Source organism: Elephas maximus, chromosome 17, assembly GCF_024166365.1.
Source record: "Elephas maximus indicus isolate mEleMax1 chromosome 17, mEleMax1 primary haplotype, whole genome shotgun sequence".
Lineage (NCBI taxonomy): Eukaryota > Metazoa > Chordata > Mammalia > Proboscidea > Elephantidae > Elephas > Elephas maximus.
The window spans coordinates 81505924-81578012 of record NC_064835.1 but is presented as its reverse complement, the minus strand read 5'-3'; the positions used below and the strand labels follow the sequence as shown (position 1 = coordinate 81578012).

Genomic DNA, 72089 nt, shown 5'->3' with positions numbered 1-72089 from the left:
AAAGCCAGCCTCTACTGTACCCCCACCATCAACTAGCACTAGCAAATGAAAGTGATCAGCGTATTCTAGGGGGAAAAAAAAAAAAGAGTATGGTTTTCAATTCCCACCAATGTCATTTCTGAAACACTTGGCATAAGACCTATGTGACGGGGAGGCTGTTATTTGGTTTTCCCAATTCTGAAAATCACAGAGAGGAAATCACAGGCTGGTATCAGGTGTCCAAATCTTCAACTCAAAGGGTGAATCATAAAACTATTATAAAAAATGCATCCTGCTGCAATGACAGCTGTCATCCCAAATCTAGCCAGTGCAGAGAACTGTGGCGACAGTCATTAATGACTTAAATGTGAAATTAGCTTGTGGCGTTTAACAGCCTGGACATGAAACTTTTCAAAAAAGCTATTGGAAGTAAAACATCACCCTGTTGATGATGGAAAAACCAGCCTAGGGGTATGAGATCATTTAAATAATTATGTATTGTATGTTGATGTTATTGTGTGGGCTTTTGTGTCTGTCCCAGTTGTGAGAAGGTAAAACTTAAGTTAAAGGGACTGCTCATTTCATTACTGTTGATTTCAATGGTGGCAGATCTGTCCTTGTTTGCCATTTTAGGAAATGTGCAAAATCCCAGTATGACCAACACAAAGAATCATAGCATTTTAGAGCAGAAGAGTCAAAGAGATTTTATAGGCTCCTATTTTACAGGAAAGCACACTGAGATTCAGAGAGAAGGTAAATTGCTAGCTGACGTTTCTACAACCGATTCGTTGCAGAGGAAGTGCTGGACTTGTAAAAGTTCAAATTTTTGTTCGGTAGTGAGTCAAACACATTTTAATAACTGAAGCAAACCTGAGGGCTTAAAAAATTTTGTTCTCAGGCCTCGCTTTAATGATTTCTCCTCTGTTAGGATTTTACCTCCAAATGTTTGGTGTCTTCGAATTATGGCAAGAAAGCAGGAATTCTGTTCCCATCCATCCTGATTCTTGAAGACAGGAAATTTAGGAACTGCAAAACTGAGTCTTCAATACAGGCTCCCATAAGTCAATCACATAGAGAAATGAAAGAAGAGTTATAAGGGGCCTCTTGTTTCAAAGTGAGCCACATCAGAAAGCTGTGGAATGAAAAATTTCACGTACAATACCTTGGAGTAAAATACCAGGCGATCATGGAGTAAGAAAACCAAACTTCATTGGATTTTCTTTTTCCTATGGAACCCTGAAGATACTTTCTCTGGTGTGCAATGCTTTGAGATGTCATTCAGAACTTGGGAGGTTACTGAAATTCTGAGATAATTTTTTTTCTAACCACTGTGCTGGACTCTTCTCAAAAGCATGTCTGGGCACAGCACTCACCCTTCAGGTCTTTGGCCAGGCTCTTTGTTCCACAGCACCTAGAAGGCAAAAGAGCTGTAGTAAATCACAGACTTTTGATGATATAGGAGAGAGAGAAGTACAAAAAAAAAAAAAAAATGCCCTGTGGCTCAATAGACTGATTCCTGCACATTACCACACTTTGTTACTCTTTTATCCTTCCCCTTCCAAAGTCCTAGCGCTCGTTCCATTTCTAGCTGGATTCCTGGAATCACTTGTTGACAGTACGCTGTCAAAAAAAAAAAAAAAAAAAAAAACTCAAGGAACCACTTTTGTTATCTACACTGTGATCTTTGCTTTAAACCATTTGAACATGAGCTATGTGAGATCTGATTCTACAGGGTTTATTAAAGTAAATTGTCTGAGCAAATATGTCTGTTCCATTTGATTCTGAAGAATAATTGGTTAATAAGAGAATGATTACTTTGTTCAGACATGATTACTGAAAAAATGTTTCATCCATATGTTGCTGAATAATGGGAAAATCTCCAGTGAAAGGGGGACAATGATTAGAAGAAACAAGATAGCTCAAAAAAATATTCCCTAATGTGTTACTAAATTTTTTTTAAACAGGCCAACTCTAAGTATAAAGTTTCTTTGTATAAGCCTGGAAGTTCAAAATCCATAATTGGATTAAGCTGTTTGTTGAAATAGCATTGGGTAAGTTTCTTTGTATTTGGAAATAAAAATAAAAAAAAAAAAAAACTGTGACTTCTGATAAATTCTGCAACCGTAACAACTGTTTGCTATCCTAATATCTTCTGTGTAGCCTAATGTTATTCAAATTGTGGCATTAAAAGAGCTAAACTATTGCTATGAGTTTAATTGTGTCCTCCAAAAAGATATGTTGAAGCCCTAACATCTGGTACCTTTGAATGTGACCTTAGTCAGAAATAAGGTCTTCTAAAATGGAGCAGAGCAGGTCCTAATCCCATTCCGATGGTGTCCTCTAAGCAAGGGGGACAGACAGATACAGAAGAACAACCACATGACTACAGAAACAGATGCAAGCCATGGAACACCAAGGATTGCTGGGAGCCACCAGAAGCTAGGAGAGCAGCGTGGGACAGTTTTTCCCTCAGAGTGCTCAGAAGGTATTAGCATGGCCTAGACCCTGATTTGGACTTCTCAGGCTGTGAGACTATACCTTTCTGTTCTTTAAAGCCCCCACTTTGTGATGTTTTGCTAAGGCAGCCTTAGGAAACTACCACAGCTATACATTGATGACCGCGTTGCTGTCGAGTGGATTCCAACTCATAGCGACCCTGGCCTTGCAGTGGTTAAGAGGTCGGCTGCTAACCAAAAGGTTGGCCCTTCCACTCCACCAGCTGCTCTTTGGAACCCTATGGGACAGTTCTACTCTGTCGTATAGGGTCGCTACTAGTGGGAATGGACTCCACAGCAACAGGTTTTTTTTTTTTCAGGACAGAGTTGAACTGCCCAGTAGGGTTTCCTGGAGCCCTGGTGGTGCAGTGGTTAAGAGTTTGGCTGCTAATGAAAAGGTAGGCAGTTTGAATCCACCAGCTGATCCTCGGAAACCCTATGGGGCAATACTACTCTGTCCTATAGGGTCGCTGTGAGTCTGAGTCGACTCAATGACAACTTTTTTTATTTTTTTAAGGGGGTTTTTCAAGGAGTGGCTGATGGATTCAAATGCCAACCTTTTGCTTAGCAGCCAAGCTCTTAACCACTGCACTACCAGGGCCCTATATATATTGATGTATTTCAAAATATTCATCAATATTTTTTATTAAGACTTCTTCACAAGAATATGAATACGTAACAGCTTTATAGGTTAGTTGTCCTTTGAGCAGTGGCATACAGGACATTGTGTATTTATCAGTTAAACTTTTATTTTAAACGGTCGGTGGTGGCAAAGAGACCACTTGACACATTCCAAATTTCTCAAGTTAGTTAAAATCAAATAGGAGAGCAGTTAGTTCGTCTCAATAGAACTGTTTTGGCTCATTCAGTTGCCATATAGAAGGATGAATGATTCGTCTGAAGAACAGGGTTTTCCCTTCATCCTGAAGACTCACCTTCATCCTTACCCAAAAAACACTCCAGCTTTAATTTCACACAAGTCTGGAAATGCCAAAACAATTGACTACTTAAATTCAAATCTGATTTTTCTGTTAATGAATAATCCACTATTTTTAAGTTGGAGCTGTATTTTATTCCCAGAAGTGTGCTTCATGAGCAATAAATGAGCATGATCTAAACATCTATGAACAGAGCTGAAGGATGTAATCACAGAAAATTGCAAATAAGCGATTAACTTGAACTTCTCACATATTTAAAGTACAAAGTGTTACGGCCACCGACTCAGAACAATTCACTTTTCCTGAGAATCAGGAAGGTTTCACAGAGTACCAACTATTTCTGTGCGGTTTTTGAAGAATGAATAAGAGTTTGTCACTTACCAAAGTGGACAATGGCATTCTGGGTCTGGAGAACAGCCTGTGCAAAGGCACAGAGTTATGGAAGGATATGGCGTATTCAAGAGGTGGTGAATTCAACACAGGCCAAGCACACTTCTGTGAAGTTCTACTGTTTAATATGGATACTTGCTTGCATTGCACAAGACAATTGCAAACAGTGGCCTGGAATTCAGGAAAATGGGTAATATTTAAAACATAAATTAGGTGTCATCAGTGTATAGATATAAATTCATGTCCTAGAACTTAATAACTAGCAAGAAGAAAAGAGAGCCAAAGGTGGAACACAGAGGAATTTCAATATTTAAGATGTGGGCAAAGGAAAAGACAGTGAAATTAACAAAAAGGTAAATAAGAACATTAAAGAGAATGGTGTCCCAAGCGCTAAAAGAGATGAGAGAGTAGAACGAAAGGATGTCCAACAGTGTCAACAAAGAGGAAACAACAAAGAGAACATATACTGAAAAGAGGCCACTGAATCTGGTAATCAGAGCTTAATAGTGTTATTTCCAAAAGAATTTTAAGAAGATGTCTTAAAACATAGCCCTCAAATTCTTTGACATTCCTCCTATCAAAAATTGCACTCCTGTCCTCTCTCCTTTAATCTGTGCTGTGTGACTTCTTGACAAAGAGACTATGGTGATATTAAAGCTTTGTCGATCTCCACATACAAGCTTTATGGAATTAGAAATTTCTGCTTCCTGTCTCTTGGATGCTTGCTTGGGTACTTAGATGTCATAAGCCCAAGCAGCCTGTGGAAAGGTCAAACACCAACTTTACAGCCATGTGTGAGCCTTTGAAATAAGATCCTCCAGTCATCAATATATTTAGCCCAGCTGATGCCCCATGGGACAAAGATGAGACAACCCCATGGAGTTCTGTCATAATTGCAAATTCATGAGAATATAAGTAACTGGTTTTTTTTTAATTTTTTTTTTTAAGACAGTAGGCTGTGAGGTGGTGTATTATGCATCAGTAGTAACAGGAATAGCTGGTGACAAAATGACATATTAGAGTCTTTTCAAGTGGATTGGAAAAGAAGAGAAGGAGTGAAAGAGGTCAGTGGTTTGAAGAAAAGTAGGACTGAGGTGAACAGTCTTCAGGACTTAGGGTATTTTCAGGAATCTTGTAGAGGAATACCTAAGAGAAAGAAAGATTGAGTGTACAGGTGAGAGTTGACATTGTGAAACCAATGAAGTAAGGAGGCAGGACAGTGGAAGGGGATGAAATCTAGAATACAAGTGGTACTTTTAGCCTGGGAAAGGAGCAGTAGGGATAAACTTCCTTTCAGGACAAAAGAGGTAAGAATAAATAACTTTCCAATTTTTTAAGGAGAAATCCTAGTAGGAAAACAAGTTAGGGTCTTGTAAGCACTCCTTAGTTGATATTCTATGGTTAATTTGAAACAATTATAGGAAGAAAGGAGCTTCTCTTTTAGGTCATAAGGGCACAGGGTATATAAAAAAATTTTTTATCCTCCTCTCGACTTTTCCTGCCCTGAACCCCTACACTGAAGAGAAGGAAAAATGTAATACGTGGAGAAGTGTAGAGTAGAATAGGCTAATGTAGAATAGAATGATGCAGAGTGCATGCAGGTTGATACTGATTTATAGACATAAGCTACAGAAAACAGATGCTACCCTTTGGGAAAACTAGAACATAAAGATGTATTTCTTCCATTACTATACAAGGGAGATTTTCTGGAATATCAAGAAATAAAATCATGATAGCATTTACAAAGATTAATGAGTTCAATACCCAAATAGGATTCAGAAGATCCAGAATGGGGTGAGAACCTCCTAGAAACTCTAAGTTCAGGCAGCTATCAATTCTTAGCAAGTGAAAGGAAAAAAAAATGTTAGAAACATTTTAATATACCTGGAAGAGAGCAGGCAAACCATGGCCTGTAGCTCAAATTGTCTCACCACCATTTTTAAACAGCCTGTGAGCTAATAATGTTTTTACATAGTTGAAAAATTATGTAAACAAGAATATCTCATGAAACATGAAAAATATATGAAATTCAAACTTTAGCATCAATAAATTAAGTTTTCATAGAATATAATCACACCCATTCATGTACGTATTGTCTTTGTCTCCTTTCGTACTGCAATAGCGAAGTTGAGTAATTGCAACAGAGACAGTATGTAAGGCCTGCAAAGCTGTATGGCCCTTTATGGAAAAAAAAAAAAAAGATTGCCAGGCTTTGACCCATAGGCTTCTTCATTTTTCTTTCAGTCTTGCTTTTCCTGTATCTTTTCCTATGGAGTCTAGTTTGATTAACACTGACCATGAGTTAAAAATTGTTTTGTTTTTTAGAAAAAGAAATGGTAATTTTTGGTGGTTGTTGGTTTCTTTATTTCTGAAAAACTTGCAGAAGACCCAGGCTCTTAGTTTGTGTCAACTACTGGGCTGGTATCACCTCAACAGTTGCTCAGACTGCAAACAAATTCTCTTAGTGGAAACATTTCACACTCATATTTCAAGCATTGTCCTAGGCACTGGCAATGTGACAGAGAAAAGTACAACGAGAGCCCCTGCCTTATAGAGGATATGTTCTTGTAGAGGGAGAAAAACAATAAAAAAAAATAAGCAGATAAACAGGAGAGGTTCAGATTCTGATAAGTGCTATACAGAAAATGAATAGGAGTAGAGACAATATAGATGGTATAACCCATACCCACTGCCGTCAAGTCGATTCCAACTCATAGTGACCCTATAGGACAGAGTAGAACTGCCCCATAGAGTTTCCAAGGAGCGCCTGGCATAGGGGAGCTTATTAAGACAGGGAAGCGTTCTCTAAGGAAATGATACTTGAGCTTAAGGGATGGGAAGGAATCAGCCATACACAAATCCCAGGGAAGAGTGTGCCAGGCAAAAAAGAAAAATAGTAATTACAAAGTCTACAGGCCAAGAACAAAACAAAAACCCATTGCTGTCCAGTTAGTTCTTACTCATGGCAACACCATGTGTTACACAGGGAACTGAACTCCATAGTGTTTTATTGACAATAATCTTTATGGAAGTAGATCATCAGAACTTTATTTTGAGATGCCACTGGGTAGGTTCAGATGTCAACCTTTTGATGGTGCTGTCCAGTCCTCTGACTCATAGCAACTCTATGTACAACAGAACAAAACACGGCCCGGTCCTGGGTCATCCTCACAATTGTTGCTATACTTGAGCCTATTGTTGCAGCTACTGTGTCAATCCTTCTGGTTATGGGTCTTCTTTTTCACTGACCTTCCACTTTATCAAGCATGAAGTCCTTCTCCAGTGACTTCTCCTGATAACATGTCCAAAGAAGCTTCACCAACCTTGCTTCTAAGGAGAATTCTGGTTATACTTATTCTAAGACAGATTTGTTTATTCTTCTAGCAGCCCATGACAAACTGACAGACCCGTGAGGGAGTTGTTGACTGTATGACCTTATTTATGCAAGTCTTACAACTTCTCTGAAACTTGAGAGTTGTTGAGGTTTGAAAATAAAGCCATTTTCTATATAACTTTGGTTTGTAATTTCTTTAAACCATTGTTTATATTTTATTTTTGTTGTTATGATCCATAAGGTTTTCTTTTATTGTTGTAAAATATGTATCACACAACATTATTTGCCAATTCAACATTTTTGACATGTACAATTTAGTGATGTCAGTGGCATTAATCATGTGCAACCATCACCAAAGATTATTTCCAAATTTGCCATCACCATAAACAGAAACTCACTGCTTCTAAACAGTCATTCCTAAACAATGACGCCCTCATCTTATTTAAAGGAAAAGCAAGGATTTTCATTATATAAAAGGAAGCGTGAGTTTCAAAAGATTCTGGAACTGTAACCTGGTACAGATTACCATTTGGACAGTAATGTAATTAAAGCAAAGTGGATAAGTGACTTGCCTAAGATCACAAGCATAGTAGTATGTCCAGTATGGAAATCCAAGTCTTTATGAATAATCATATTAAATAGCATGACCAAGAAAGGGAGACCACCTAAAGCTGATCTCTTGACATAGAGACAGAGCAGGGAGCCACAGGAGACACACCATGAAAAGAAGTTTCCACTTCAGATAAGAACCTGGCCTGCAAAGCACATCTCAGGTTTGTTTAACACGGAAGTCACCTTCATTGTTTCTCTCCAGATGCCCAGGGCGGCAAAAGAAAACTCTTGCACCGTGATTTCATGTTCATTATCCTTCACCTGTCCAGCGAAAGGGCTAACAAGTGTAGATAAAAGTGTTCAAGTTCTTCCTAGATGAGCTGCTTTACAGCTCTAGGTGGCAGGGCTGATGTCAATCCTCATTTTATCCGAGCCCTGCCCCCGCCTGCCCCATCATCGCAGTATGACAGGCTAAACACTTTTATTGCCACAGCCTTTTTTGGTATAGCAATATGCTTAATGTTTTGTTTGTAGTGAAAAGGCTTAAAATGCTATTTTGCTTCTCTTTATTTAGAAGCAATCAGTCTCTCTCTCACTGAGCTCTTACTATAGGCAACCAATATCCTGAGTTACACCCCATCAGCTGTGTGGGGAAAAAACACATGCATTGTTTCTTTTTTCGTCAGCAAAGTAGTATTTGCCAGTTAAATCCCCAGGTAGTTAGCTTTCAAACACTCAGATATAAAATTAGCAAATGAAACATCTGTTCCTCACTATTATTTTATAATCACATTAATTGGCAGATGTCTTTAGGTAAGAGAGAAAAGCCTTTCAGCCATTACTTGTATTTCCATGGGGTTATGCTTGTGGCCATTGAATCTCACACAACTAACAGACATCTCAGCATGAGACGGAGGTGCACTGGACTCAGAGAGAAGCCTCGTGTTCCCCTACTCCAAACTGCTTGACATTACAGCCAACTGCCCACTGACAACTGTAAGCACGATGCCCCAATACATGCCATTGTGGAGAACCTACCCTTGCTGCTGCCAGGTTTGGTTTTTCAATTATCATGTAGTTTGCACAAAAGCACTGTGCCAATTCAATTACTGCCTGATTAATGGAGTGTTGCAGGTTTATTTCAGGGGTCTAGATATCTATTAATTAGCATATTGGGGCCTATACTCTACTGTTTTGTCCTGATATGCTTTGAAAAGTCCCCAGTGCAATTAAAAAACTCTAATATGCTTTAAATAGTTATTTGAGAAAACACATCCAGACTTTTTTTTAAACTCCTCAGGGATTTTTAAGCACATTCAGATTTATTACAAGGCATCTAAAGTTCCTTTTAAAACACATTCTTCTTTCCTCTACTAGGTTCTAGAATTTACCTGCACCAGACAAGCAGTTCTATACTTGGTAGTAGAGCTCCCCTTTCTTGGATGTGGGGAAGGAGGGATCCTCAGAAAAGATTAAGTGTGAGCATTTCATTGAGTGGTTTGCTTATTCAGTATGTTCTGGAGTTTGCTTTAAAGTATGAACTTGGCCAGGGGATAATTCTAAACTGGGGTATTATGAGGTAGGTAGATTGAGGTCTAATGGTATTCAATAAAAGGACACAGCTATTAGACTGAGTTGTGAACAATTTCTTTGGCCTTCTTTGCTGGAGAATATCAATAAGTCTGGATGTTCTTTAGTGGCCAGTAGCCTCCGGGTTTGCTGCTTTTATGTATAAGTACAGAAGGGCTAGGAAAAATATATACTCTGTGATTGGTCATCAAAATTGGCACTTGTGAATTCAAGATGTTGTAGGTAGTAAGTAGACCAGTCAGGTTGCAATAGAGGAAACATGCCAAAGAATGATATAAGGCTGGAATTGGAGATTGTGGCTGCATTGTTAAGATCCAGACTAACAATGTGGATTATATCTTTGCCAGCAAAGAACACTCATAGCTGTCATGATTAAAAAAAAAAAAACTTTAACGGCATGGATGTGTTGTCAACAGGTGAGATAACCAGGAGATAGTGACTGCATGCAAGAATGGTAGACAGTTAGGAGGTCATTGGTCATTTGAAATTCAGCAGTGACATGACGGAAAGTGAATAACATGGTTGCCAGATGATGGGTTTTCCCCTTAAGATACAGCGTATGAAGACGTGAGCCAATAACTGTGTCATGTATCACCTGCCACCTAACAATCTCAGTGTGACAATCACAAGATGAGGATGGTGATACGGCCCTTCCTGAAGGCCTGAAGACTTTTCAAAAAGAATGGAATATTTCTAAATAGTGTTCCCTTTGGTAGGAAAAATGCTATATTAAAACATATCCCACATATAAAAACCTGTTGCCATCAAGTCAGTTCCAGCTCATAGATAACACTATAGGACAGAGTAGAACTGCCCCTTGAGTTTCCAAGGAGAGGCTGGTGGATTCAAACTGCCAGTCCTTTGGTTAGCAACTGAGCTCTTAACCACTGTGCCACCAGGGCTCCCACATAGAGCAGGTCTCTAATTATGTTTGTCCTGGAATCCCTGGTGCCATAGTGGTTAAGTGCTACAGCTGCTAACCAAAGGGTCGGCAGTTCGAATCCACCGGGCGCTCCTTGGAAACTTTATGGGGCAGTTCTACTCTGTCCTATAGGGTTGCTATGAGTCGGAATAGACTCGACAGCACTGGGTTAATTATGTTTGTGAATGAAGAAAATACTCATCATTGGGTGGAGCCAACACAGCAATATAGACAGAAGCACCACACCATCCCTCCACAGCAAAGAACCAAAAAACTAAGTAAAAGAGAGATAAACATCAATTCTGGAACCAGAAGCATCAAATGAAGAGATAAAAAACTCAGCCAAGCACCGAATGGAATTAGAAACTGACAGAGAACAGAGAGAGAGGAGAGATACGTGCAGAGGTCCCCTATCAGTAAATACAGCATGGATTTGCCATTTCGGACTCCTGTGCGAGACAGTGAACAGAGCGTACAGGAAAGCAGTTTCATGGGGCTCCCAGCAGGAGACAGAGCACCAAGTAAACAGTGATATACACTTTTCCACTCCCATCCTTCTCCCCCCTGCTCTACCTCTGCTGCTTCTGGCCAGCTGCAGTCTTTTGGCCAGGAGGTACCAGCTCCTGCCCTGTGCCCTTGAATTCACCATGCCCACATTGGCCGGCTCCATCAGTGCCATTTGTTTGTTGTTAGTGTTGCTTTTTCCCACTTCTTTTGGTTTCCTAACTGCCTCTTACCACCCCCCACCCCCCTTCTCTCCAACACCTGGCTCCGTGTGCCAGCTTGCTTCTCCTTGAAAGGCTGTAAAATGCCGCTCAGCTGGGGAATTGCTTCCCCAGACCATGCTGCCACGTTGGTGGAATCCCCTGGACTTCTTGTTTTGTATTGTTTGTTTGTTATTTGTTTTCTTTTTTTCAAGGCTTGGAAGCCCCTTTGAGACAGGCTGTACTGCCCGGCATGGGAGCCACTTCCCCGGTCCACATAGCCACATCGGTGGGATCCCTGGGGGCATTTTGTTTGTTTAGTTCTGTTTAGTTTTTTGTTTATTTTTTTCTTTTTCTTTTCATGGCTTGGGGGACCATTCCAGCCAGGCTGCACTACGCAGCCTGGGAGCCACTTCCCCCGGTCTTTGCAACTGCATAACTTGGATCCCTGGAGGCTTTACTTTTTTTTCTAATTTTTTTTATTTTATTATCTTTCTTTTTTTTTCCTTTTTATTTTTCTCTGTTTCTTGTCTCTCTACTCCAATGGCAAGTTCCCTTAGCACTCTTTTTTTTTTTTTTTTTGGTTTGTTTCTTTTGTTTGTTTGCTTATTTTTGGCTCACGTTTATCTCTCCTCTCTCTCTTCTTTCCCGTACCAATCTTACCTCCACACATCACAATATCCTCCCTCCTTCCTACCTACTTGTATCATGCACTGAACGCAGCACAGGTACAGCCTGCAAGAACCTACCCTGCACTGATTCCTGGTACACCCTGTCGGCCCTAGTACATGCCACAAACAAACCATCCCAGCCCCTCCCCTTCAGCTGGACCTGCCCTGCTGAACCATAGCTGAGCAACTGGCCTTGCCCATTGGACAAGGAGGTGAAAAGTATCATACTCACAGATGAGCATACTACAAAGAATGCATAGCCCACCTGCTCAGATATAACCAAATAAGACAGAAAAGCAGGACAAAACAAACAAATCTACAATGAATAAATGAAGAAATAACTACTGAGTTTCCCGAAGACACCAGACAATATCAAAACATATTTAAAAAAAAGGACAGGATGGTTCCAATAGACATCCAGAATAAAACAGCAGATGATTTTCCAGCAGAAGAAAGGACACTAGAACTACCTAATAGGGAATTCAAATCTCTAATATTCAGAGTTATTCAAGAATTGAAGCAAAAAGCATACAAAAATGAAGAAAAAATAGACAAATTCATGGAAATTACAGACAAAAAAATGGAAGAATTCAAGAAAATAATATAAGAACAAAATGCCAACATAAATTCACAACTAAAAATCATACAAAAACATCAATTAGAAATCTGAAAGTTAAACAACAAGATTGCAGAAATGGACAGTGTCATAGAAGGGCTGACAAGCAGGTTTGAAATAATGGAGGACAGAATAAGCAAAATTGAAGACAAACACTTTTATACCCCTTTGAGAAAAAAGAACAAAGAAAAATGAAGAAACACTGAGAATGATGTTGGATACAATTGAAATAAAAATTTTGTAGTGGTTGGAGTTCTAGAACAGAGGGAGAAAAAGGGAAACACAAAGAGGATCATTGAAAAATTGACAACAGAAAACTTCCTTTATGTCATGAAAGATGAAAAGCTGACCATCCAAGAAGCTCATTAAACCCCATATAGGACAGACCTCAACAGAAAATCACTAAGGCATATCATAACCACACTCACTAAAACCAAAGACAAGGAAAGAATCCTGAGAGCAGCATGAGAAAAACAAAAGTCACATACAGAGGGGAAACAATAAGACTAAGCTCTGATAATTCGGCAGAAACCAAGCAGGCAAGAAGGCAATGAGATGACATATAAAAAACCTTGAAAGAAAAAAATTGCCAAAGAAGAACAATATATCCCGCAAAATTCTCATTCAAATATGATGGTGAAATTAGGACATTTCCAGGTAAACAGAAATTAAGGGAATATGTAAACACCAAACCAAACCTGCAAGAATTATTAAAGGAAGTCCTTCAGTTTGAGGACAAACAAAATCAGACCACAGCCTGAATCTAGGACGCAAGATCATACCAGCCAGATACCAACCCTAGGAAATGAACTCTCCAGGACTATCCAAAATCAAAAGAATTACAACAGGGAACCAGAGAGGTTAATCTGTAAACGACAACATTGGAACAATAAAGGAGGGAATAAACGGTGTAAGTATAGAGCTTTCTAATGGAGAGGAAGACAAGGTGATACCAAGTAATAATAGACTGGTTCAAACCTAGGAAGATAAGGGTAAATTTCAAGGTAACTGCAAAGAAAGTTAACAAACCTACTCCTCAAAATAATAAAGAAGGAAAACATAAAGTCTCAGTAAAAATGAAATCTACAAAAAACAAAAGAAATGAAAAAAAAACCACATACGAAAGGAATTCAGTGGAGAAGAGTAAGAGGAACAAAGAAAATATAAGCACCACAAAAAAAGCACTACAAAATGACAGCAATAAACTCACACTTATCAATAATTACACTGAATGTAAAAGGCCTAAATACACTCGTAAAGAGACAGAATGTGACAGAATGGATATAAAAACAGAATTCATCAATATGCTACCCACAAGAGACACAACTTAGAAACAAAGACATAAATTTATTGAAAATCAAAGGATAGAAAAAAATATATCAAACAAACAGCTACAAAAAAAAAAAGCAGGAGTAGCAATACTAATCTCAGATAAAACAGACTTTAAAACAAAATCCACCGTAAAAGACAAATAGAAGGGCACTATACAATGATACAATGATTAAAGGGATGATCCATCATGAAGACATAACCATAATAAACATCTAGGCATCCAATGACAGGGCTCCAAAATACATAAAACAAACTCTAGCAGCACTGAAAAGAGAAATTGACAGTTCCACAATAATAAAAGACTTCAACATACCACTCTCAATAAAGGGCAGAACAATCTGCAAAGAAACTCAACAAAGATACAGAAGAGCTAAAGGGCACAATCACCCAACCTGACCTCATAGACATATATAGAACACTCCACCCAACAGCAGCAAAGTACACATTATCTTCCAACACACATGGAACATTCTCCAGAATAGACTACATCTTAGTCCACGGAGCAACCCTCAACAAAATCTAAAACACTGAGATAATACAAAGTATCTTCCCTGACCACAATGCCATCAAGGTAGAAAATGACAACTGGAAGAGCAAGGAAAAAAAAAATCAATTACATGGAAATTGAATAATACCCTGTTTAAAAACCACTGGGTAATAGAAGAAATCAGAGATGTAATGAAAACATTCTTAGAATCAAACGAGAATGAAAGCACATTATACCAACACCTTTGGGACACAGCAAAGGCAGTTCTCAGAGGTCAATTTTATAGCAATAGATGCACACATCAAAAAAGAAGAAAGGGGCAAAATCAAAACTTTAGCTACACAACTCAAACAATAGAGTAGGGAAAAAAAAAAAAAAAAAGCCCACAACCACCAGAAGAAAGGCAATAAAGATCAGAGCAGAAATAAATGAAATAGAGAATGGAAAAGCAATAGAAAGAATCAACAAAACCAAAAGCTGGTTCTTTGAAAAGATCAACAAAATCAAACCATTGGCCAAATTGAGAAAAGAAAAACACCAGAGGACACAAATAACCCAAATAAGAAATGAAATGGGGGTCATTACAGCAGACCAAACTGAAATGAAAAGGGTCATAACAGGGTATTATGAAAAACTATACTCCAACGAATTTAAAAACATAGAGGAAATGGATGGATTTCTAGAAACACCTACCTATCCAAAATAACACAAAATGACGTTGAATATCTGAACAGACCCATAACAAGAGAAGAGATTGGAAAGGTAAAAAAAAAAAAAAAATTTCAACAACAAAAAAAAGCCCTGGCCCAGATGGCTTCACTGGAGGATTCTTTCAAACATTCAAAGAAGATCTTATACCAGCACTACTTAAAGTATTTCAGAACATAGAAAAGGAAGTGATACTTCCAAATTCATTCTATGAATCCAGCATAACCCTGATAACAGCCAGGCAAAGACACCACAAAAAAAAGAAAATTACAAACCAATATCTCTCATGATTATAGATGCAAAAATTCTTAACAAAATTCCAGCCAATAGAATTCAGCATAATATCAAAAACATAATACACCATGACCAAGTAGGATTCATACTAGGCACCCAAGGATGCTTCGACATTAGAAAATCAATCATCGTGTTTTAGGCTGGGTTCTCTAGAGACACAAAACCCGTAAAGCATATAAATATATATAGAGAGATTTATATCAAAGAAACAGCTCACACGATTGTAGGGGTTAGAATGCCCAAAGTCCTTGGATCGGGATAGAGGCCTTTCTCCAATTAATGGAGTCACAGAACCTATTGAATCCAAAATGATCAGGTTAGAGAGCAGGGCCCCTGCTCACAGGCTGTGAATGTAGAGGAATCCCAAGATGGATAGGTAAGCTGCTAGCTCAAGTCCCAAGAACAAGAGGTCAGAAAAGAGACAGCTGCCGGATCCAGAACAAGCCAACAAATTTTACCAGGTGAGCCGGAAAGAAGTAGGTGGCAGAAGGCAGAGAGATGAAGGCTGAGGGGGCAGTGATCCACCACTGGCCCCACCCCTGCCAGTACCATTCAGCAGATTCCATCATGGGGGTGATCATATATCAAATTTCAACAGGGAAGTGATCACAACATTATACAACTACCAAAACACTGAGAATCATGGCCCAGCCAAGTTGACACACGATCTTAACCATCACAGGTTGTAATGCACCACATAACTAAAAGGAAAGAAAAGAATCACATGATCATCTCAATCGATGCAGAAAAGGCATTCAACAATGTCCAACACACATTCCTGATAAAAACCCTCAATGAAATAGCTATAGAAGGGGAATTTCTCAACATAACAAAAGGCATATATACAAAACTAACAGCCAACATCATTGTTAATGAAGAGAGGCTGAAAGCATTCCCCTTGAGACCAGGAACAAGGCAAGGATGCCCTTTATTATAACTCCTATTTAACATTGTACTGGAAGTTCTAGCTAGAGATATAAGGCAAGAAAAAGAAACAAGGGGCATCCAGGGCAATGAAGAAGTTAAACTGTCCCTTTTTGCAGATGATATGATACTATACATAGAAAACCCAAAAGACTCCATGAGACAGCTACTGGAACTAATAGATTCGGCAGAGTAGCAGGATACAAGATAAACGCACAAAAATCGGTAGGATCCCTATACGCCAATAAAGAGAACTATGAAAAGGAAATCAGGAAAACAATACCATTTATGTTGTTGTTAGGTGCCATCGAGTTGGTTCCAACTCATAGCGACCCTATGTACAACAGAACAAAACACTGCCCAGTCCTGTACCACCCTCACCACCCTCGATATGCTTAAGCCGATTGTTGCAACCACTGTGTCAATCCATCTCATTGAGGGTCTTCCTCTTTTTCTCTGACCCTCTACTTTAGGAAGCATGATGTCCTTCTCCAGGACTGATCCCTCCTGATAACATGTCCAAAGTATAAACTTAATTAAGATAGCATGACCAGCAGTGAAATGTTAACAGGAACAAGGATATAGTGATCTGTTTTCCATTCCTAGAGTTTTGCCTCACCATCTTTGCTTCTAAGGAGCATTCTGGTTGTACTTCCAAGACAGATTTGTTTGTTCTTGTGGCAGTCCATGGTATATTCAGTATTCTTTTCCAACACCACAATTCAAAGGCATCAATTCTTCTTTGGTCTTCCTTATTCATTGTCCAGCTTTCACATGCATATAACACAATTCAAAACATCATGGCTTAGGTCAGGAACACCTTAATCTTCAAGGTGACATCTTTGCTTTTCAGCACTCTAAAGAGATCTTTTGCAGCAAATTTCCCCAATGCAATGTGTCTTGATTTCTTGACTGCTGCTTCCATGGGTGTTGATTGTGGATCCAAGTAAAATGAAATCCTCGATCACTTCAATCTTTTCTCCATTTATCATGATGTTGCTTATTGGTCTAGTTGTGAGGATTTTTGTTTTCTTTATGTTGAATTGTAATCCATACTGAAGGCTGTGGTCGTTGATCTTCATCAGTAAGTGCTTCAAGTCCTCTTCAGTTTCAGCAAGCAAAGTTGTGTCACCTGCTTAACACAGGCTGTTAATGAGCCTTCCTCCCATCCTGAAGTCCTGTTCTTCTTCATATAGTCCAGCTTCCCAAGTTATTTGCTCAGCGTCCAGACTGCATAGGTATGGTGAAAGGATACAACCCTGATGCACAACTTTCCTGACTTTAAACCACACAGCATCCTCTTGCTCTGTTCGAATGACTGCCTCTTGATCTGTGTACAGTTTCTTCATGAGTACAATTAAGTGTTCAGGAATTTCCATTCTTCACAATGTTGTCCATAATTGTTACAATCCACACAGTCGAAAGCCTTTTCAAAGTCAATAAAACACAGGCAAACATCTTTCCAGTGTTCTTTGCTTCAGCCAGCATCTATCTGACATCAGCAATGATGTCCCTGATTCCATGTCCTCTTCTGAATCCAACCTGAATTTCTGTCATTTCCCTGTTGATATACTGCTGCAGCCACTTTTGAATGATTTTCAGCAAAATTTTGCTTGCATGTGATATTAAAGGTATTGTTTGATAATTTCTGCATTTGTTGGGATCCCCTTTCTTGGGAATAGGCATAAATATAGCCCTCTTCCTGGTTGACCAAATAGCTGTCTTCCAAATTTCTTGGCATAGATGAGTGAGCACTTCCCCAATGCATCTATTTGTTGAAACATCTGAATTCGTTAACAGGATACAAACCATAATGAACAGTGCACAAACTCTAGAAGATAAGCTAGATAAATGGGATCTTCTAAAAATTAAACACTTGCGCTCATCAAGACTTCACCAAAAGAGTAAAAAGAGAACCTACAGAGTGGAAAAATTTTTGGCTATTACAAATCAGACAAAGATATAATCTCTAAAATCTTCAGGAAAATCCAACACCTCTATAACAAAAAGATAAATAACCCAATTAAAAAATGGACAAAGGAAATGAACACTTCGTCAAAGAAGACATTAAAGAAGCCAACAGACACATGAGGAAATGCTCACAATGACTAACCATTTTCTAGTTTTTTTTTAACCATTAGAGAAATGTAAATCAAAACCACAATGAGATACTATCTCGTCCTGGCAGTTACTGGCACAAATCAAAAAAACAGAAAATAACAAGTGTTGGAGAGGCTGCCGGGAAATTGGAATTGTTATGCACTGCTGGTGGGAAAGCAAAATGATACAAACATTTTGGAAAACGATATGGTGCTTCTTTAGAAAGCCAGAAATAGCAATACCATATGATTCAGCAATCCCACTCCTAGGAATATATCCTAGAGAAATAAGAGCTGTCACATGAATAGACATATGCACACCCATGTTCATTGCAGCTTTGTTCACAATAGCAAAAAGATGGAAATAACTTAGATGCCCATCAACTGATGAATGGATAAACAAACTGGTACATACAGACAATGGAGTATTACACAATGCTAAAGAACAATGATGAATCTGTGAAGCATCTCACAACATGGATGAATCTGGAGAACATTATGCTGAGTGAAATAAGTCAACCACAAAACAACAAATATTGTATGAGATTACTACTGTAGAAACTCATGAAAAGGGTTACACACAGAAAGAAACAATCTTTGGTGGTTATGAGGGAGGGGAGAGGTGGGGGATGGAAAAACACTAAATAGACAATAGGTAAGTAGTAACTTTGGTGAAGGCTAAGACAGTACACAGTACTGGGGAACCCAGCACAACTTGTACAAGGCAAGGTTTTGGAAGCCCCACAGACACATCCAAACTCCCTGAGGGATGGAATTGCTGGGCTGAGGGCTGTGGAGACCATTAAAAGTGCAGACTTATTGGCCTGACAGAGACTGGAGATGCCCCGAGAGTATGGCCCCCAGAAACCCTTTTAGCTCCGTAATGAAGTCACACCCGAGGTTCACGCTTCATCCAAAGAATAGACAGGCTCATAAAACAAAACAACACTAAAGGGGCACACCAGCCCAGGATCAAGGACTAGAAGGCAGAAAAGTACAGGAAAGCTGGTAATAGGAAACCCAAGGTTGAGAAAGGAGAGGATTAACATGTTGTGGGGCTGTGAACCAATGTCATAAAACAATACACACACTGTTTAATGAGAAGCTAGTTTGTTCTGTAAACCTTCATCTGAAGTACAATAAAAAATAACAATAATAATAATACATTCACCATCATGGGCCCAAAGGATTTAAGTCTGAGCTATGTCCATCACCAGGCTAGGGTAGATACAAAGCATTTATATTGGTACCATTTCCCCTCTAAAGTTTGTCCATGCATAACATAGCCATCACTGTGACAAGTATGCAAACAAAATAATGTCCACAAAGTGCTGAATTTTCCAGTCTCACGTAAGTATTGTGCCTCAGAAATATTTGCAGGAAACTTTTTTTTTTACTACGTAAAGTAAGGAGCCCTGGTGGCAGAATGGTTAAGCTCCGGGCTGCTAACTGAAAGGTCAGCAGTTCAAACCCACCAGCCCCTCTGAGGGAGAAAAATATGGCAGTCTGCTTCCATAAAGATTTACAGTCTTGGAAACCCTATGGAACAGTTCTACTGCAGCCTGTAAGGTCTCTATGAGTCAGAATAGACTTGACAGGAGTGGGTTTGTTGTTTTTGTTTTTGTTAATATCTCACATAAACCAATACCTCATTTGTGCATTTATTCCTTCATGCCTGCATATCAGTGAGTACACACATCAGACGCAATATTATGTATTACATGGTAGAAGTGCTGTCCTCAGCTAACAGAGTGCTTCATTACACTTTGTCCTGTATCCATGAAATGTTATCAACATAAATTATTATTTCCAGAGAAACGGAATTCAACCACTAACTTTCAGAAATCTGTTTATCTCATAAGGTTTGAAAGGACTGGTAAAAGAATAACAAAGAAGTCTTTATTCTCTATAATTCAGAAGTATATTACATTGGTTAAAGAAATTCCCTCCTTCCCTAAGTTGCCAACTTTAAGAAGATATTTGAGAAACCAGCTACTTTTCCCGCTGATGAATTCAGGATATGAATGCACCCAGTTTTGGGGTCATTTGCATCTACCTTGAGGTAAGAACAGAAATATTTTCTTTTAATTTTTGTCCTAAGAAAAACAATAGGGTGGTTAAATGTATATTTTATAACACAGGAAATGAGGACTAGGTCTATAATTTTGAATAATATCAACTTTCAGCCCTGTGTTCCTTACTATTATTGGTTCTTCCTGTTTCAAACTGGTCACTGGCTTTCCCTCTTGAATTGTGAGTGGCTTATTTTGGTTCAGTCCCCCGGGAATGATGACATGAAGCAGTCACCGCTAGGCAGTGAAGTAAAAGCAAGTCTAAATGCTTAACATGGTGAGTAGCAAAGCTGCAGAATTAACCAAATCAAACCCACCATAGGCTCCTGGGCAGTGGAGCCCAGGTAACACTGCAACTCCCAGGGGTCTGCAGCTGTAGAAGTTAGGGAAAAAGAAAACAGAGCCCTTGGGGATGGGTGCGTAACATAGGAACACTCAGGAATAAGTCAAAAGTCTGTATTTCTACCTCCGGAATATTGCTTGTTTATTGCATCCTCCGTGAACGTCTCTATGCATACAAAGCCTGTTGCTGTAGACTCAGTTCTGACCTATAGCAACCCTACGGGACACAGTAGAACTCCTCCGTAGGGTTTCGAAGGAGTAGCTGGTGGATTTGAACTGCTGATCTTTCGGTGCGTCACTTAGCCACTGTGCCACCATATCCAACAAACAAACCCGTTGCAATCCAGTCAATTCCGACTCATAGAGACGCTAGAGGACAGAATAGAACTGCCCTTTAGGGTTTCCAAGGAGTGGCTGGAGGATTCGAACTGCCAACTTTTTGGTTAGCAGCTGAGCTCTTAACCACTGCACCACCATTTTTTTTTTTTATGCACCACCATATAGCACAGGTATATTTACACAGTTAAAATAGAACACATTAGGGTCACTGAATGTCCTGACTTTTCAAATTCAGTGCGTAAACTCCCAATGTATTTTAGCTACGTACTTCCCAAATTGAGTTTTAAATCTACATACCATAAGAGAAATTTATTCCATGTGCGTCACAGTTAATTGTGAATAAACATGCCCCCATACACCCTCAAATATTCATTTTCCTCACTTTTAAAATTAAAAAAAAAAAAGAAGAGGAAAGGTCTTTTGAGAATGGTTGGAAAAGTATTGAAAAGGAATTTAAATATATTCTTTAATTATTAAAAAAAAAGTTTATGGGATTTGAAAAACAGTTGCCTTGTATTTATCCCATTGTTGTTACAGGTAATTTTTATTTTAAAAACATGTTTTCTCTGGAGATTAAAATAGGGGCTTTGCAAACAAATGAGTCAGTGCTCGTAATCCACAGGAAAAGAATAAAAATTTCAATAATGGATGGGAAATCGCTTGACTAGTAAGTAAATTCAACTTTTGAAGTTCTATTTGTGTTCCAGACTTATAAACTAAAAAAGAAAAACTCAAAGCAGAATATTAAGCTCCTTCAATTGCAAAATAATTTCAATACTCTTGATATACTTGATTAACCCTTTTCCTCCAAAATAATATGTTTTTAAAAAATCGATTGCTAGTGTTTAAGAGTTTTCATAATTATTTTGTTAGCATCATTTAGAAAGTAATTTTAAGTCAGTTATTTTACATACAATATGTGTTTATTTCACCAAATGCTAAATAGGTTTCTTACAATATTTCTAAACTTTTAAAAACTGGTTTAATTTGAAATGTCATTAATGGACCTTTCTGTAGTGAAATGGTTATAAAATTTTTAAAAAATCATTATGTTAAAAAAAAAATACTCCATTCTCCCTAATGTAGTGAAATGTGAAGGAAAAGAGAAAAAAAGTTTTCTTATTATTTTTTATTTCGACTCATTTTCTGTTAGGAATCTTGACCTATACTTTTTTTCACAATTAAAAAAGCAATGTTTTATTATATCAGCTAAAAAAATTTTTTTGTTGTTTTTGTTTTAAACCTAGGCATTTTGAGAAATTTCCCCCATGTTTAAGATAAAGATGAACACACTTTTAGTTATGCTCTATATGCCAAGTTTCAGCCCAGAAAGAATGTTTATGGTTCAGATATAAAACCTCTGAGATATGAATGTGAAGACAACCTTAACTACAGTGTGGCAAATGCAGTGTTGTAATTTTATATGTTAATCTATCAATACACAGCATGTGCAAACATATGTTTATAGACAGGGAGACAAGAATATACAAATGAGATAAGATCCTTGTATCTCATTTGATGCCGTATAATTTCTATCAATTTATGAATGTTTACTTTTTGTGTTATGACTTCATTTGAAGTTGACATAATGCAACTTGTGCTTATTTGCAAAGGACTCATCACTACCATTCTCAAAGCTGGTGCTGCCAGCCTGTTTAGATGATAAGGGAGAAACCTTGCCTGCTGGGACCATTACAGGCAACACTAAGAAATCAGTACATTGTGCAATGCGAAACTTTTTTTTTTTTTTGGTAGGCAGTGCAGGTATGCTTTCAATTTTATGAGCACATCTGGTTTATCTACATTTCTAAATTTGGCCCTTAGAGTTCAGTAGAAAATTTGTAAAAAGAGAAAGATAAGGTGATACTTCAACTGTCGTCTGACCCACCAAAGGGAGCCAAGCTCATTTGCTAACCATTATGAAACTGAAACGACACTCGGGAGCAAACAAGACAATTTCTTTTTTGAACATGCCCTCATGTAAAAGGACGTTCCTCTGTTGATGGCATTGTCCCCAACATATGATTCACAGCCAAAGATTAAAGGGGGTCTGAGCCTGTGTTTGCTTCTTTTCTTGTTGTAACTCAAGTTACAAGAAGGTTTTGAAAAACATTTAGGTGAGGTACACTATGGAATTAGCAGATGGCTCTGATTTTCTTTTGGGATAGTAAGGCATAGTCTGATTTTCCTTACTAACGTGATAGATGAGCTTTAGGAAGGTTTAAAATTCAAAATTTAACTTTAATAGTGACAGAAAGAACATAAATTTCTATTATTAAAAGCTAGCATCAGGTTTTTAGAAACTTATGAAAGGAAGTTTTAAAAAGCGTATGGTAGCAAAGGGTAAAATTATATAAAATTAAAATATACAAAAATTACCCCTTGTTATTATATATATGCACAAATATATATATACATGTATTTCCAGGGGTCATAAACTTGGGGCTAGAATTCTTAAAATATATTTTATTTTTCTGGAAAAAATGTCTGCCATCTCTAAGTTGGATCCTTGGATTGTTCAAAAAACAAATAAACAAAAACTACCTTTTTTTGCTTATTGTAAAAGAAATAGATACACATTATAAATAATTTAGAACAAAACATAAACCTTAAATAAAAATAGAATCCATTCAGTTATAATCATAACACTAACGTATTTTTGTCAAATCTATTTCTCTGAACGTGTATACACAACACACACATTTTTAGGAAAATGGTATAACACCCATATTTTGGGCCCTTTTTTCACTTAACTGTGTTAGTGTGTTTGTAAATACATGCATATCTCCATGTCAACAAATATAGATTTATATTCCAAGTTTTACGTTTTGAATAGTAGTTTATTTTATGAAGTTATTTAAACAATATCTATTGTTGGATATATTCGTTTCCAACATTTTCCTGTTATGAACCAGTATGTAATATTCTGGTATTTTTTCATTCAAAGAATACTTAATGTTTATTTCTGTTTTCATCTTTTTCTCTACTCTCTTCTTTTTGTCCATTATTTTGTTAGCTTATTTGCCTTTTTCTTATTGATTTGTTAAGAGTCCCTTAAATATAATGATAATACTACTTTATCTGTTATATTTACATGCAAAACCTCTTAATTTTTCATCGTAATGTCACTTTTAACCATGTAGAAATCATCCAGTGCACTCAAATATATCTGTTGGTTTTTTACTATAATTTCTGGGGGGGAAAAAAAGCATTTTTATTTACACTTGTAAAAGTCAAGTATTTTTATACTTATCACAATAAAAGTTCATTTCATTTATATATTACTATTCATGTTAAATTTAGTTTCATCAGTTGGTTTATTAGCTTTGATAACAGCTTGGCGGTTTATTGCTCTATAGTGCTTTTTGTCTCCTACAAAATAGTGAAAATCATACCTACGGTTTAGAAAATATTACCCAAATTATAAATGTGGTAGATACCTCTACAAAAGAATAGGAACATAGGGCCTCATAAAGTTACACCTCAACGTAAAGAAAACAAAAATCCTCACAACTGGACCAATGAGCAACACCATGATAAATGGAGAAAAGATTGAAGTTGTCAAGGATTTTATTTTACTTGGATCCACAATCAACAGCCATGGAAGCAGCAGTCAAGAAATCAAAAGACGCATTGCATTGGGCAAATCTGCTGCAAAGGACCTCTTCAATGTGTTGAAGAGCAAAGATGTCACCCTGAAGACTAAGGTGAGCCCCACCCAAGCTATGGTATTTTCAAGCGCATCATATGAATGTGAAAGCTGGACAATGAATAAGGAAGACCGAAGAAGAGTTGACACCTTTGAATTGTGGTGTTGTTGAAGAATATTGACTATACCGTGGACTGGCAAAAGAACGAACAAATCTGTCTCGGATGAAGTACAACCAGAATGCTCCTTAGAAGCAACGATGGTGAGACTGCGTCTTACATACTTTGGACATGTTGTCAGGAGGGGTCAGTCCCTGGGGAAGGACATCATGCTTGGCAGAGTACAGGGTCAGCGGAAAAAAGGAAGACCCTCAACAAGGTGGATTGACACAGAGGCTGCAACAATGAGCTCAAGCATAAAAAAGATTGTAAGGATGACGCAGGACCGGGCAGTGTTTTGTTGTGGTGTGCATAGGGTCACTATGAGTCGGAATCGACTCGATGGCACCTAACAACAACAACAACAACAAAGTCCTGTAGGATCATCTCTAGATTTCTGGAGCATGAATAGTAAGATTCCTAGTACTTCTTGGTTTACTCATTTAGCCACCGATTTATTTTTAAAATCAACAAATAGTTTTGAGTACCTACCTTTTGGTAAGTGCTGATCTACATGGAGATCACATAAAAGTGAAGAAAGACAAACATGATATCTACAATAATGAAGCTAAAATTACAGATTGTGAGAGGAATGCTAAAATTAGAGTTTCAAAAAATAATAATTCTACTGGTTAAAAAGGGGTGGGAGATACATTCTGAGCTCATAATTGGAAGACTAACCCTAGTCTAACCATTCCCTGGCAAAGGACATCATGTTTGGTAAGGTAGAGGGTTAGCAAAAAAGAGGAAGATCCTCAGTGAGGTGGTTGACACAGTGGCTGCAACCATGGGCTCAAACATAGCAACAATTGTGAGGTTGGCACAGGATCTGACAGTGTTTCACTCTGTTGTACTATAGGTTCACTCACTATGAGTCAGAACCAACTCAGTGGCACCTAACAGCAACCACAACCGTCCTGGTCTGTGGTAATCATGGAGAGTTTCCTTGAAGAAGGAACGTTTCAACTGAGATTTGAGGGAGGATTTACATGTGGAAAGAGAAAAGAGGAAAGAAGATTATATTCTAAGCAGAAGAAGAAGTATGTGCAGAGACAATGACATGGGAAGGAGACTGGCACAAAAGATGTTCTGAGAAAAATGACAACAGAAACAAAGCAATTAGAGGGCAATGACTAAAGGACAGAGTTATTTCAGGTGAAGTTAGAAAAATGGATGAAGGATAGAACACTTAAGGCCTGTGGACAGTGGTGACGATTTAGGCATTTGGGAATTGAGCAATTGTCAGATGGTGCAGCCATATAATGAAATGGGGGACACAAAAGGTACTAGGTTTCCAGCCAGAGATGGGGGAAAAGATAGGGATTATGAATTCAGTATTTTACATGTAAAAGTTAAGCTGTCTATGAGATTATACTATATGAGTAAAAACCTTCAATAGACCAAGGTAGGTGATTGGAAATATGGATTTGAATCCCTCAAAAATAGTTCCAAAATAGTTATTCTCAACCAGAGGCAATTTTGCTCTCCCTCCCCAGGAAATATTTGGCAATACTCAAAGATATTTTTGGTTTTCAAAACTGGGAAAGGAATGCATGGTTCCTGCCATCAATAGTGTGGAGATCGGGGATGCTGCTAAATATCCAACCATGTACAGAAGTGCCCCTCACAGCAAATAATTAGCTTGCCCAAGATGTTAATAATGCCAAGGTTGAAAAACTCTGGTCTAGGAAATGCAATATACAAATTTGTAAATCCTTATAAAAATGCCATGCAGACCTCAGACCTCATCTAACTTCAGGAGTGGGAAGAGAAAGAATCAAGATCAGCTTCAGCTCGAGGCTGATGACTATGAGGTGGAAGTCAGACATACCTCCTTTTTCCAACATTTTTTACCAACTCTGATGACAGTCATCCTTCCACTGCACTTTCTACTTCTCTGCTAGATTCAATAATTTGTTGCAATGGCTACACAGAACTTGCAGACCATACCTACAGTTATGGGGTTTACTAGGGAAGTACCAGGTTACAACTTAGGGTCAAGGATCAAGAGGCTATATAACTCAGGACCGGGAAGCATGTAGGTAAAGCCTCCCTTCTTCAATGTAGGACAGCTCTCTCAGCTCCTCTTGGCCATGCAGGCTCTTCTCAGCCTCCTCAGGACAGGCCTTCTTTCGGCCCCCTCAGGTCAGGCACTTCTCTTTGCTTTTGGCCTTTATACCAGCCTCTGCTCTGCTTGGGCAGGTTTTACAGTGTTTTTTTAGCTCTGCTGATAAGTGCCCAGAGGCACCCCACTCCACCAGTAAACCTCAGGTCTGAAGGCTCTCAGCTTTCTTGTTCCATGGGTCAGCATGCCCACTGTAGCCACCTTGGCATGCCCACCATCCATCTCTTGATGGTCTCTTGGTTCTGCTGCTGCCATTTCTCTGCTGCCCTTGCCACTACTTCTCAACTTTTCTGATCTTACAGCTCTTTCTGCCTCCTGGGTCTAGGAGGCTCCCAGTGCAGGAACCCCAGGTACAAAATGAGGTGGAGGTCAGACTCCTGGCTTTTCTTCTTGGTGGTAGTGAGTTCCCCCCTTCGCTTCTGGAACGGGCTCCCTTGAAGCCTAGTGGAATGACAAAACTGACCAATCTGCTTGTTAGGGTTTCATACACCCTATTTGCATTGTCCCACCCCACAAGGGTTCCATAAACCTTATTTGCACTATTAACAAACTGTCCAATTTTCTTGGTGAGCCACAAACACCTTATTTGCATAGTCCCACTCAATCATTTTGTGAGAGTCACAAGACCACACATGGCTAGAAGGGCCATATTAACTAATTTACAGTACCACAATCCTTGATAGATATTTGAGGTTATAAAGGCAAATGAGATCACCTGGCCATATATAGTAAGAGAACAGGACCAAGTATAGAGTCTTGAGAAAAACGTCCCTGGGCGGAGGATGCCATCTAAAGAATCTAATAAGGAATCACCAGGAAATGTGGGTGTGAAAATTTTACTCCTACTATGATTGTCATTTAATCCCATTGTATTAGTTATCTATTGCTGCATAGCAAATTACCACAACACTTAGCGTGACAGCTTAAAACAATAAACATTTATTTTAAATCTTACAGAGTTTCTGAAGGCCAAGTGTCTAGGAGCTTCCTAGCTAGGTAATTCTGACTCTGGGTCTTTCACGAGATTGTAATCAAGCTCTTACCTGGTGCTACAAATATCTCAAGGCTTCACTAGGGCTGGACAATCTGCTCCCAAGCTCACTAATGTAGTTGTTGCAGGTCTCAATTTCTCCCTGCTTATTGATGAGAGACTTCAATTCTTCATCACATGGCTCTCACAATAGACCTGCTTAAAACATGGCAGATTGCTTCCCCCAGATTTAGAGATCACAGGGAGAGACACAGAATCCAAGACAGAAGCTATCAATTTTTCGTAACTTCATCTTATTAGTGTCATACATCACTTCTGCGATTCATTAGGTGACAGTTGCTAACTCCAGCCCACACTCATGGAGAGCAGAATTAAGCTCCAACTTTTGAAAAGAAGAGTATCAAAGAATTTGTGGAAATACTTTTTAAACCTCCATACTAGGAGAAGAGAGAGTGTCAAGATGAAGAGACTGGTCAGTGTATTGAAAGCTGCTAAAAAGGTTGAGAAAAATGTTGTTGTTAGGTGCCGTCAAGTTGCTTCCAACTCCTAGCAACCCTATGTACAATAGAATGAAACACTGCCTGGTCCTGCACCATCCTCACAATCGTTTTGTTCGAGCCCATGTTGCAGCCACTGTGTCAACCCATCTCGTTGAGGGTCTTCCTCTTTTTGCTGACCCTCTATTTTACCAAGCATGATATCCTTCTTTGGGAACTGATCCCTCCTGATAACATGTCCAAAGTATGTGAGATGTAGTCTCACCATCCTTGCTTCAAAGAAGCATTCTGGTTGTACTTCCTCCAAGACAGATTTGTTCTTTCTTTTGGCAGTCCTTGGTATATTTAATATTCTTCACCAACACAATTCAAAGGTGTCAATTCTTCTCTGGTCTTCCTTATTCATCATCCAGCTTTTGAGTCTTCCCTATTCATCATCCAGCTTTTGAATGCATGGAGAAAAATAGAACAACTAATAAAAGCAATTTCAGCCGAATGGAAGAGACAAAAACATATGGAGTACATTGAGACATGAATGACATGCAGGAGTGCAAATAAATCAATTGCCATCAAGTCGATCACAATTCATAGCAACACCATGTGTGTTAGTGTAGATCTGTGTGCCATGGAGTTTTCAATGGCTGATTCTTCAGAAGTAGATCGCCAGGCAACTCAGAGTGGACTTGACCCAAGCACTTAACTGTTTGCGTCACCCAGGGAAGCTAGAAGTGGAAATAGCAAGTGTAATTTGGTGATAGCTATAGCATGAGGGTTCAAGGAGGTGTTATTATTTTTTAGAAGAAAGTTACTAGAAATTCTTGAAGGAATATAACTAGTATTAAAGAAAGGCTGTTTTTTTTTTGTTTTTTTTTTTAGTGATTGAGGTCCTTAAGAAAACTGCAGACTAAGAGTACATAGCAAGGTGTATATAAGTTTTTGTAGGGGAAACTGACTTGATTTGTAAACTTTCACTTAAAGCACAATAAAATTAATTAATTAAAAAAAAACAGAGAGAAAGAAAGCTGCAAAGAATGTGATTCAGGGCATGGATTGAGAGGGAGCCTAATATGGGAGGAGAGGCAGGAAATCTAGCCTGGATGAAGACCAGATGTTTCTGGAAAATTTAGAAAAATGTGATGGTCAAGGAGTATGTAAAAGGCTATATTACAGTTTATATTTAATCAAATAGTATTGAGTCAGAAAAAACAATATGTAAGCAAGCTGTAGTGGTCCGAGAGAAAGGTATGGTAATCAGTCATTTTGTGCCTATGGGGCAGTTTCTCATGATGGCTAACTGCACAGTATGAAAAAATGCAATAAGAAAAAAAAGCCAAATCAAGTGAAAAATTAGTAACTGAAGGTAGAACAAATAAACAGAGAAAATGAAAATTAAGACTCTATTTTTTGTTTCTACTACTACTACTGGGTGAACCAGCAGCTGCTTGCTGGTCAGAGATCAGAAAGGACTTAGTGAATGGTAGTGATTTGCCTGTCATTCAACTCTCAAAATAAAGGCATTGAGTCCCTGCTATGAACAAGACACTGTGTTCAGTCCTGGGAGATGTGTTAAGCTTTTAAAACAGATACCACTGTGTCTGTCCCTGAAGAAGTCACAGTCTGGAACCTGAGTCATTGAACTTTTTTTCTGTTAAGGGCCAGATAGTATTTTAGGCTTTGAGAGCCATTTGGCCACTGTTGCAACTACTCATCTCTGCTGCTGTTTGTTCAAAATTCAGCTACAGACAATTCATAAATAAATGGGTGTAGCTGTGTTCAAATAAAACTCATTTACAAAGACAAGCTTAGATTGAATTTAGCCTGTAGGTTGACTTTGCTGACCCTTGGTTTAGAGAAGCTAAAGAAGTAAATCTTAATCTGAACTATGGAAGAAAAGGCTGGTGATCTATTTATGATAATTAGCCAATGAAAACCCTATGCATTACAACAGAATATTATCTAATATAGTTCCTGTAGATGAGTCCCCTTGGTTGGAAGGCACTGAAAATACACAGTGACGGTAACAATGGGCTTGAACATACCAACAAACATGGAGACGATGAAAGACCAGGCAACATTTTGTTGTGTTTTGGATAGGGTCACCATGAGTCAGAGCTGACTAGATGGCAACAAACAAAAGAAGTAAACAAATGTAATAAAGGTGACAAACACTTCTACAGGTGTATGTACAAGGTACTACTACCTGCCTCTCAGTGGACGAAACTAAGTGCCTAAGGATGAAAGAAATTTGGCAGAGAAGAGGTAACCATAGGGATACTACTCAAAGATAAGCAAGGTTGCACCACCAAACAGCGATTTAGGGGGAAGACAACCCAAGACTAGGGAAATGTAAGAGGAAAGGAGGGCTGTGAAAAGATTAGGTGTTTGTGGTGAAAGAAAAGCAGCTGGCGTGGCTGGAGTACATGGACAGGGTAGGATGGAAATGAGAAGGCCTATTCTCCCTTCTACATCCCCAAATGTGTTTTGGGATCAAAACTATCATTTTAAATCTCAGCTGGATCTGATTCCATGCAAAAAGTCCTGGTTTATCCTTAACACAACAAGGTGTCTAGTGCCCATAGCAACAGGATGGGAAGATAAGGTAAGTGATGAAACCAACCCAGGGATTTAGGTCAGGCCTGGGACAGATCTCAAATTAGCTGAAAGGTTTCAGACTACAATGGAACCTGGGTTCCCTCGGGAATAAACAAGGACAGAATTCGATCACACTGCTGAAACTTTTGGGAAAGATAAAGGTCTCAAGCTATTTATTTCTTGTGCAGCTATTTTGAACAAGGCTTTTACTATAGGCTCAAAGAGTCTGTAAACATCGTGTGAAGTCAGAGGTCATAAAGGAGAAGTCTATTCTTCATGAGGTGGCCAGCGGAAGTGGGGCAAAAGCCTCATCCTCTAATGTGAGGCAGAACAGAAGTGGCTCTCCCTAAGCCACTCAAATCACCTCAGGTAAAATATAGGATTTGTTGGAAACCCTGCAGCAGTGTCTCATAAAATATAAAACATTGACCTACTAGATCTTTGTAAGCTCAAGGACCGGGTGGCTTTATCAATTCGTCTTCAAATCTCTCGGCCTCTGTGTCTATTATTTTAAGTTCTTGTTAAAGAGTATAGTACAGACTTCTGGTTGGCCAATGAGCTGACTCAGCCTTGGTAAGGCATTGATTCCCAATCAAATCAGCTCTGGAAAGCAAAGTCCCTTAGTGCAAACGTATTTCAGTATTCATCATGAGGGAAAAAGCAATTTGCCTTGCTTTGGGAAGAAGCAGTTTTCAAGAAGTGTGGACTGGGAAGCAAGAGCTGTATGTCAAAGGAAAAAATTGGTTGGATCTAGTAGAAAACCTATTGCCGTCGAGTTGATTCCATTTCATAGCAACCCTATAGGGTGGAGTACAAGTGCCCCATGGTGTTTGCAGGGAGTGGCTGGTGGATTAGAACAGCTGAGCTTTTGGTTAGCAGCCAAGCACTTAACCACTGGATCTAGTAGAGAGGTCTTAAAACATTTTACCTAGTTTGGTTTGTTTTTTGGTATGGTCTCTTCACCTTCTGTGATTAGCTACAACCAAATTTCCATTACATATATCCCATGTAATTTCTCTGGGGAAAAAAAAAAGTAATTCTTACATCTGTAATGAGAATTAGTTTAGCAATATAAGATAGAGCTCAACATTATATGAAAACTGGAATACTTTTGAAAATTATAATTGGTGACTTCATCTCTTAGGGGAAAAAAATTGCCAAAAATATAGATTTTATTTTGTTGAAATGTTCTCGGTTAGTCAGTGATACTATACTCCTCTGCTCATATTGACCCCAGGCTAGAAATTTTAAAGCATTTCCCCTAAGTCAGCTTGACTATTAGAAAACAGCTTGAACTGAAGTTACAGATAAAAAGAATTTGACCTGTGACTTGTTCACAGGCTGTGAAAATTTGTCTGGTCACCATTATTATTAATTCATCATGCACTGGCTGCCCATCACATGCACTTCTTTTTTCCTTTCCTTCCTACACCTTCCCAGCATGTGGGAACCAAATTTCATCCCCAGATAAGACTTAAAGAATTGGCATTTGGTTATGTGTGGGCATTTTTACACTGTAAAGTTTTACTGGAGAGGCTTTATAAAAATAGCTGTTTCAGGGAGAAATGGATTTATTACTCTGTCAGCCATTGTAATTGAAATGTACACAGTGAGCCATATCTTTCCACAGAAATGAACCTAGTCCAAAAATGGTACTACGGAGCTCTGACGCAGACTAGCCCTGATGTTGGCGTGAGCCCACGGCATCTCAAACATTGGCAAAGGAAGCTCTTGGAATTATAAATGCTGGCCATAGGCAACTTATTTGTTTAAACCAACAGCTAATGTTGGCTCCGTATTTGCCTCCCCTATCAAAAAAAAAAAAAAATTTTTTTTTTTTTTTTTTTATTCTCAGCAGGCCATATAATCAGCATGGCTGGCTGTTCTGGCTCCTCAAGGCTCTCCAGGTGATCAACCACAACAGAGTCCATGATAAAGCTCATATAGAAGGATCATAGCTGGAGCTATGTCATACTTCCACTACCAGAGTTTTATTTAACATATCACACATTCAAATCAACCTCATAACCAGTAATATATGAACGAGACCAAAGTTATTTTAAAAATATATTTTAATAAACTAAAATCAAATTACACATTTCTTCCAGCAATTAAACCAATATCATCAGAATTACCCTTATGAAGAGCTATCAGGAGGCATCAATCCCTGGAGAAGGACATCATGTTCGGTAAACTAGAGGGTCAGTGAAAAATAGGAAGAGCCTCAACGAGATGGATTGACACAGTGGCCAAAACAATGAGCTCAAGCACAGCAACAATTGTGAGGACAGCACAGGACCAGGCAGTGCTTCGTTCTGTTGTGCATAGGGTCACTGTGAGTCAGAACTGACTCCGCAGCACCTAGCAAAGGCGAAGACTCAGAGAAAACTCCAGTCTCTCTAGCACATGAAGTAATTTCTTTGAAAGAAGCAGTTCCCTTCTCGTTATTATCTTATCATCTTACAGTTCTAGGGCTTGAAAAAGGAACTCACCTGGGTTAAAGGCCCAAACACTGACGTCTAAACTAATTCATTATTGCTAAACTCAGTTATTTAAGTAGGTGAACTATGCATCATCTAGTCAAAGCTTCATTATCTTCAGATGATCAGAAGGGGGTCATCATCACCCTAATTGCAACAAGTGCATACGAAATAATCTTTGAATTATGGAGTAGCAAAAGTTTTTGAGCTTTGAAACTGTCCACCTTTACCTGATTTGACCAACGTATGTGTATCAGGTTTGATTCTACACTTCATGTTTGGGCATATTTAATATCATTATAGAAAACAGAATCGCCTGTTAACAAGGTAATCCTATTAGGCCAATTTGACCAAACTAAGTCAAACTCACAAAGGATAGACTTGCACCAAATGGAATTTTACTTTTTCAACATTTCTATTCTATCCCTACATTCTTATCATGTTTTTACACTTCACTGAGGATCAGATCTAAATGAGATTGTCAGAATAGGCATCTGTTCTTGTCTGTAATTTTAAGGGGAATCAGTGATTTCAACAATCTCAAAGCATCGTAAATTCTGACTAGAGCCATGGAGATGTTGAGAAAGCGTTCTTGTCCCAACTCTAAGTCTGGAAAACCAGGGAGAGCAAGAGGAAAAGAGTCCTCAAGGTCACTCAAGGTTGGTGAGCAAGGCTGGAAATGTGGTACTCCTGGCACCTACTTTGCAATTTTAACTGATATCCCATCTCACTTATCTCTTTCTGATCTGCCTAATGAGCAGCTGTCGAGCATTAAGCAAAATCATTCCGTTGCTTTCCTGCTAAAAATACACCATACATGCCAACTTCCAAAAAAGAAGCAAAGGAGATGATGTATAGTTTTCTGTGTCCAGGTGCTTTATTCAGTTCCTGGTCTTTATTTAGTTCTTGACATATTCCAATAGTCATCATATTTGTGGCACTTCACGGCAGCAGCAGAAGTCACTGTTGCTGGGAGTGGTTGTGGAAGATCACTCCACAATTGTGAATTGAAGGAAGAGACATTGCACTTGGGACACGAAGTATTTAGGGAGCTGGAACTTGAAAAGCATGATGTCTTAGGTGACAGGACCATACTTGGTCAAACATTGTGCTTTTATCCTGGAAAATTCTGAAAAGCATGTTGATTAAGTATAATATTCTTTTTTGTAAAATAAGAAATTCCTCCTTTTAAATTTACTCTGATCTCTTTTTCTTCTATTTAGTGGCAGGTTCAGCACCCAATTCACCTATTCAAGAAAATATGATCCTTTAAAATAGACAAAAGTTTTATCCGAGTATTTTAAAAGTGAAATGAAAATAATTGACTTAACTATCATCATAATTTTACTTCCTATTTTAACAATACATCTTTGGGTTTATTTTCAAAGTGCTTTACGAATATCTCTGTATTTACAGATATACATTGAAAATGTCCTAAAATTGATTATGGTGATGATTACACAAGCAGGTGAATGTACTAAAAAACACTGAACTGTGTACTTTAAAAGGATTAAATTTATCGTATGTGAATTATACTTCAATTAAAATAAATATGAGGAAAAAGAAAACCTCGAAAACGTCTAAGTTTAGGTTTCATAGACAGCAAAGCATATTTAGACAGTTTTGTATATATTTGATACATATAAGGAAATAGCTAAGCTTATTACATATTAAAGTTACAATTTTCTTTCCTCTTTATATGTCAGTTCATGATTTTTTTCATATTATGTGTCCTATAAACTCTCTATGGCATTTCCCATTCATTGTTTAGACTGTGCCCAGTGATTGCAATGCTAAAAACACAATATAGAAAGCAACTTAAATTGGGACATAAGACATGAATCATCACAATTGTAACCGGAAGAAGAGCTAAAGTCATTCCTTAAATGAGCACTGAGGTGGCATCATGAATACACAGATGCTGAAGAGTTGATATTAACAGAAAGGCTAAAAGAAGGCAGGCTTTGGTACGTGTGTATGTATACGTATGTGTGTGCCTGGATCTGTCTGGGTGTTTTCTAATGGCAAGAGAGGCATGATCTTTGTCTGAGTGAAAAGAAGCAGAAAGGCTACTTACTAGAAGCTGGTGGTAGGAAATAAAACTGAAATTTATAGTAGAGGCTTTATTGTAGTCTGCAGAAAGGCCAGAGGGAACCTGCAGAACTAACTTGTGAATGACCTCACCCTTAGATTCATGGAAATAACTTTCACAGCTATTCCTTTGGGCCAGTCTATTTAAAAAATAAAGTGGGATCAAGGAGGTATTTATATACAGCTCTATGCTGATTTGGATAAGGTCTCCAAGACTGCTTAGGAGCACTGAAAACTGCCAAAATTACGTAAAAAGCTGTGATGCTTATTGTCAGATGATTTTAAAATGAAATAGGTATCTATTTGATATAGAGAAAAAATCATAAGTGTCTCTAGGTGGGAATATATGTGTGCGATGTTTGAGAGTGGAAAGAAGGAACTGATTCAAAGATTTTTTTAATTCACTTGTGAATCCTACCATGTTAATTTTGGAGGCTGTCAGAAAAAAAAAATCTAAGTCTTTAAACAGTTAAACAAAAAATCAGATAGTCAATGAGAGATGACTGCAAATATTGACCACGTTAAGGAAATGAAAATTAGATTTCCAGTTATCAGGAACTAGATTGTCAATTATCAAGAACTGTCTCTCCATCTTAATGCCTCTCCATATTGCGAAGATTTGTGGGTCCCTTCTATATTTATCAGCAGGATTTCTATTTGGATTTCTTTTTTTTTTCTTTTATACACTCTGTTACAATGCCTATAATTTGCTATAAAATCATTCATTTTAAATAGTGATATATATATTTTTTTAATCTGTATCAGTGGTTTCCAAACTTGTCTACACATTGAAATCACTTAACCAAAAAACCATACCAAACCCACTGCTGTTGAGTCAATTTTCAACTTGTAGTAAACCTATAGGACAGAGTAGAACTGCCCCATAGGGTTTCCCAGACTGTAAATCTTTACGGAAGCAGACTGCCACATCTTTCTCCCATAGAGTGGCTGGTGGGTTTGAACTGCCAACATTTCAGTTAGCGGCCAAGTGCTTTAAACACTGATCCACCAGAACTGTCATTGAAATCACCTAGAGAGGTTCAAAAAATACTCTTTGCCTTTGTCCCAAGTCCAGAGATCCAAATTTAATTTACCTGGAGTGTGGTCTAAGCGTTGAGTTTTAAAAAAAATCTCCAGGTGATTCCAATGGATGGGTTTAGTAACCACTGAGCTATATCCTAGGTATGAGTAGTTAATATTTGAAGAACTCCAATTGGGTGTACACAATCCAAGTGTGATTACCATTTGAAACCCTCTAGTCATTGGCCACACTCTTGAGTCTGCTACTATTCAGCACCGGAAAGCACCTTAATTAGCATAATGAATGTCTTAATGTGGGTTCTCTAGAGGAGCGAAACCAGTGAAGTGTACATAGATAAAAAAACCCAACCAAACCCACTGCCGTTGAGTCAATTCCGACTCATAGCGACCCTAAAGGACAGAGTAGAACTGCCCCGTAGAGTTCCCAAGGAGTGCCTGGTGAATTCAAACTGCCAAACTTTTGGTTAGCAGCCGTAGCACTTAACCACTATGCAACCAGGGTTTCCACATAGATATATAGATAGAGAAACTTACTTAGGATGGCTCCAAATCTGTAGATCAGACAACAAGCTGAAGATCTCTGCTGGCTCGTGTGATTGCAGGGGCGAAGAGCCCCAAATCTGCAGATGAGGCACCCCCTGCTCTCTCACTGGGTTGCAGGGGGTGGTGAATCCAAAATCTGCAAGTTAGGCGGCAGATCAGAGACTTCTGCAGGCTTACATCCCAAGAATCGGAGGTCAGGTAACCAAAAGAGTACAGGAACAAGAGAGAAAGAGGGAGAGAGTTTTGCCAGAACAATCTATTTATATACAGGAGACAGGCCACACCCTTAAGGAAACTCCCATTTCCATTGATTGTTCAGTGGAAAGTAATTACATAGTATCTGTCAAACCACTGAGAATCATAGCCAAGTTGACTCATAACATTAACCATCACACTGGGTAATAGAAATGGTTAGTCACTGGTAAAGAGGAATTGTGCTCGTGATATGTGGATGGACTACAAATCTTGTACAGTCACTTCTTCCTCCACAATTAACAGAAGAATGAAAGAAGCCTAGCAGTTTATAGCACTCAGAATGTCATTCCAGGCCTAAGGATCATGTCAGATCCTGCATTCGAATGTTGAATGGAAGATTCTATTGCCCAAGCCAACTGAAGATTAACTGAACCTTGCTTCTAGACCACTATTGCATCTGCCTGAAGTCAATCTTTCATCTAAGGTACTCATCCTCCTTAGTACCTCTGGAGGCTATGGCCAGCTTAAAATTTTTCACATGACTGATAATCATTTAGTATAAAAAAAAAAGTATAGAAGGGGGAAAAAAAAAATCCCCAAGTATAGTTTCTATGATGGAAACACCCATTAAACTTAATTATTATTGTTGTTCAGTGCCATCGAGTCGGTTCTGACTCACAGTGACCCCATGCACAGCAGAGGAAACACTGCCCGCTCCTGCGCCATCCTCACAATCATTGTTATGCTTGAGCCCATTGTTGCAGTCACTGTGTCAATCCTTCTCATTAAGGGGCTTTCTCTTTTTCCCAGACCCTCTACTTTACCAAGCATGATATACTTCTCCAGGGACTAATCCCTCTTAACAACATGTCCAAAGTATAAACTGAATTTAAATTACATAATTTAGCATGAAGAGTAGTGAAATGTTAACAGGAACAAGGATGTAGTGATCTGTTTTCCACTCCTATACTTTTGCCAATTCCAGAATGCTATGTAAGTAGACTCAAGCAGTATATAGAGTTTTGAGTCTAGGTTCTTTCAGTTAGCACAATATATTTGAGATGCATCCATGTTGCTGCCTTCATCTGTGTGTATTTATTCCTATTATGGATTGAAACAGCAAAAATATGTGTTTGAATCCTAACTTCTATAGCTGTGAATAGAATTCCGTTTGGGAATAGGGTTTTCTTTCTCACAGTAATGAAGTCATATCAACGTAGGGTATGTCTTAAACCTGCTCATTTTTGAGATACAAAAAGAGCAGACTAGACACAGAGAACCAAACAAAATGAGGGAAAGATAGATGCCAAGTGGAGATCTAGAAATACCGAGAAGAATGCTGGAATAGCTGAGACAAGGATTTTTCCTTAGAGTGAACAGAGAGCTTTCCCCTAGAGGTGATACCCTGAATTCATACTTCTATCCTCCTAAATTATGGGAAAATAAATTTCTGTTTGTTAAAGTCATCCATTTTTGGTATTTCTTTTAAGCTGCACTAAGAAACTAAGACAATTGCTGAGTACTATTGATTTGTATGTTCATCCTTTCACCACGTGAAGGACATTGTTGCTGTTTCCAATTTCTGGCTAGTATTAATAAAGCTGACACACTTGCATGCAAGTTTGTGTTCTTCTAAGAGTTTCAGTGATTTAGCTCTTATATTTAAGTCATTGATCCACTTTGAGTTAATTTTTCTGTATGGTGTTAGAAGTCCAAATACATTCTTTTGCCTATGGATATCCAATTGTCCCAACACCATTTGTTCAGGAGACTGTTCTTTCTTCATTGAATAAGCTTGACATCTTTGTTAAAAATCAATTGGCCACAGATGTATGGGTTTATATCTGGACTCTCCATTCTATTCTATATGTCTACATGCCTATCCCACGTTAGTACCACATTGTCGTGATTATGGTAGCTTTATGGTAAGTTTTGAAATCAGAAAGTGACGGTCCTCCAACTTTGTAAAATTATTTTGGCTATTTAGAGACTATAAAGTTCCATATGAATTTGAGGATATGCTTTTCCATTTCCACACCAAAAAAAAGTCAAAATTTTGATAGTGATTGCTTTGAATCTGTAGATTACATTGGGTAGTATTAATACAGTAAAAACGTTAAGTCTTCTGATATATGAACGTGGGACGTCTTTTCATCTATCTAGGTTTTCTTTCATTTCTTTCAGTAATGCTTTAGAGTCTTCAACTTAATTCAAAAGAATGTTAAAAGGATTATACAACATGATCAAGTGGGATTCATCCCATGAATACAAGAGTGGCTCAACATTAGAAAATCAATCAATGTAATACACCACATTATTTTTTTTTATATTTATATAAGTATTATATATACTTTTCAGTTCTTTCAAGAATGTTTTGTAGTTTTCAGTGTACGAGTCTTTTATTTTCCTACCAGTTGCCATCAAGTCGATTCTGACTCATAGCGACCGTATTGGACGGAGTAGAACTGCCCCATACGGTTTCCAAAGAGAGGCTGGTGGATTCAAACTGGCTGCAGACCCTTTAGAAACCCTGGCAGCGTAGTGGTTAAGAGTTTGGCTGCTAATCGAAGGGTCAGCAGTTCAAATCCACCAGCTGCTTTTTGGAAACCCTGTGAGGCAGTTCTACTCTGACCGACAGGGTCACTATGAGTTGGAATCAGCTCGACGGCCACAGATTTGGTTTTAGGTCGACCTTTTGGTTAGCAGTCTGAGCTCTTAACCACTGCACCATCAGTGCCTCTTTATTTCTAAGTGTCTTATTCTTTTTGATACTGACATAAGTGGAATTGTTTTCTTAATTTCTTTTTGGATTGTTCATTGCTGATGTATAAAAACATAACTAATTTTTGAGTGTTAATCTTGTACCCTGCAAATTTGCTGAATTAATTTATTTGCTTTAGTAGCTTTCTTGTCTTGGGGTATATATATGTATGTATCTGTGTGTGTGTGTGTGTGTGTGTGTGTGTAATCTGCAAATAAAAACAGCTTTACTGCTTCTTTTCCAATTTGGATGCCTTCTATTTCTTTTTTGTGCCTAATTGCTCTAATTAGAACTTTCTGTACAATGTTAAATACCCAGTGCTGTGGTGAAAGTGGTACTTATAGTCTTGTTCCTTATCTTAGGCAGAAAGTTTTCAATTTTTCACCATTGGATATGATGTTAGCTGTGGGTTTTTTATAAACGTCCTTTATCATGTTGAGGAAATTCTTTTCTATTCCTAATTTTGTTGAGTGTTCTTATCTGGAAAGGGTATAGATTTTGTTTAATGCCCTTCTGCATCAATTGAGATGAGTTTGTTGTTAATTTTTGCTCTATTAATGTGTGCATTATATTGGTTGATTTTTGTATGTTGAACTACTCTTGCATTTCTCACTTAAATCCCACTTGGTCATGGTGTGTAGTCCTTTTAATATGCTGTTGGATTTAGTTTGTTTGATTTTTTTGAGGATTTGTAGATATGTATTTATAAGATATATTGGTCTGTAGTTTTATTTTCTTGTGATGTCTTTCTCTGTCTTTGATATCAGGGTAATGCTGGCCTCAAAGAATGAACTGAGCAGTATTCCCTCCTCTTCTGCTCTTTGAAAGAGTTTGAAAAGAATTGGTGTTTTTTTCTTTAAATGTTTGATTAAATTCACCAATGATGCCATTTGGTTCTGGATTTTCTTTTCTGAAAGATTATTATTACTATTACTGATTCAATCTCTTTAACTGTTACAGGTCTGTATATTTCTTCTTGAGTCCGTTTGGGTATTTTGTGTGTTTATAGGGATTTATACATTTCATTTAGGTTAGCTAATTTTTTGACATAAAATTAGTCACATGGTATTCTCTTACAATACTTTTTATTTCTGAAGGTCAATATTAATTCACACATTTCATTTCTGATTTCAGTTTTTGCATCTTCTCTCTTTTTCTCTTTGTAAATAGCTAAAATTTGTTGATCTTTACCTAGAACCGACTTTTGGTTTCATTGACTCACTTTACTATTTTTCTATTCCCTACTTTATCTCCACTCAAATCTTTATTACTCCTTTCCTTATGCTAGCTATAAGTTTAGTTTGCTCTTCCATTTTTTAGTTCCTCAAGACATCAAGTTAGGTTATCTTTTTGTGATCTTTTTTCTCTTTTAATATAAGCTTTTACTGCTCTAATTATCTCTGTGAACCCTGCTTTTACTGTATCCCATAAATTCTGATATGTTGTTTCTTTGCTTTTTTTTCTTTTTATCTCACTCTAAGTATTTTCATATTCCTTTGTGATTTTTATTTTGACTTACTGGCTTTTTTTAAATTGTACTTTAGATGAAGGTTTACAGAACAAACTAGCTTCTCATTAAACAGTTAGTATACATATTGTTTTATGACATTGGTTAACAACACCATGACATGTCAACACTCTCCCTTCTCCATTTTGGGTTCACTATTACCAGATTTCCTGCCCCCTCCTGCCTTCTAGTCCTTGCCTCTGGGCTGGTGTGCCCCTTTAGTCTCATTTTGCTTTAGTCTCATTTTGTTTTATGTGCCTGTCTAATCTTTGGCTGAAGGATGAACCTCAGGAATGATTTCATTACTGAGCTAAAAGGGTGTCCGGGGGCCATACTCTCAGGGTTTCTCCAGTCTCTGTCAGGCCAGTAAGTCTGTTCTTTTTTTTGTGAGTTGGGATTTTGTTCAACATTTTTCTCCAGCTCTGTCCAGTACCCTCTATTGTGACCCCTACCAGAGCAGTAAGTGGTGATAACTGGGCACCATCTAGTTGTACAGGACTCAGTCTGGTGGAGGCTGTGGTAGTTGTGGCTCCTTAGTCCTTCGGACGAATCTTTCCCTTGAGTCTTTTGTTTTCTTTGTTCTCCGTAGCTCCTGAAGGGGCAAGACCACTAGAGGATCTTAGATGGCCACTCAAAGGCTTTTAAGACCCCAGACGCTACTCACTAAACTAGAATGTAGAACATTTTCTTTTTAAACTACATTATGCCGATTGAGTTAGATGTTCGCCAAGACCATGGTCCCCATAGCCCTCAGTCTAGCAAATTGGTGCCTCAGGGAATCTGGGCGTGTCTGTGGAGCTTCCATGACCTTGCCTTATAAAAGTTGTGCTGGCTTCCCTAGCATTGTATGCTGTCTTAACCTTCATCAAAGTTACCACTAATCTATTGTCTATTTAGTGTTTTTCCAACCCCACCGCTCCCCTCACTCGTAGCTATTAAAGATTGTTTCTTTTTGTGTGTAAACCTTTTCATGAGTTTTTATAGTAGTGGTCTCATACAATATTTGTCCTTTTGTGATTGACTTATTTCACTCAGCATACTGTACCGAGATTCACCCACATTGTGAGATGCTTCACAGATTCATCATTGTTCTTTGTCATTGTGTAAGATTCCATTGTGTACCATAGCTTGTTTATCCATTCATCTGTCGATGGGCATCTAGGTTGTTTCCATCTTTTTGCTATTGTGAATAATGCTGCAGTGAACATGGGTGTGCCTATGTCTATTCACGTGCTGGCTCTTATTTCTCTAGGATATATTCCTAGGAGTGGGATTGCTGGATCATATGGTATTGCTATTTCTAGGTTTCTAAGGAAGCACCGTATCGTTTTCCAAGATAGTTGTACCATTTTGCATTTCTACCAGCAGTGCATAAGGGTTCTGATCTCCCTGAAGCCTCTCCAGCATTTGTTATCTTCTGATTTTTTATTCATGCCAGTGATGCTTGGGTGAGATGGTATCTCATTATGGTTTTGATGTGCATTTCTCTAATAATTAGTGACCTTGAGCATTTCCTCATGTGTCTGTTAGCCTCTTGAATGTTTTCTTTGACGAAGTGCCTGTTAGTTTCCTTTGCCTATTTTTTAATTGGATTATTTGTCTTTTTGTTGTAGAGGTGTTGTATTTTCCAGTAGATTTTAGAGATCAGACCTTTGTCAGATTTGTTAAGCCAAAAATTTTTTCCCCGTCTGTAGGTTCTCTTTTTACTCTTTTGGTGAAATCTTTTGATGAGCATAAGTGTTTAATTTTTAGAAGATTCCAATTATCTAGCTGATCTTCTGGAGTGACTCACTGGCTTTTTAAAACTGTGTTTTTGTAAACTTTTCCACACATTTCTGAATTTTTTGGTTTTTCTTCTGTTACTAATTTCTAGATTCATTCCATTACAGTGAGATAAGATATTTTGCATGATTTTAATTTTTAAATTAATTGAAAATTTTTGTGATCTGAAATATGGTCTGTCCTGGAGAATGTTCCATGTGCACTTGAGAAGAATGCATGTTCTATTATTGGGTAAAGTATTTTATATATACATCTGTGAGATCAGTTGGTTTATAATGTTGTTCAAGACCTCTATTTCCTCACTGATCTTCTGTGTAGATGTTCTATTATTGAAAAAGATGTAATGAACTATTATTATATAACTATTTTTATCATACAGTCCTAACATAGGAATGTATACTACATATTGGAAACTATGGACAAAGTGCTATTTGAATTTTCTCCCTTCAAATCTGTCAATGTTTATTTCATATATTTTGAGGTTCTGTTGTTTGATGTGTATATATTTATAACTGTTACACATTCTTGAGGAATTGAAACTTTTGACTTTGCCCTTAGATAGCTCTGCCCTTTATGGCATTGTTGTCACAAACTACATCTTCATAAACTGTGTGCCCTAGATCATAAAGTCACAGCTATTTTTATGCATTTATCTTTTATTTTATGTAGAAAATAAAAACTGGGATTACAAACCAAAAGTACAATAAAACTTCCTTTTAAATTTATTTATTTATTTTAAATAATATTTTATTATGTTTTTGGTGAAAGTTTACACAGTAAATTAGGTTCCCATCTGAAAAATTGTATACAAATTGTCCAGTGACACTTGTTACATTTTTCATAATGTGTCAACATTCTCTTTAGGTGTGTACTGGTTATTCCATTTCCAGTACTCCCTGCCCCTTTATCAACTCATCTGTGCTTTACAATAAATGTTGACCGTTGGTCTCACATAATTTTTTTTTAGTAGAGCACCATACTTATGGGTTAACATCCTTTATTTTGTGTGGCACTTTGTTCCACTAAAAGGTGATCTCAGGGCATAGTTTCAGTTACAGGTTTAAAGAGTGCCTCAGGGCCATAGTCTCAGGGAGTCCCTTGTTCTCAATTGGTCCAGTTGGTGTGGTCCTTTTAAGTTTTGTTCACATTTTTCTCCCATTCTATCTAGAGCCATCTATTGTGATCCCAGTCAGAACGATAGGTATAGGTAGTAGTAGCCAGGAACCATCTACTTCTTCTGGCTCATTCTTGGGTATTTTATCATTGTGGGAGCTATTTTAAATGGTATTGTTTTATTGATTTCCTTTTCCAACCACTCCTTGTTAGTGTAAAGGAACCCAATTGATTTTTGTGTATTGATCTTGTACCCTGCAGTATTGCTGAATCCTTCTATTAGTTCCAGCAATTTTCTCATGGAATCTTTAGGATGTTCTAGGAATAGGAACATATCATCTGTGAATAGAGATAATTTTACTTTTTCCAAAAAAAAAAAAAAAAAGTTTTCTTTTTTTTTTTTTTTTTTATATGGGTACCTTATCGGTCTGGCTATGTTTCCAGTAAAATATTGAATATGAGAGGTGACAATGTGCATCCTTGTCTCATTCCCTTTCTCAAAGGGAAGACTCTCAGTCTTTCTGCATTGAGAATAATGTTGGTTGTTGGTTTTGCATATATGCTCTTAATTATGTTGAGAAAGTACCCTTCTATTTCCATCTTGCTGAGAGTTTTTAATCAGGAAAGCGTGTTAGATTTTATCAAATGCCTTTTCTGTACCAATTGGTATGATCGTACGGTTCTTCTCCTTTGTTTTATTTATGTGTTGGATTACATTGATTTTCTATGGTTTTTATATTTACCATCATAGCAACTTTTAATGGAGATCTTTATTTTTTTGTTAAGTTCTCAATTACTGTTGAGGGTCCATTTACTTCAACCTGAATGACTCTCTTTAGAATTTCTTGTATAGTAAGTTGATAGGTAATGAACCCCCATAGCTTTTGTTTTACTGGTAATGTGTTAATTTCTCTTTCATTTCTGAAAGATAGTTTTGCCAGATACAAAATTCTTAATGACAGATTTTGTTCTGTATGTTTTTCTCCCTCTTTCATTGCTTTAAACCCCACTACCTTCTGGTCTCCAACATTTCCGAGGAGAATCAGTTGTTAACATTGCTGAGGATCCTTTTGATTTGAAGAGTCACTTCTCTCCTTCTGCTTTCAAGGTTCTCTTTGTCTTTGGGTTTTGACTATATAACGTGTCTGTGTGTGGATCTCTTTAAGTTTATTTTACTTGATGTTTGGTGAGATTCTTGAACGTGTAGAATCATACATTTCAACAACTCTGGGCAATTTTCAGCCACTATTTCTTCAAATATTCTTTCTGTTCCTTTCGCTCTCTCTTCTCCTTCTGGGACTCATGTAACACGTATGTTGGCCTATACACTTTTTTTTTTTCTTTTCAGTTGTTTGTCTTCCAGTTCACTGGTTCTTCCTTTTGCCTGCTAAAATCTTCTGTTGAACTCTTAGTGAATTTTAACTTCTATTTTTATACTTCCTGGCTCCAGAATTTCTATTTGATGCCTTCTTATAATTTCTATTTCTTTGTTGTCCCTCATTTTGTTCCTACATCATTTTTCTGATTTCCTTTAGAATTTTGTCCATGGTTTCTTTTAGCTCATTGAGAACACCTAAGATAGTTGATTTAAAGTCTTTGTCCAGTAAATCCAATGTCTGGGCTTTGTTGGGGACAGTTTCTCTCAATTTATTTTTTTTATATGAACAGAAAAAAATACTTTCTTTTTTTGGTATGATTTATAGTTTGTTATTGTTGAAACTGGGTATTTGAACATTATAATATGGTAACTATTAAAATAAGATTCTTCTCCCTCCTCAGGGTTTGCTGGGCTTAATTGGTATAGGCTGCAGAAATCTGTTTGTTTATTGACTTTTACTTTTTTGCAATGACTGCATTCTTTGCCACGTGTAGTCACTGAAGCCTCTGTTCCTTCCACTTGCATTCAGTTAGTGTTTGAAGAGTTAAACAAAAACAAAACAAACTCTACTTTTCTTTGAAAACTGACTTCATTTGGAGGCACTATTCAACACTTAGCCAGGCTGTTGGCAACTCTGTATTGGCCTTTACCTCTTGCTTGTATGGACCCTAGAGATCAGCCAGAGGTGAAAGTTTCTCAGGTTTTTTCTGAGCGTACATTTTTCACTAGGCATTTGGGTGGCTTTCTAAATTCTTGGTATAAACATGGGTGATTTTTCCATGTTGGGCCAATCAGACAATCACCTTGCATCAGTCTTTCAGGTTAGAACAGACAAAAACAATAATGTTTAAATAATATTTGCTCTGCCTTCTCTGAAATCAGGTACTAGAGTCCCACACTGGGAACACAGGCTGCTATGTTCAAGACCATCAGTGAGATGGGGAAGGAGTGACATAAAAGCAAGTAAAAATGCCACAAAGCTTTCCTCCTGTTTTTTAAATCACCTTGTTTGTGGCAAACCACTGACTATTTTCCAGAGTTTTAACAAAGTTGATTCTGACAGTTTCTGCTTGTTTTTCGATATTTTGATGGATGAACATTCGGAATTGCCTACTCTGCTGTTTTTCTCCTTTCTTCTGCTTTTAATATAAGAATTTAATGCTATAAATTTTTCTGTAAACACTGTTTTATTGGCATCCCACAGATTTTATATGTTGTGTTTTTTTTTTTGTTCAGTTCATAATGTTTTTTATTATCTCTTGCAACTTCAGTTGTGACCCATGGAATATTTCAAAATGTGCTATTAAATTTCCAAGTGTTTATAGATTTTCATTTTATCTTCCTGTTATTTGTTTACATTTTATTTCTACTCTGGTAAGAAAATATATGTTATATAATTTCAATTTTTTTAACTTATTTTAAAGTAAGCAGATAACAAGGCTTTATTTATTTATTATATTTGCTTATAAAGATAGCCCTGCTTGTTGGCTAAGTGGAAGGAATATATATAGATCTCATAAGTGGACAAGATATATCTATTTCAGGCCACATATCGCAAGGCCAAAAAAGTAACGAGTAGTGAGTAGGGTGTAATGCTCTCTTCTCAGAGTAATAAAATGCAAAATAAAACAAAAAATTAAATGAACCTAATTAATGCTATGCATTCCCACAGAGAAAATGCAAAGGGACTGAAAGTCCATCAGTGGTTCATATACAATAAAAAAAATTGGTTATGCTGATCCACTCCCCACCCCGACTTCTCTCTTCTACTCGGTCTCATTTTAGGTAAACTAGTCTGAAACCACAGGAACAGGACTGGTAGTCAGAGGCTTTTGCTTTGGAGTCAACGAAGATTACCTGTACCTGTTGCCATCAAGTTGATTTCGACTCATAGTGACCCTATAGGACAGAGTAGAACTGCCCCATAGGATATCCAAGGAGCGGATGGTGGTTTCAAACTGCCAGTCTTTTGGTTAGCAGCTGTAGCTCTTAACCACTGTGCCATCAGGGCTCCTAAACGAGATAAGAGGGAGGCGAAGTCTTGGAAGATCAGATAACCTAGCTTGGGTGATGACATACTTAGTATTAGTCCTCTGTACAGAGATGACAAAAAGCTCAAAAAGATGAAAAATGAAGGCAACAAGGTGTCGCATTGTGTGGTTGATGGGGTGGCCCAATAAGCCTGCCTGGATCTCAAGCTTGAGCAAGCCAGAGTCCCAGGCGTAGAATCTGATAGAGTGATCTCCACAAGGCTTGGGCTGCTGTATGACTGACACCCACTTGCAATTGTAGCTGAAGAGAGACGAATCAATATAGGGGCTCCCACTGTAGGACTGGGCACTGATGGGGAGCTGCCCCAGCAGCTGGTGCACTGCCTCTGTGTGCCCTCCATATACGGCATTGATAAGTGTCTTTGAGCCAGTGTTGGATCCACTTTGAAAATTTAGTGCTGGAAATTGAGCAGAGAAATTGGCCTTTTCTGTATAGGGTAGCATTACAGAAGAGGTCACAGAAGTTCTCAAAGAGTTCAAAAACCTCATCTAACATATACTCAAATAGATTGAGCCCCTCTGTTGTCCCCATATTGTACAGGCCAAAGAAAGATGCCTGTAATGGACCTGAGACCTAGAGTGTTACAGTGTCCTCACTAGTGTACCTGATAAACAGTTTTCATCCAAAAGCTGCATTTTCCACATGTGCAGCTGCCACAGCTGGTTAAAATACTAGAAGGCCCTCTTGGCCATTGCACCACCATTCTGTTCTGCCCATGCCACAAGCGCACAAGTAGCTAGTGTTTCAGGGAGTTGATAAAAAGATCTCTAAAGGGATTGGCTATGCCTGTCTGACTGTTCTGCTGTATCTTGGGGAAAACAGCTGACACAATGAGCAGGACATCCTCATAGCAGAAGCAGCCACTGGGCCACACATCAATGACAGTGCCTTCAGGAATCACCTGAAAGATGCAGGTGGTCTGCTACTGCACTGACAAGATGGCCAGGATGTTCTTGTACAGGTGTAGCCCTTGGGTGTAACAGGGCCACTTTATCACACTTGAATGTGCAAATGTTACACAAGCTGCCTGTGTGAAGGTCAATGATATAGAGAGAAGGGACAGTGGGTTGGGGCTCACTGATTCACTGTTTCCGTACGCCTTGTAGAAGGAGGGGTGAGGCTCCTCTGGGAGGTAGACAGCTGAGCCCATGATGACACACTGACAGTCATCAGTGAAGAGACTACACTCCCAGTTCTGGTACTCACCATTAGCCCCTACGTTGGTAATGTGCAGCAGGACAAAAAGCATTCAAAGAGCCAGCCCTAGATATTGATTGATAGCTGGTCATTTCACTTGGACAGGATCTCCCCATCATGCCCCTGCAGCCTGGCAGCCCTGGTCCTCACAGGTTTCCAGAGATATCTGGCCCAAAGAAAAAGCAATAAAGAAGTGTCCATCGAGTAAGAATTTACACAAAAAACAAGGAAGGTTCTCAACGTGGACAACTGTGAAGTTGGGGAGACATTCTAGTGGATACCCCAACCTGATGCCCGTGGGTACCTGCCTTGCCTGAGCGGATCCTTTCACCTCCCAGGTGGTGAATGAGATTTTGGTTTTGGGTTCCGCCAGGTTCGATGGTGGGAAGCATGATGATCCATTTCACATCTCTGTCCAGTCCCTACTCAAAGGGCCGGGCCAGCTGCCCCACCTCCACCCTGCCACTCGCTCAGTGCGTGCCTCCTCCCAGGCGGGCCCCGCTGTGCCTCTGAATCTGGCTGGGTGCCAGGGCCCCCATTAAACATCTTAAGGTTTGTTTCTTGACCTGTTATATGGATTTTTTCAGTGAATGTTGAATATGCATTTGAAAAGGATGTGTATTCTTCTGTTGTTTGGTAAAAGCTTTCTCTAAATGTCAAGTAGAAAGAGTTATCTGATGGTAAATTCCAGTCGTTTATTATTGCAGATTTTTTGTCTACTAGTACTATCTATGATATGACCGTGAGTATATCCCCCTGAATTTAGAGACCATCTGAAGAATAGATGTGACGCATTGAACACTAGTGACCACAGACCAGACGAGTTGTGGAATGACATCAAGGACATCATACATGAAGAAAGCAAGAGGCCACTGAAAAGACAGGAAAGAAAGAAAAGACCAAGATGGATGTCAGAGGAGACGCTGAAACTTGCTCTCAAACATCAAGCAGCTAAAGCAAAAGGAAGAATTGATGAAGTAAAAGAACTGAACAGAAGATTTCAAAGGGCCTCTCAATAAGACAAAGTAAAGTATTAAGATGACATGTGCAAAGAGCTGGAGATGGAAAACCAAAAGGGAAGAACACACTTGGTGTTTCTCAAGCTGAAAGAACTGAAGAAAAAATTCAAGCCTCAAGTTGCAATAGTGAAGGATTCTATGGGGAAAATGTTAAACAACACAGGAAGCATCAAAAGAAGTTGGAAGGAATACACAGAGTCATTATACCAAGAAGAATTAGTCGATGTTCAACCATTTCAAGAGGTGGCATATGATCAGGAAAGAATGGCACTGAAGGAAGAAGTCCAAGCTGATCTGAAGGCATTGATGAAAAACAAGGCTCCAGGAATTGATGGAATATCAACAGAGATATTTCAACAAACAGATGCAGTGCTGGAGGTGCTCACTCGTCTATGCCAAGAAATATGGAAGACAGCTTCCTGGCCAACTGACTGGAAGAGATCCATATTTATGCCTATTCCCAAGAAAGGTGATCCAACAGAATGTGGAAATTATCGAACAATATCATTAATATCACACGCAAGCAAAACCTCGCTGAAGATCATTCAAAAACGGCTGCAGCAGTATATTGACACGGAACTGTCAGAAATTCAGGCTGGTTTCAGAAGAGGGCGTGAAACCAGGGATAACATTCATGATGTCAGATAGGTCTTGGCTGAAAGCAGAGAATACCAGAAGGATGTTTACCTGTGTTTTATTGGTTATGCAAGGGCATTCGACTGTGTGGATCATAACAAATTATGGATAACATTGCGAAGAGTGGGAATTCCAGAACACTTAATTGTGCTCGTGAGGAAACTTTACATAGATCAAGAGGCAGTTTTTCAGACAGGACAAGGTGATACTGATTGGTTTAAAGTCAGGAAAGGTGTGTGTCAGGGTTGTATTCTTTCACCATACCTATTCAGTCTGTATGCTGAGCAAATAATCCGAGAATCTGGACTATATGAAGAAGAATGGGGCATCAGGATTGGAGGAAGACTCATTAACAACCTGCGTTATGCAGATGACACAACCTTGCTTGCTGAAGGTGAAGAGGACTTGAAGCACTTACTGCACAGCCTTCAGTATGGATTACACCTCAATTCAACATAAAGAAAACAAAAATCCTCAAAACTGGACCAATGAGCAACATCATGATAAACGGAGAAAAGATTGAAGTTGTCAAGGATTTCATTTTACTTGGATCCACAATCATCACCCATGGAAGCAGCAGTCAAGAAATCAAAGGACGCGTTGCATTGGGGAAATCTGCTGCAAAGGACCTCTTTAAAGTGTTGAAGAGCAAAGGTGTCACCTTAAAGACTAATGTGCATCTGACCCAAGCCATGATATTTTCAATCGCATCATATGCATGTGAAAGCTGGACAATGAATAAGGAAGGCTGAAGAAGAATTGACGCCTTTGAATTGTAGTGTTGGAGATGAATATTGAATATACCATGGGCTACCAAAAGAACGAACAAATCTGTCTTTGAAGAAGTACACCCAGAATGCTGCTTAGAAGCAAGGATGGCGAGACTGGGTGTTACATACTTTGGACATGTTGTCAGGAGGGATGAGTCCCTGGAGAAGGACATCATGCTTGGCAGAGTACAGGGTCAGCGGAAAAGAGGAAGACCCTCAACGAAGTGGATTGACACAGTGGCTGCAACAATGAGCTCAAGCATAACAACGATTGTGAGGATGGCTCAGGACTGGCAGTGTTTTGATCTGTTGTGCGTAGGATCATATGAGTTGGAACCGACTCGACAACACCTAACAACAACAGTACTATCTATTGGAGCCTAGTGGCCAGTGGTTACAAATTTGGCTGCTAACCAAAAAGGTCAGCAGTTGGAATCCACCAGCCACTGCTTGGAAACTCTATGGGGCAATTTTACTCAGTCCTATGGGATAGCTATGAGTAGGTAACTGACTCGTCGGCAACAACCCATAAACCCATTGCAGTCTAGTTGATTCTGACTCATAGCGACCCTATAGGACCCAGTAGAACTGCCCCATAGGGTTTCCAAGGAGCAGCTGGCAAATTCAAACTGCTAACCTTTTGGTTATCAGCCTGAGATCTTAACCTCTGTGCCACCAGGGCCCCGTCAGCAACAGTACTATCTATTGTTCATAGAGGTGTATTAAAATCTGTGGAGCCCTAGTAGTGCAGTGGTTAAGAGCTCAGGCTGCTAACCAAAAAAAAAAACCAAAAGGTCGGCAGTTAAAACCTACCAGGCGCTTCTTGGAAACCCTATGGAGCAGTTCTACTCTGTCCTATAGGGTGGAAGGTCACAGGTTTGGTTTGTTTGGTTTGGTTTGGTTTTTTGAAGACTGTAACTCTAATTTGTTTATTTATTTATTTTCTAATTCTGTTAGGTTTTGATTATGTATCCTTAAGCTGTGTTCATTGGTATATACGCGTTTACAATTATTATCTTTTTGTTGAGATACCCTTCTATCATTATGCAATGTTCTTTATCTTTTTCCTGAAGTCTGCTTTGTCTGACATTAATTTAGCCACTCCAACTTTCTTTTAATTAATGTTTGTGTGTTATATGTCTAAGCCTTTTACTTTTCTTCTATCTATACCATCATATTTGACATAAGTTTCTTGTAGATAGCATATCGTTGCCTTTTTTAAAAAGTCCATTCTGACAATCTCTATCTTTTAATCAAGGTTTTAAAGAATTTGTACTTAATGAGATTATTGCTATCTTTTAATTTAAGTCCGAGAAATGTTGTGTTTTCTATTTATTCCACCTAATCTTTTAATTTAAGTCCGAGAAATGTTGTGTTTTCTATTTATTCCATCTAATTTGCATTCTTCTGTTTCCCTTTTTTACCTTCTTTTGGATTGTATGAACTTTTACAGTATTTCATTTCAATATTTCTATTGTGTTTGACTCTTTCTCTTTGTATAGTTTGTGTGTGTGTATGTTTGAGTGTTATCTCCTGGTATTGTAATATGTATGCATAGCTTTTTCATTTCTAATTAAAAATAATACTTTATCACCACATTTCGAAAGCAGAAACCTTACCATGATACAGGTCTTTTTGCTATCCACCATCTATGTTACTGTTCTCTGTTGTATCTCCAACACTGAAATCAGCGTCAATGTTATAGTTTTTCAACTACTTAACATGTTTCAAAGAAGTAAATCATAAAATATGATTGTCACCAAGATATGATCCATTTCTGTTGCTCTTTCTTCATTTCTGATGTATCAGATTTTTTTGTTACCATTTGCTTTTCGGCTGAAGAACTTCATTTAGTAATTGTGTATTTTCTGCCAACAAATTATCATCACCTGAGAGTTTTCTTTCATCCGAGAATGTCTTTATTTTACATTCATTCCTGAAGGATACTTTCACTAGATATAGATTTCTGAGCTGACTGACTTTTTTATTTTAAGTGCTTGAAAACTGTCGTTTCCTTCTGACCTCCACAGTTTCTGATGAGATATCCACACTCATTCAAATCATTTCCTCCTACAGGTAAAATTTATGTCGCTCTGGAGTTTTTGAAGGTATTTTTCCCTTCATTTTTAGTTTTCAGCAGTTTGATTGACTTGCATGTGTCCGTACATGGATTTCTTTGGGCCTCTCTACTTTGGGTTTATGGAGATTCTTGGAACTGTAGGTTTATGATTTTCACTAAATTTGGAAAGTTCTAAAAACTTATTGTCAATTTTTTTATTATTATTATCACACACTTTCTCCTCTCGTTCTAAATCTTTGCTGGTACAATTTCTAGACTTTCTGTTATTGTTCCACAGATCACTGGGGCCCTATTTCTCTCTTTCTCAGTTTTTCCGATTGGATAATTTTTATTTGCCGATCCTCATGTATACAAACTCTTCTTTGTCATCTCCATTGTACGACTAAGCCCATCTGATGAGCGTTTTTACTTTGCATGTTTATTTTTCAGTTTTAAAGTTTCCATTTGTATTTTTATTTATAATTTCTTTTTTCCTTCTTTTTTTTGCTCAAGATTTCTATTTTTCCATTTGTTTCAAAGGTGTTCAAAGACTTGTTTGCTACACTATTTTTACATTAGCTGCTTTAAAGCCCCAGTGGTGCAGAGGTTCAAGTGCTCAGCTGCTAACTGGAAGATATTCAGTTCAGACCCACCAGCCACTCTGCAGGAGAAAGACGTGGCAGTCTGCTTCCGTAAAGATTTAAACCTTGGAAGCCTTATGGGGCAGTTCTGCTCTGTCCTAGTGGGTCGCTGTAAGTTGGAATCAACTCTACAGCAGTGGGTTTGGTTTATTTGGCTTTAAAGGTTTCGTCAGATGATTCAATATCTGTGCCATCTCAGCTTTGGCTTTTTCTTATTAGAGTTGAGATTTTCCTGGTTCTTCACATGTTGAGTAATATTGGATTGTAGCTGAATATTTTGAATAAGATTCTGGGTCTTTTTTAAATTCTATGGAGAACCTTGACATTTGTGTTTTAGCATGCAGTCCACCTGGTTAGGTTTATACTCCATATTCTGACTTACCTTTGTTGGGCTGTCATTGTTAGGTGCTGTTGAGTCAATTCTGTCGTATAGCAACACCATGTGTCAGGTTAGAAGTGCCCTATAGGATTTTCTTCACGGATCCCTGATGGTATAGTGGTTAGAGCTCAGCTGCTAACCCAAATGTCAGCAGTCTGAATCCACCAGCCACTCCTTGGAAACCCTATGGGGCGGTTCTACTCCGTCCAATAGGGTCGCTATGAGTTGAAATCGACTTGATGGCAATAGGTTTGATTTTTATAGGGGTTTCTAGGCTGTAATCTTTATGGGAGCAGATCACCAAGTCTTTCTTCCGTGGAGCTGCTGCGTGGATTTAAACTGCCAAACTTTTGGTTAGCAGCTGAGCACTTAACTGTTGTGCCACTAGGGCTCCTTTTTTAATCTTAAAAACAAAACCTGTTGCCATCAAGTCAATTCCAACTCATAGCGACCCTATAGGACAGAGCAGAACTGCTCCATAGGGTTTCCAAGGAGCACCTGGTGGATTTGAACTGCTGACCTTTTGGTTAGAAGCTGTAGCTCTTAACCACTGGGCCACCAGGGTTTCCTTTCTAATCTTAGACATTATATTTCTATGATTTGGATCCTTTTTTATATATCTTTCATTTCTCTACTTAGGGTGCTCAAATTTTCCTTTAACTTCTTGAACATATGAAATACCATTGTAACAGCTGTTTTAATGTCCTTGCATTTGATGTTACATTGTAACCATGCTAATTCTATTACCTGTAGGATTTCTAGGTCTACTTTTAGTGAATTTTTTATTCCTCATTATAGGTCATATTCTCTCAATTTTTTGCATACCTGGCAATTTTATATTGGATGCTCAACATTGGAAAATACACTTCTTTAGTTGCTGGAAATTTTTATATACCTGTAGATGTGCTTAGAGGAGCCCTGGTAATGCAGTGTTTAAGTGCTCGGCTACTAACTGAAAGGTTGGCAGTTCAAACCCGCCAGCCAATAGGCGGGAGAAAGATCTGGCAGTCTGCTTCCATAAAGATTTACAGCCTTAGAAGTTCTGCAGGACAGTTCTACTCTGCCCTACAAGGTCACTGTGAGTAGAAATCATCTCGATGACAATGTTTTGTTTGTTTTTCAGAGATGTGCTTGAGCTTTGTCCTGGATTGCATTTATTTGAAATAATTTAGATTTTCAAGGCTTATTTTTGAGCATTGATTAGCAGAATAGAGAAACCTTTATGTTAGGACTAACTTTGCTTTACCAAAGCAATGGCCCTCTGAGTGTTCTACCTAAGACCCCTTTAACTGAAGTTTTCTAACCCTACTAAAGGCAATACAAACATTCCCAGCCCTTAGAACTGCAGGAATTGCTTCCTCTTCTCCTCTCAGATGGTACTTTCTGAGGCCTCAGGTAGTGTGCTGATTGGTAACAAACTTGAGAGGGACTTCTGAAAATTTCTGGAGTTCTTACTCTGCGAAGCTCTCTCCTCAATGGTATTCTGCCTTATGAACTCCAGCTACCTTGGCCCTCCAGGATTGCCAGCTTTGTATACTTAATTCAGTGGGTCTTCCAGGCTCTGACTGGATTTCTTTTCCCTGCATTGCAGCCAAGAAATGCCCCCTAGGTAGTAACTGAGTCACTTAAAGGACTCAACTCACCTTACCTCTTCCCACCGTTCAGGACTCAGGGTCCCGTGCTGTCTGATGTCAAATGTCTAAAAATCATTATTACGTATGTTTGGTCCTGTTTTTTTGTTGTTGTTGTTGATTCAGGGGTAAGGTAAACTCAGTCTCTTTTACTTAATCTTGGATGTAAGCAGAAGTCCCAAATAATGGTCTTTTAAAAATATATACAGTGAAATTTATGAGAACCAGAGCTCAACAGGACTCCCCTGTTTTTCTGCTTCTCCCAAGTTTTCCACCTTTGACAGGGTGAAGTCTCACCAGTTTTGCATTTTCCACCTCAGACAGGTTTTCACCACACACAGGTTCCGGCTTTTGCAGGTTTTACTGAATATTGCCTGTTTTTTCTTGCACTTCTTTAGATTTATCCAATTTCCCAATGATATTCTTAGTACTTTTTCCTGATTCTGACCTACATTCCACTTGATCGTATCTTATAAAAAGACATTTAAACTTTAATTATCTCACAGTTTATCAATGAATCTTCATTTTTTAAAAAATGTTTGTTGTGCTTTAAGTGAAAGTTTACAAATCAAGTCAGCCCCTTATACGTATATATATATACCGTGCTATATATAGTTCTACTCTGTCCTATAGTGTCACTATGAGCTGGAATCGGCTCGACGGCAATGGGTTTGTTTTTTTTTAATATACTCTTAGTTGCTGTCCCCCTAATGAGACAGCACATTCCTTCTCTCCACCCTGTGTTTCCGTGTCCATTCAGCCAGCTTCTGTCCCCCTCAGCCTTCACAACTCCCTTCCAGACATAAACTGCCCAGATAGCCTCATGTGCCTACTCGATCCAAGACACTCACTCTTCACTGGTATCATTTTCTGTCTTGTAGTCCAGCCCAATCCGTGTCTGAAAAGTTGGCTTCGAGAATGGATCCTGTCTTGGGCTTACAGTAGGTCTGAGGGCCATGATCTCTGGGATCCCTCTGGTCTCAATCAGACCATTAAGTCTGATTTTTTTACTAGAATTTGGGGCCTTCATCCCTCTGCTCTCCTGCTCCTTCAGGGATTCTCTGTTGTGATGAGTCTTCACTTTGTTTTATAATTTTCTTCAACAATGTCGGGATCTGAGTAGCATTTCCAGTGTGTTCCAATTAAATTAAACATTTCAAGTTTAAAAATCATAACAGCTATATATACAAAGGATAATAATAATAATAATAAAAATAATGACTAATAAACATTTTATTGCTTACTTTGAGTAAGATCCTGAGTTTAGTGCTTTAAATGCATTTAGCTTATTTAAAGCACACAGCAAACCAATGTTTCTATCAATAAATAACTCAGTTTTACAAATGATGGACCTGAGGCTTTTGTAGACCCAGTGCCTTTCCCAAGGCCACATAGCTGTCAACGGCATTGTCCAGAATTGAACCTAGGATTGATTGTACCTAAAGCTCTTTCCACTAACACCTTCCTCTGAAGTGGTAGATGGAGACTACAGAAATTTATCAAGTTTTAACTCCTAAACAATTTTGGTATTAAAAAAATTTTTTTTGGTTCTAAAAGTTACACTGTCATCACACATACACACATAAAAAAGAATCGAGACCCATCAGATCCTATGAGGCAGGTCCTCATTTGATGCAGAGCACCTCAAGCTGCATCACCATCATTTGTTCATTTTTCAACTCCCTCAAAAGGCTGTGAGCGAGGCGGGGCCAAGATGGCGGACTAGGTGGACGTTACCGCGGATCCCTCTTGCAACAAAGACTCGGAAAAACAAGGGAATCGATCACATACATGACAATCTACAAACTCTGAACAACAAGCACAGACTTAGAGATGGAAAACGAACAAATACGGGCAGACAGCCACCATTTTCAGAACTAGGAGCCAGCGTACCAGGCAGGTGACCTTCAGAGCCCGATCTGGGGCAGAGCCCAGGGGGGCAGACGGCACAGAAAGGGGGCCCAGTCCTAACCCCCAAACCCATCCCGGGCGGGAGTCTAGCTGGTTGGCGCGGGCGGCGTAGTGGCGCAGCCAGAGGGAGAAGCACCCGGGAGATAGTGACTGATATTGGAGCGGGGAGAACAGCTTCCCAGCGGGCGAGCCGTCCCTCCGGGAGTTTGGCAGGAAGCGGGCGAGGCGCGAGCGGGGGGGAGGCCAGCTATATTTCCCTAAAGCGACCCCAGGGCGGGGCCCACACGTTCGTGTGAGAGGACGCCCACCCAGTCCGCGCGTGCGGCGCGGCGAACCGGAGGGAGAAATCCCCGGACGTGACTGGTCTCAGAGCGGGGAAAACAGCGTCCCGGATGGGGAGCCATTCCGCTGGGATTTGGGCGCGCGCGTGCGGGTGGGGCGTGAGCGCGGGGTCCAATTATATTCCCCTGAATTGACCCAGGGGGCGGGCCCACCTGGTCGTGTGGGTGACGCCCACCCAGATCGCGTGTGTGGCGCGGCGCACGGGAGGGAAAAACCCCCGGAAGTGACGGGTCTCAGACCGAGGAAAGCAGTGTCCCAGCCGGCGAGCTGTCCCGCTGGGATTTGGGTGCTTGCGCGGGCAGGCGCAAGCGCAGGGTCCAATTATATTCTCCTGAATAGACCCTGGGGGTGGGCCCACACGTTCGTGTGGGAGACTCCCACCCAGTGCGCACGAGTGGTGCCGCGCACCGGAGGGAGTAGTCCCTGGGAGGAAGTGACTGGTCTCCGAGCAGGGAAAGCAGTGTCCTAGCCGGGAAGCCGTACCGCCCGGATTTTGGCGGACGGGGGCAGACTGTGAATGCGGTGTTCAGCTCTATATTCTGTGGTGCTACACTCCCAGCTCTCTGATCCCTCCCCCACCCTCCCCAGGCTGCTACATTAACATCCGAATACCCGGAGCCAGAGGGAGAATTCAGATAGGGATCTGACGGCATTTTTTTTTTAGCTGATTACCTGGAAAATCTAGTTTCCCAGTGATGGCTCGGAGACAGCAGTCCATATCAAACCACATAAAGAAACAGACCATGACAGCTTCTCCAGCCCCCCAAACAAAAGAATCAAAATCCTTCCCAAATGAAGATACAATCCTGGAATTATCAGATACAGAATATAAAAAACTAATTTACAGAATGCTTAAAGATATCACAAATGAAATTAGGATAAATGCAGAAAAAGCCAAGGAACACACTGATAAAACTGTTGAAGAACTCAAAAAGATTATTCAAGAACATAGTGGAAAAATTAACAAGTTGCAAGAATCCATAGAGAGACAGCATGCAGAAATCCAAAAGATTAACAATAAAATTACAGAATTTGACAACGCAATAGAGAGTCAGAGGAGCAGACTCGAGCAATTAGAATGTAGACTGGGACTACTGGAGGACCAGGGAATCAACACCAATATAGCTGAAAAAAAATCAGATAAAAGAATTAAAAAAAATGAAGAAACCCTAAGAATCATGTGGGACTCTATCAAGAAGGATAACTTGCGAGTGATTGGAGTCCCAGAACAGGGAGGGGGGACAGAATACACAGAGAAAATAGTTGAAGAACTCCTGACACAAAACTTCCCTGACATCATGAAAGACGAAAGGATACCTATCCAAGATGCTCATCGAACCCCATTTAAGATTGATCCAAAAAGAAAAACACCAAGACATATTATCATCAAACTTGCCAAAACCAAAGACAAACAGAAAATTTTAAAAGCAGCCAGGGAGAAAAGAAAGGTATCCTTCAAGGGAGAATCAATAAGAATAAGTTCAGACTACTCAGCAGAAACCATGCAGGCAAGAAGGGAATGGGACGACGTATACAGAGCACTGAACGAGAAAAACTGCCAACCAAGGATTATATATCCAGCAAAACTCTCTCTGAAATATGAAGGAGAAATTAAGATATTTACAGATAAACACAAGTTTAGAGAATTTGCAAAAACTAAACCAAGACTGCAAGAAGTGCTAAAGAAGATTGTTTGGCCTGATGACCAATAATATCAGGTACCAGCATAATACAAGGTCACAAAACAGAACGTCCTGATATCAACGCAACTCAAATAGGGAAAGCACAAAAACAAACAAATTAAGACTAATTCTAAAAAATAAATAAATAAACAAAATAATACACATAACAGGAAATCATGGAAATCAATAGATAAACGATCACAATAATCAAAAAGAGGGACTAAATATAGGAGGCATTGAACTGCCAGATGGAGAGGGATACAAGGCGATATAGAAGGATACAAGTTAGGTTTTTAAATAGAAAAATAGGGGTAAATAATAAGGTAACCACAAAAAGGAATATCAATTCCATAACTCAAGAAAAAAGCCAAGAAAAACGTAACGACTCAACTAACACAAAGTTAAACATTATGAAAATGAGGATTCACAATCTACTAAGAAAAACGTCTCTGCACAAAAAAGCATGTGGAAAAATGAAATGGCCAACAACACACATGAAAAGGCATCAAAATGACAGCACTAAAAACTTATTTATCTATAATTACGCTGAATGTAAATGGACTAAATGCACCAATAAAGAGACAGAGAGTCACGGACTGGATAAAGAAACACGATCCATCTATATGCTGCCTACGAGAGACACACCTTAGACTTAGAGACACAAACAAACTAAAACTCAAAGGATGGAAAAAAATATACCAAGCAAACAATAAGCAAAAAAGAAGAGGAGTAGCAATATTAATTTCTGACAAAATAGACTTTAGACTTAAATCCGCCACAAAAGATAAAGAAGGACACTATATAATGATAAAAGGGACAATTGATCAGGAAGACATAACCATATTAAATATTTACGCACCCAATGACAGGGCTGCAAGATACATAAATCAAATTTTAACAGAACTGAAAAGTGAGATAGACACCTCCACATTTATAGTAGGAGATTTCAACACACCACTTTCGGAGAAGGACAGGACATCCAGTAAGAAGCTCAATAGAGACACAGAAGACCTACTTACAACAATCAACCAACTTAACCTCATTGACTTATACAGAACTCTCCACCCAACTGCTGCAAAGTATACTTTTTTTTCTAGTGCACATGGAACATTCTCTAGAATAGACCACATATTAGGTCATAAAACAAATCTTTGCAGAATCCAAAACATCGAAATATTACAAAGCATCTTCTCAGACCACAAGGCAATGAAGCTAGAAATCAATAACAGAAAAACTAGGGAAAAGAAATCAAATACTTGGAAAATGAACAATACCCTCCTGAAAAAAGACTGGGTTATAGAAGACATCAAGGAGGGAATAAGGAAATTCATAGAAAGCAACGAGAATGAAAATACTTCCTATCAAAACCTCTGGGACACAGCAAAAGCAGTGCTCAGAGGCCAATTTATATCAATAAATGCACACATACAAAAAGAAGAAAGAACCAAAATCAGAGAACTGTCCCAACAACATGAACAAATAGAAAGTGAGCAACAAAAGAACCCATCAGGCACCAGAAGAAAACAAATACTAAAAATTAGAGCTGAACTAAATGAATTAGAGAACAGAAAAACAATTGAAAGAATTAACAAAGCCAAAAGCTGGTTCTTTGAAAAAATTAACAAAATTGATAAACCATTGGCTAGACTGACTAAAGAACAACAGGAAAGGAAACAAATAACCCGAATAAGAAACGAGAAGGACCACATCACAACAGAACCAAATGAAATCAAAAGAATCATATCAGATTACTACATAAAATTGTACTCTAACAAATTTGAAAACCTAGAAGAAATGGATAAATTCTTGGAACAATACTACCTACCTAAACTAACACATTCAGAAGTAGAACAACTAAATAGACCCATAACAAAAAAAGAGATTGAAACGGTAATCAAAAAACTTCCAACAAAAAAAAGTCCTGGCCCAGACGGCTACACTGCAGAGTTCTACCAAGCCTTCAGAGAAGACTTAACACCATTACTACTGAAGGTATTTCAAAGCATGGAAAAAGACGGAATACTACCCAACTCATTCTATGAAGCTACCATCTCCCTGATACCAAAACCAGGTAAAGACATTACAAAAAAAGAAAATTTTAGACCTATATCCCTCATGAACATAGATGCAAAAATCCTCAACAAAATTCTAGCCAATAGAATCCAACAACACATCAAAAAAATAATTCACCCTGATCAAGTGGGATTTATACCAGGTATGCAAGGCTGGTTTAATATCAGAAAAACCATTAATGTAATCCATCACATAAATAAAACAAAAGATAAAAACCACGTAATCTTATTAATAGATGCAGAAAAGGCATTTGACAAAGTTCAACACCCATTTATGATAAAAACTCTTACCAAAATAGGAATAAAAGGAAAATTCCTCAACATAATAAAGGGCATCTATTTTTATGCAAAGCCAACAGCCAATATCACTCTAAATGGAGAGAACCTGAAAGCATTTCCCTTGAGAACGGGAACCAGACAAGGATGCCCTTTATCACCCCTCTTTTTCAACATCGTACTTGAAGTCCTAGCCAGGGCAATTAGGCTAGACAAAGAAATAAAGGGTATCCAGATTGGTAAGGAGGAAGTAAAGCTATCACTATTTGCAGATGACATGATCGTATACATGGAAAACCCTAAGGAATCCTCCAGAAAACTACTGAAACTAATAGAAGAGTTTGGAAGTGTCTCAGGATATAAAATAAACATAAAAAAATCACTTGGATTCCTCTACATCAACAAAAAGAATACCGAAGAGGAAATAACCAAATCAATACCATTCACAGTAGCCCCCAAGAAGATAAAATACTTAGGAATAAATCTTACCAAGGATGTAAAGACCTATACAAAGAAAACTATAAAACTCTGCTACAAGAAATTCAAAAGGACATACTTAAGTGGAAGAACATACCCTGCTCATGGATAGGAAGACTTAACATAGTAAAAATGTCTATTCTACCAAAAGCCATCTATACGTATAACACTCTTCCAATCCAAATACCAATGTCATACTTTAAAGGGATAGAGAAACAAATCACTAATTTCATATGGAAGGGAAAGAACCCCCGGATAAGCAAAACATTACTGAAAAAGAAGAAGAAAGTGGGAGGCCTCACTCTACCTGATTTCAGAACCTATTATACAGCTACAGTAGTCAAAACAGCCTGGTACTGGTACAACAACAGGCACATAGACCAATAGAACAGAATTGAGAACCCAGATATAAATCCATCCACGTATGAGCAGCTGATATTTGACAAAGGACCAGTGTCAGTGAACTGGGGAAATGATAGCCTTTTTAACAAATGGTGCTGGCATAACTGGATATCCATTTGCAAAAGAATGAAACAGGACCCATACCTCACACCATGCACAAAAACTAACTCCAAGTGGATCAAAGACCTAAACATAAAGGCTAAAACGATAAAGATCATGGAAGAAAAAATAGGATCAACCCTAGGAGCCCTAATACAGGGCATAAACAGAATACAAAACATTACCAAAAATGACAAAGAGAAACCAGATAACTGGGAGCTCCTAAAAATCAAACACCTATGCTCATCTAAAGACTTCACCAAAAGAGTAAAAAGACCACTTACAGACTGGGAAAGAATTTTCAGCTATGACATCTCAGACCAGCGCCTGATCTCTAAAATCTACATGATTCTGTCAAAACTCAACCACAAAAAGACAAACAGCCCAATCAAGAAGTGGGCAAAGGAGATGAACACACGTTTCACTAAAGAAGATATTCAGGCAGCCAACAGATACATGAGAAAATGCTCCCGATCATTAGCCATTAGAGAAATGCAAATTAAAACTACGATGAGATTCCATCTCACACCAACTAGACTGGCATTAATCCAAAAAACACAAAATAATAAATGGTGGAGAGGCTGCAGAGAGATTGGAACTCTCATACACTGCTGGTGGGATTGTAAAATGGTACAACCACTTTGGAAATCCATCTGGTGTTATCTTAAACAGTTAGAAATAGAACTACCATACAACCCAGAAATCCCACTCCTCGGAATATACCCTAGAGATACAAGAGCCTTCTCACAAACAGACATATGCACACCCATGTTTATTGCAGCTCTGTTTACAATAGCAAAAAGCTGGAAGCAACCAAGATGTCCGTTAACGGATGAATGGGTAAATAAATTGTGGTATATTCACACAATGGAATACTACGCGTCGATAAAGCACAGTGACAAATCTCTGAAACATTTCATAACATGGAGGAATCTGGAAGGCATTATGCTCAGCGAAATGAGTCAGTTGCAAAAGGACAAATATTGTATAAGACCACTATTATAAGATCTTGAGAAATAGAAAAAATGGAGAAGAATACATACTTTTGTGGTTACAAAGCAGGGAGGGAGGGAGGGAGAGGGCTTTTTATTGATCAATCAGTAGATAAGAACTGCTTTGGGTGAAGGGAAAGACAACACTCAATACAAGGAAGGTCAGCCTAATTGGACTGGACTAAAAGCAAAGAGGTTTCTGGGATAAAATGAAAGCTTCAAAGGTCAGTGGAGCAGGGGCTGGGGTCTGGGGAACTTGGTTTGAGGGGACTTCTAAGTCAATGGGCAAAATAATTCTATTATGAAAACATTCTGCATCCCACTTTGAATTGTGGCGCCTGGGGTCCTAAATGCCAACAAGCAGCCATCTAAGATACATCAATTGGTCTCAACCCACCTGGAGCAAAGGCAAAGGAAGAACACCAAGGTCACACGACAACTAAGAACCCAAGAGACAGAAAGGGCCACATGAACCAGAGACCTACATTATCATGAGACCAGAAGAACTAGTTGGTGCCCAGCCACAATCGATGTCTGCCCTGTCAGGGAGCACAACAGACAACTCCTGAGGGAGCAGGAGACCAATGGGATACAGACCTCAAATTCTCATGAAAAGAAAATACCTAATGGTATGATTGAGACTAGACGAATCCCAGAGACAATGCTCCCCAGAACGTCTGATGACACAGGACAGGAACCATCCCCAAAGACAAATCATCAGGCATGAAAAGGACTGGTCAGTGGCGGGGAGAGAGATGCCGATGAAGAGAGAGCTAATTAAATCAGGTGGACACTGGAGAGTGTGTTGGAAACTCTTGACTGGAGGGGGGATGGGAAGATGGAGAGAGAGGGAAGATGGCAAAATTGGCACGAAACGAGAGACTGAAAGGGCTGACTCAATAGGGGGAGAGCAAGTGGGAGAAGGGAGTAAGATGTATGTAAGCCTACATGTGACATACTGATTGGAATGGTAAATGTTCACTTGAAGCTTAATAAAAATTAATTAAAAAAAAAAAAAAGGCTGTGAGCTCTCTGAGGGTGGCAGCTATATTTCTTTCTTATTTGTATTCCAAGCATTAGCCTAAAGCCTAGTTCTTAGGCAAAGCTCAGTGTTGTTTTCAGATGCCATCGAGTTGATTCTGACTCATAGCAACCCTATGTACAACAAAAGGAAAACACTGCCCTGTCCTGCACCATCCTTATAATTGTTCTTATGCCTGAGTCTGTTGTTGCAGCCACTGTCAATCCATCTTGTTGAGGGTACTCCCATTTTTGGCTGGCCCTCTGCTTTACCTTCTCCAGGGACTGGTCCCTCCTGATAACACGTCCAAATTATATGAGACGTAGTCTCACCATCCTTGCTTCTAAGGTGCATTCTGGTTGTACTTTAACAAGACGGATTTCTTCATCCTTTTGGCAGTCTATAGTATATTCAATATTCTTCTCCAACACCACAATTCAAAGGTGTCAATTTTTCTTCAGTTTTCGTTATTCATCATCCAGCTTTTGCATGCATATGAGGCAATTGAAAACATCACAGCTTGAGTCAGGCGCACCTTAGTCTTCAAGGTGACTTCTTTGCTTTTCAACACTTCAAAGAGGTCCTTTGCAGCAGATTTGCCCAATGCAATGCATCTTCTGATTTCTTGGCTGCTGCTTCCATAGGTGATGATTGTGGATCCAAGAAAAATGAAATCCTTGACAACTTCAATCTTTTCTCCATTTATCATGATATTGCTTATTGGTCCAGGTGTGAGGATTTTTGTTTCCTTTATGTTGAGGTATAATCCATACTGAAGGCTGTGGTCCTTGATCTTCATCAGTAAGTGCTTCAAATACTCTTCACTTTCAGCAAACAAGGTTGTGTCATCTGCATAACACAGGTTGTTAATGAGTCTTCCTCCAATCCTGACCTCCTGTTCTTCTTCATATAGTCCAGCTTCTCAGTGATTTGCTGAGCATACAGACTGAATAGATATGGTAAAAGGACACAACCCTGACACACACCTTTCCTGACTTTAAACCATGCAGTACCCTCTTGTTCTGTTCAAATGAATGCCTCTTGATCTATGTACGGGTTCCTCATGAGCAAAATTAAGTGTTCTGAAATTCTTGTTCTTTGAAATGTTATCCATAATTTATTACGTCCATACAGTCAAATGCCTTAGCATAGTCGATAAAACACAGGTAAACATCCTTCTGGTATTCTCTGCTCTCAGCCAGGGTCCGTCTGACATCAGCAATGATATCCCTGGTTCCACATCCTCTTCTGAATCTGGCTTGAATTTCTGGCAGTTCTCTGTCAATACACTGCTGCAGACACTTTTGAATGATCTTCAGCAAAATTTTACTTGCGTGTGATATTAATGATATTGTTCAATAATTTCCACATTCAGTTGGATCACCTTTCTTGGGAATAGGCATAAATATGGATCTCTGCTGTTGGTTGGCTAGGTAGCTGTCTTCCAAATTTCTTGGCATAGACGAATGAGGGCTTCCAGTGCTGTATACATTTGTTGACACATCTCAATTGGTATTCCGTCAGTTCCTAGAGTCTTGTTTTTTGCCAATGCCTTCAGTGCAGCTTGGACTTCTTCCTTCGGTACCATTGGTTCCTGACCATATGCTACCTCCTGAAATGGTTGAATGTCAACCAATTCTTTTTGATATAGTGACTCTGTATATTCCTTCCATCTTCTTTTGATGCTTCCTGGGACATTTAATATACTCCCAGTAGAATATTTCAATATTGTAACTTGAAGCTTGAATTTTTTTCTTCAGTTCTTTCAGGTTGAGCAATGCTGATCATGTTCTTCCCTTTTGATTTTCTACCTCTGGGTCTTTGCACTCATCCTTTTCTTCTTGAGCCACCCTTTGAAATCTTCTCTTCAGCTCTTCTACTTCATCATTTCTTCCTTTTGTTTTAGCTACTCAATGTTCAAAAGCAAGTTTCAGAGTCTCTTCTGACATCCATTTTGGTCTTTTCTTTCTTCCCTGTCTTCTTAGTGACCTCTTGCTTTCTTCATGTATGATGTCCTTGATGTAATTCCACAACTCATCTGGTATTCTTCGGTCATTGGTGTTCAACGTGTCAAATCTATTCTCGAGGTGGTCTCTAAATTCCAATGGGATATGGTCAAGGTCTTACTTTGGCTGTCATGGTCTTGTTCTAATTCTCTTCATTTTCAACTTGAACTTGCATATGAGCAATTGATGGTCTGTTCCACGGTTGGCCCCTGGCCTTGTTCTGACTGATAAGGTTTTCACTGGCTAATTATTTCTGATAGACCACTAGGTCCTTCTTCCTAGTCTGTCTTAGTCTGGAAGCTCAGGTGAAACCTGTCCACTGTGGGTGACCCTGCTGGTATTTGAATACTGGTGGCATAGCTTCCAGCATCACAGCAGCATGCAGGCCCCCGTAGTAGGACAAACTGACAGATGAGTAGGGGCAAAGCTCGATAGATATTTATTAAATGAATGCATTTTCCTAATCTAAAAAAAAAAAAAAATTATTTTTATTGAGCTAAAGCCCTTTTATATCTTATTACATAAAAAATAGCGAAGTAAAAATTTATTTTTGTAGTAACTTAGTGTATAAAAATTATCTTCTATGGATAATATATGTTTCTCTTCAAACGTATCTTATCCTTTAACATACACAAGCTTAGGTGCTTCTATCTCTCACACATATGCCACATACCCACCCACCCATATACATACTATGTGAATTGTAATTTTCCTAATAGTGATTCTTAGACATCCACTGAAAGCTTCAGATTTAATGAATGAATTTCAAAAAGACTGTGAACTTCCTGAAATTATTTATAAAATTTTTGTTGATGTGTATTTTCTTTGGTAGAGGTTTATAATATTTTCAGAGAGATTTGTGATTTCCAAAAGGTTAAAGATTCATTTCATTGATTACCTTGTAAGCTACCCATCTCTTTCTCTCTTTTAACAGAAGAAAGAAAAAAAAAAAATTAAACAGCAATGCAGGAAGGCAACAAGGAAGGAAAGGAAAGAAGGTAAATGCTTTCGTTGAAGAGAAGATACTATAGCAATGTATAGTGCTTTCTCCAGTTTTTTTAGTGTCTTCCTTCCTGAGATCACTGCTTCTACCTCAGTCATGCCAGCAAAAATCTCTGTCAAAGGTTATCTCTTACTCCACTATCTTGAACTGGAATGGATTTGTTTCAATCCTTAAACTTACTGGATGTCCTCCTACATTTGATATTGTCTCATCTTTGGAACTTATACTGCAAGCTTCTGTATAGTGCTATCTCCTCCTTTCTTCAGTCTTTTCATTTTTAGAATTCTACCTTCAAGCTTCATCGTTATTTGTAATATACTAAAGATAGTTAGGAGTCCCTGGGTGGTGCAAATGGTTATCATGCTCAACTACTAATTGAAAGGTTGGAGGTTTGAGTCCACCCAGAGGTGCTTTGGAAGAAAGGCTTGGTGATTTACTTCTGAAACATCAGCCACTAAAAACTCTATGGAGCAAATTTTACTCTGACACACGTGGGTTTACCATGGTTGAAATCAACTCAACTAGGGCTGGAACCATAGTTGAGCTCATTATTTGCCATGGTTTTTACTACCATATCATATACTAATGGATTTTATAACTAGATCTCTAGAATAAGCTTCACCTACTCAGAATGGGACTGGGATTCAGAGATGTACAGCCAAGTCCCTGTGGGATCTTGTCTCTTTAATGTTCCACAGATTCCTCAACCTGTAGATACTCAAGGTAAAATTCAACTCATCTCCAGTGTTTTACTATATTCCTTGTCTGCCATCATAATTAGGTACTGTTCTCTCTGGGTTCTTTTTTTTTGTCACATACCTCAGCTGAGACCCTATACTGCAACCGTGCCAAATATTGTGTTTCTTTTAACTTCCGTGACTGAGTCCCACCTGTCTCCAAGAAGGTGCTTAGATATTGTAGTTCTCTTGGAAACCTGTCTCCTGCATCTAGAGAACTCTGTTTAACTCCATCAAAGCACTGATCACAATGGATTATGTATTTGATTCCTACCTACTAGGCTTTTAGGAACCAGGCAGCAAGAATTCTGTCTTTTACCTTTGTAAGAACAGTGTAGCAGTATCAATCAAAACCTGCCCACACTGAGGTTTTTCCTCAACAAATCTTTGTTGAATGACTATAGGACAAGTCATTAATGTTGCACGTTATAACAAAAAGACATTGCGCAGAGAACCAGGAGACTGAGCAATGGTGTCCCCTCTGCCGTTACTTAACTTTTTACCTTATACAGATTTGGCTATCTTTGAGTGTTTGTCTCATCTCTCTCATCCAATCAGTACTACAACCAAAGGTCAGTATGATGATGTTATGATATTGTATGTGACCTAACTTTCAGAAATATGAATGACTTTTCAAATGTAAGGTGCCATGTATGTAGAAACAGACTTATTGATTTTTATGAACATGCTGTATTGATCCAAATTAAAGGATTTTATTTCCCTCTGTGTGTCTTAATTTCTTAAACGTATTAAAGCAAGAATTCTTCTATGATAGAAAGTAAATTGTGATGAAATTTGATATTAATATATTGGCGTATACTATGAAAATACTTTATGAGCTCCTTGGAACATCTATTAAATACAATGAGAATGAGTGAACATAAAACCAAATGAACTTCTGCCTGTCCTTTTTTATAGCCTTTTTACTTGGTAAACCCACCTCTGATCTTTGAAGCTGGTATGACATAAAAATGGACAGTCAGATTCCCCACAAGTTTCTGCTCAACATTTATTGAACTATACATTGTTTATTTTTAATAAATGTTAACTAGTTCTTATACATGACTTGTACTACTACACCAGACATTTCGAGGAGTCTCTGTAAACCAAAGGAAAAAGTAATCCTGACAGAGGGTTTTAGACCTCTTCTTAGGCTGCCAAGAAACATGCTCATGATAACAGTGGTAGATAAACCCATTGATGTTGGGTAGATTCCAACTCATAGTGACCTTATAGGACAGAGTAGAACTGCCCCACAGGGTGTCCAAGGAGCACCTGGTGGATTCGAACGGCCAACCTTTTGGTTAGTAGCCATAGCTCTTAACTACTACACCATCAGGGTTTCCAATAGTGGTAGAGGTAGTAGTAAAAATATGTATAGTAAAAAAAAATAAAGTAAGGCAAGTGCTGAGCAAATTTGGGAGGGAAAAGGAAAAAAAAGATTACATTTACTGATGGCTAAAAATTCTAAAATTTGGATAAGTTGTGAGTGACAAAATAAAATTTTTTATTTATTTCAATTTATCTTAAAGACCAAATTAGCCACTTATCTTAAATCACATAGTTTTGTTATATTTTGTACATTGCTATCTGGGGGTAAATTTGTCTCTCTAGCATTTGGAGCACAGGATGTGAATAGTCTTTAAGTAGGTAGCTTCAGCCAAATTTCATCTATGCCGCTGTTATGGATCGAACTGTGTCTGCAAAAAATATATGTTGAAATACTAACCCACAAGAAGCACAACTTCAGATTCATAGACAGATAAGTTGAAAGCAAAAGGATGGAAAAAGATAGACCATGCACTCAGTAACTAAAAGAGAGATGGAGTAGCTATACTAATATCAGAAGACAATAGACTTGAAAATAAGAGTAAAGACGAGAGCAGAACTGCGGAACTAAATAGAGAATAGAAAAACAATAGACCTATTTTGCCTTAAAATATGTAAAGGGATATTAAGAAAAATTGCATACCAAGGAATTCAAAATTTAGATGAAATGGACAAATCCCCCAAAAGATACAAACTATTTAAACTGACTCAAGAAAAAAATAGACAACCTGAATAGACCTGTAACAAGTAAAATGATTCAGTTAGTAATTTAAAAACTTCCCGTAAAGAAAAGCTGAAGCCAAGGTGGCTTCACTGAGAAATTCTACCAAACACTTAAATTAATACCAATGGCTCACAAACTTTTCGCGAAAGAGTACGAAGAGAAGGAAGTACTTCTCAACTCATTCTGTGAGGCCAATGGCACCCAGATACCAAAAGCAGACCAAGACCTCACAAGTAAAGAAAAATATAGATTAATCTCACTTAGGAATATAGATCTCAACAAAATACTTGCAAGCCAAATACAGCAAAATATGGAAAGTATTATACATCATGAACAAGTGGGATTTATCCAAGGAATGAAATGTTTGTCTTACATTTGAAAATTAAGCAGCCATTTTATTAGAACAAAACCACATGATTATCTCGACAGACACAGAAGAAGCATTTGACAAAATTCAATAATCTTTCATGATAAAAACACTCAACAAACTAGAAAGAGAAGGCAACCTTCTAAACCTGATCAAGATCTTTACAAAAAATCCACAGTTAAACATCACAGCTAATATTAAGCCATACGTATTTGGCATGCTTATTAAACATCTTCCCCTAAATAAAATTCTGCTGTCTCCTGTTCAAAATACAGTCTCATATTTCTGTGATAGACCACAAAGAGGCATATCCAGAAAATATATAATTCTAGAATGGACACTCTCATTCTGTTTTTATTCATTGTTTTGTTTCCCATCCCTCAGTAATACATTGCTTAGTATGGCACATCAGCTTAAAAGCATATTATCTTAATGTATCGCCAAGCATGGGGGCATTGGTGATTTAATGGTAGAATTCTTGCCTTTCATGTGAGAGGCTCAAGTTTGATTTGTGGCTAATGCACCTCCTGTGCAGCTACCACCCACCTGTCGGTGGAGGCATGTGTGATGCTGA

At 38.5% G+C, this 72089-nt stretch overlaps 1 pseudogene; it reads right to left on the bottom strand.

Moving 5' to 3' along the window:
• Positions 1-23894: 23894 nt before the first annotated feature.
• LOC126060302 (DET1 homolog) lies at positions 23895-49342 on the bottom strand (annotated as a pseudogene).
• Between the last annotated feature and the right edge of the window lie 22747 nt (positions 49343-72089).